The 60948-nt window shown below is 48.6% G+C and overlaps 1 protein-coding gene across 1 annotated transcript; it reads left to right on the top strand.

The window, feature by feature from the left end:
- Nucleotides 1-8210: 8210 nt before the first annotated feature.
- On the top strand, nucleotides 8211-58580 carry WNT3 (Wnt family member 3; the record flags this gene model as incomplete). Its single annotated transcript, XM_082070879.1, has 4 exons — nucleotides 8211-8293; nucleotides 46930-47171; nucleotides 56512-56777; nucleotides 58101-58580. Exons 1-4 carry the CDS (start codon nucleotides 8214-8216, stop codon nucleotides 58578-58580), a joined length of 1068 nt encoding a protein of 355 aa, XP_081927005.1. The 5' UTR covers nucleotides 8211-8213.
- Nucleotides 58581-60948: the final 2368 nt, after the last annotated feature.

A 60948-nucleotide genomic window follows, 5' to 3' on the forward strand; every position in this document is an offset into this window, starting at 1 on the left:
AGCACACGCCTCATACCCACTCTGTGAATGCAGGTGACAACCCAAGATGCAAGGAAGACTGAGGTCTGTGCCATCAATCCTGACCCTTGGCAGGATAACGAGCACCTGGGGTGCATCTCCTAGGAACTGTGTAAAAATGCAAAAATACATTGTTTATCCCTGCTTTGTGTTGGTTGTGCTGGACTATGATGCTTCCCTGTTGGCATGCTCAGGACTGGGGTGTGAGTAGATGGGGACATTACAAATGGGCACTGCAGCCTGTTCAGGTGGAAAAGCCCCAGTAAGAAGAAGGTCTCCAGTCCAGCAGTGCTCCCCTGGCATGGCTGACCGAACAGCGCAGGAGGTACGCAACGTTGACATGAGTGCATGCAGCTCCTTTTGCTCCAACAGCACAAGCACTTGCCTGCATCAGAGGGCCCCATGATTTCCAGCTACATCATGGAAAGTCATAGCCTGAAGCAAAAAATATCTGGTCTCATTTTTTACCATGTATTTTCCAGCCTCCAGGGTATTGCTAGGCTGGAGTCCCGGGGAGGAAGGAAGGGAGAGGAATGACTCTGCTCTCTTTGCTCTCCACTCCTTGCCCCCGTCCCTGGGATGCATTCCTGCAGGTGTCAAAGTAGACAGAGCTGTCTTCAAACAAGCCCAAGACCTGGGGCATAGTTTCTTCATATGCTCAGCTAGTCCAATTAGTCAGATTTACTGCAGTTGTGAAAGGCATCTCTGCCTCTCCCTTAGAGCAAGGCTGGCCTCAAACACAAGGTGTAAAATTGCCCTGTGCTACAGAACTTCAGAGAGACAATGTGCACTCACCGTACAGTGCTTTTTATAATGGACCCGTTTCCCAGAAGTGTCTCGGACTTGCCTTGAGGCTGCTTCCCCACCAGCAAAGCCTCGTCTACCTATGACCACTGGTCCACACATGCTTAACCACCTTCAACCATCTAGTCTTGCTCACATTCACCTGTGTGTAGACCACATACACATACAATGGCTTTACACATACCCAGCCATTCTACTCATACTTCACCTGTATCCTTACCTATCGCTTCATAATGATGAAAAAAATCACATCAATGTGCAAGAAACCCTTCTGAGACCTTTTCCACTGGGCGTTAGCCTGACGAAGCTGCTCGGGTGAAGACTGAACGGAACCCTAGAAGTTTTCTGGAAATAATTGTCCCACTGATAACTGATGGCTGATGGGACAGGCGCTCTATTCTACCAGACTCAGATCTCCCATTACTTCAGAAGACAAGTAGGGATGACTTGGACAGAGGAATAGAAGGTTAACAGAGAAGACTTCAAAGCTTCATCACAAGTACTGCCCCTTTTTAAGTCTATTGCTGAAGTAGTGTCCCCACTTGCTGCAACATGGTACGACACTATTTCAGGCAAAACTGTGCCAATCAAACATAATACTTATGTCGTTTTATTTACTGAAGTTTGAAATGGGCTTCATTGCTAGCTCCGTGTTCCAAGTTGTCATAGTCACTAAGCAAAAATGCATCATTAGGTGACTTTCTCAACATCTCCATGGCAAGACAGAGTGATCTGAAAATCTAACCAGAGTTTGAACTGTGAGGTGCTAAAGGAATTTAAGCAGGTTCCAGTGAAAGAAAGAGGTTTTTATTCAAAGTCTGTGACAGTTCCAGTCCAGTAGCACCTGGCACTGAGACAAGGTGTCCTTAGAGAATTTCTGACTTACTGGCAATGGTGGAGGAACCAGCACTCAGCATCTCACTTCACATATTTCCTGTGACCCCCCTGACCATAGAACAAGATATATATGAATAAAAAGAAGAAAAATTAAACCATGAGAGGCACTATTTATCATGCCCTCTGCCCTTCACATGCAAGGACAGAAATTCCAGTTCTGCTCATACGTTCAGTAGTAGCGGTGCTGTTAATAATAAGAAATGTTTTGATTATTAGGTCTGTGATTCATAGCTGTCCCTTGATGTTCTAGCTCAGGTCTGCACAAACAGAAGGAGAGACACTTCCCTCCTGAACGAAACAACAGGACACACATAGAAGCAGTTATTTCCCATGTTTTACAAGCAAGAAATACAGGGACAGATAAGGAACCTTAGCCATCAAATCATATGAGGAGTCCTTGGTAAAGTTGACAACACAACTCAGGTTTCCTGAGTTTGAATATGACATCAGGCACTACAGCAGCTTACTCCACCAGAGCTGCAAAAATGTAAAATGAGAAGTCTCAGCCCTTAACCACAAGATCTTCTGGGATATTGCAGCAAAAGTTTGATTTGAAGGAGTTATTGTCATCACTGGAAGACAAAATATCCTGAGTGCAGGATTTCTAAACCGTGAGCTTAGAATATTTTAAAATATATATATATATATATATATATAAACAGTGATGTAAGGATATTTTCAGGGGAAAAAAAAAGCTATAAAGCTATTCCTAAAACACTAAAAACAATGCTAAAGGGTTTTGCTGAACTCAGAGCTTTCTGTTACCATCTCCTCCACAGCCATTAGACCTCCTGCTAAAGCCTGACTTTGCTTCATTGCTGTGTCTTCAGCAAAGTAGAATTTAAAAAAAAAATAAAGTAAAAACAACACCATGGTGCTCATCTGAACAGCTGAAGATCCGTTCTCCTATGACAGTGGATACTTCTTCCCTGTGGCCACCTCTCCTGTAGGAACCTACCAGCCTGACACATCAGCTGCTCCACCGGACTTACAGGCAGGGAAACATGAGAGGCACATTCCCTCCACCCCGCATCAGCCACGAGCTTTAATACATAGGTGTTTTTGGACTAAACATGGACATGAGGTACCTAACAGGAGTGAGATGTATTCAGGCTTGTCTGTGCAATGTCAACGTGCTGGAGTGTACACCCCCTGATCATTGGTGACTGAGCATGCCAAGAAGATACCTGGAAATAATCCTGTCCAAAGAACATCAGAGGTCATGGAATACTCATTGAGGTCCTTCTTTACGTCACATGGCTCAGGTGTTAATATGGGATTGCTGTTGCGCCATAATGACTGCCTTGGTGTACCCAGTTAACATAAACTGAGATGTGAAGAACCAGAAAGCACAGAGGAGGACAGTCTGTTGGAGCCAGAGGGAACATAAGGAGCTAGAAGACAGGAGATTTGGTCAAGAAAACTATGGAACAGGTAAGTTTAGAGAGAAATGTTAGTGTTACCAGTTGTACGTTAGCAACAAACACAACTCTCAGCAACATGCAGGTTTTGAGTAGTTTAAGATGGGACTCATACAGCTCATTCATGCTTTTGGGAAGGATTTCTTCAGCTCTTTACATTACTTTTTGGTAATGGTTTACTCCAGGACTATTGGCTAGAGCCATTGAAGAAGAAATTCGCTATTTTGCCTCCACTTTAGATACTAAGACCAAAATTTAGGTCTCCAAAACAGCGAACTGAAACCCCCTAAAGGACCATGGTCTGGAGGGACCCACCTTCTCAGTTTCTGTTTCTGGCCATGCCTAGAAGTTCCCAAACATGCAGTTCAACATCTAGCACACAGCTAAGCCACCCTCCACCACTGAACCGGAGTCAATGTGCAGATCAAGTGCTCTGATACCTTTGCTTAGTGCTGCACCAATGGACCACAGGTCACGTACGTTCCATGCCTTCCCCAACGCACTGCATCAGGCATCTAAACCTCCTCTGTCATGTCATCTTGGGTCATCCATCTATTGCCCTTTGCTGTGCAGTTTGAGTCATTCTCTTCACATCACATTGACCACGGGGTGATTCCACCAAGGACAGGTCAGCTCACACTCATCAGTGAAACACACAGTGAGAACAAACCCAGGAGACTCCATGGTCCCATCACCTTCCCCAGGCGCTCCATTTCTTCCTGCTGGTGGCTTCTGATGGAGAAAGGAAGAAAGGCTAAAAGAAATAAAAGTGACAAAAGTTAGAGCACCGAGGGGAAGGAGAGGCATGTTTCCAGTGTAACTACAACGCTCCATTGCTGCAGTGTCTTTAGAATAAACCAAAGGATCCCTTCGGACACTTTGGCACCTACAGTGGTTGAGTTTGCAGTGGTTTGTGTGTTAGCACAATACAGAAGGACCTTTATACTGACATTGTAAAGGCAACAAGACTTTTCTTGAGCGGCCAAACCTCTAGTTTCCTCATTTTTTTTCATTTCTGGGCATATTGAAGCAGTCTATAAGAGTCAATATTGCCAAACTAGACAGACCAATGCGATTGAAAAGACCCTCAGTAAATAAAACTGTCAGTCAGCAGCACAAGAAGGTATCTATGTGTGAAATTTTGAAATCACACTCTTTTGGGTAACTGTCATTTGCTCTTAGAAATTACATTTAAAATTAATGTTTGCTGTAGAACCTATAAATATTTGTTCAGGCTAGCATGAAATATCCCCAGGATAATTTTAGCATGTACGCATCGGATTTTCATTTTGCAGCAGAGAAGACTGAAAGTAAGTCTGTCCGCTTCATAGGCAACCTAGTCTTCATCCCCGTGAGACGGGTCATGCTCCTGGGTGAGACATGCCTGCCATTTTAAGGCTTCAGGGATCTAGGCTGACACAACTGAAGACACAACTGAAACCTGACATTGTTTTTCTAGTCATCTTTCTACCCATTTCAGTGCGAAAAACTTAGAGACAAGAGTCACTGCAAGTCACACCTGAACAGGGTTGGAGACAACAAGTATCTTCTACTTAGCTGCTGGACAATGTCTGGAAGAGGCTATGAAGTTGGGGAAGGTTTGGAGGGGAAGCCAGATGAACAGCGGCTGGAGTCCCTGGGTTTGTTCAGCTGGAGCAGAGCAGACTGAGGGCAGAGCTCATGGGCTGCAGGTTCAGCAGGAGCAGGAGGGGCAGGGTGAGCTCTGCTCTGTGACAGTGACAGAGCCCAGGGAACGGCAGGAGATGAGCCAGGGAGGGTCAGTGGGACATGAGGAAAAGGTTCTTCACCCAGAGGTGCTGGACACTGAACAGGCTCCCCAGGGAGGTGTCACGGCCCCAACCTGACAGTGTTCAAGAAGAGACTGGACAACGTCCTCAGACACACGGGGTGACCTGTGGGGTGTCCTGTGCATGGACAGGAGTTGGACTCCATGATCCTTGTGGGCCCATCCAGCTCAGGACATTCTATGACTCCATAGTTGTATGATTCCACTCACAGGATCCCACAGGATCTCCACGCCAAAGCAACTGCAGACACACCCAGGTCACTGCCTCTTCCCAAAAGTTAGGACAACAAGAATTCCTCATGATGCTGGGACAAGCAGACCATGATGTGCAGAGCAGATAAAGAGAGCAATGGGTGGGAGAAGTTAAAAGGTGTGGGAGGACAGGGGACTTGTGAAGCTTCATCAGGCACCTGTCACAGCCTATTGAGAGCTTGCCAATCGATTTCAGTCTGCTTGGGATCAAATCTTTACCAACAAGCTGCTCATCTTTCACAAACTGTCTGTGGCCACATCAATATGATGTTGGGAGGTTACTGGGGTGTGGGTTGGGTGCTTTAGCATCTCTGCAGCACTTCCTGAGGCAACAAACACTGAGATGTCTGCCCAAGGCACAACAGCAAATAAAATCTCTGGGGTTTGGGTCTTGGGTCACTTTCCCCCACTTGGTTGTCTGCAGAAGCAGAATTTTGTAGCTTGTTTTTGGCTTGATTAATAAATCCTAGCATCCAGAAGTGGATAAAGAGCACTTCGTAATGCTCCTCAGCATCTGATGTACAGGAACATCCCAACCACCAAGACCTTGATGACGGAGAAATCCTTTTTCTCTGTTGCCTGTCTGAGTGTCCACACACAGTCCAACCAGTCATTCAATTCAGAATCCAAAAGCTCTCCTCAGTAGGATTTCTGCAACGTTGGGGCTTCTTTGTCCTTTTCCATGGGATGCCAGTCAACTGTAGTATCACCTCAGCTATCTTCAGTCCTTCCTTTGCTGCCTCTTTAACAGTTCAACATGTTAATGATGAAAATGTTTTTGCTCAGTGCTTTTAATCCTTATTCTGTTTGTGCAGCTCCAAAAAGTTAAACAATACAGATACAAGTCTGTGTAGCAATTTAAAATCTGCTTTTGCTAGATAGACTTATAGATTCCTTAGTGGCAACTCATGTATTCCATCACTGTAACCGGTGAGTTAAAAGTGCCTATGATCATTTGCTGGCCCTGGACCCAGAGAGACAGGGACACAGGACCACCTTCATCCATCCTGCTAAACTCAACCTCCAGAAGGGGTGGATCACATCTATTTGGAACAGTTTCTGTTCCACACTAACCCTAAATTGTGAGCAATATTCCTTCAGGTCTGCGCAAGTTGGCCAGGCCAAGCCCATGCCAGGTTCTGTGCTTCATAGCTAAAAACATGGACAACGAGTTCAAGATCTGGGGAAGATTCCCAGGTAGGGCCTAATTTAGTGGAACAAATAAAGTCTGTCTCCAAATGCTCGTTTGAAAACCATCACTTTCTTGAACGCAAGTGATTGTTTCAATAAAACATAGCTGGGTGTCAGGTAAGAGGTTTGCCAGGATAGACTACACCAAGTATACCTCTTGGGATTTGAGATCACACCAGAAGAACAAGCCAAGTTTAACATCTATGATGGGTCACAGGTAGCTGGGAAACCCATTGCACTAAGCCTGGAGAAGCCTGGGTTCATAGTCCTTGCAGCAGATGCAGAGACTGATGAAGAAGTGCAGAGGGACCAGCGGGGGGATGTCATCTCTTGGAGGCATGATGGCCAGGAAACCAACTACCATTTATGAAAACAGCTCCGCACTGAGTATCCAAATACACTAAAATCTATAAGAACTGGGAATCCAGAACGACGGAGGCGTGAGGCATGCCAGTAATTAGACAGCAACAAGGAACGTGTTTGTACCCAGGGCTTTAGTATCAGGAGAAGGTCTAGAACTTTCAAAACCAAGAGATGCACCAAGCTGCCCAAGATGGGACCTTGGGCCTCTGTTAGAGCCACTGATCTGCAATAAATCGATTTGCTGGCTACTCCTAAAGCACCTCATCTCCAAGTGATTGCAAACTGGGCAGTTCCACTGCAGGCAACAGAGCCGGGACTGTCAAGTGCGCTTCACGAGCAAAAGCACCTTTTTGGACTTCTCTTTGTCCTGTTCTGTGGAGTCATCCCCTGGGTCTGCTACTCTGGCACAGTAACAGGGATTTTCAGGGAAAACCTTTGTTGGGTCTAATTGCAATATGCAGCCTCTATAAAGTGACAATGCTTGTGATTTATTATTATTATTATTATTATTAGTGTGTTTTTTTGATAATATTTTCATCTTTTGGCACCCAAAGATGTACTTCACAAGAAATTCATTTACAGGACACCTTCCCATCTGCCTGCTTCACTCTCACCATGACATGGCATTCCTTCCTCAATAGAAAACCCAGCTGCCACTGTTTCCCCCCTCCATCCATCCATCCATCCATCCATCCATCCATCCATCCATCCCACCCACACGCTTTCAAAAACCTGGGCAGTGCAGATTTCATTTCAAGTTTATAACCGGCTCTGCCCACATGGCTCACATCAACACTTTCAGAGGGTTATTCTGCCTCTTTGGTGCTCCCATTATCTCCGTCTCCAGCAAGGGTTAATGTTCACCTCCCTTTCCATCCAAAGAATAAGTTGCCTATCTCACCCCCACGGTGAGATTAAGCGCAATCGCATTCACCCTTCGTCCTTACCTTGCAAAGTCTTGGCATGCCAAGCCAGAAGCAGGGTCTGTGCATCCTGGGTTTCTAAGTGAAATTTAAAAAAAATATATAAATATAGATAGATATATAAAAAAAAAGAAAAACCACAAAACTCCAAAAATCTCACTGCCCAGCGAAGTCTCCTGCAAAGAGGGTTGGTCTGTGTTAGCGAGGGTTAGGAACAAAGTTGTGGGGTGGAGGGGGAGGAGAGCGTGATTGACAGCCCTGAGCTGAGACTCATCCCTCACCTTGGGCCATGCGGTCTGATTGGCTGCCTGCTGACATCCCCAAGCCCTGCACTTTTTAATAGACGCTTTTGGATGATCTACAGGGAAAAGGCTTGGAGAGGTGTGTTTCTGACAAGCCAGAAAGTCACCCGCACTACGAGGGACTTTGTTTAACTCTTTTTTTTTTTTTTTTTTTTTTTCTGTAAGGAGGGGGATTCTTCATTTTTCGCACTTCATGTTTTTCTGCAAACTTCGCTGAGATTTTCCCCTTGGACTAATGGATTACCACCTGCTTGGACTAATTTTATCTTTTCTCTTCAATGGCACAAAGGTCTTAGCCGGTTACCCAATTTGGTGGTAAGATTTCTTCCCCCCCCCTTCCCTCTTTCTATGATTGATTAATGAATTAATTAATTATTAGCTATGGGATTTGTGTGTATGCGTGTCTCTTCCTTTTCACCCTTCGCCCTGCTGAGCTGGCCACAACCGAATGTTCGATTCTTAGCATAATTTCTTCAGATTTGGCTGGTAATTAATGACAAGTTTGGGGATTATTTTTAAAGGGCAATGTCTAGGCTTCCCTTTGCACAAATGGAGTCTTCCCCACCACTCTTAATTTCTCCATTTTCGTCAGTGTAGCAATAGGCATTTGTTTTCGATGTGAAAGGATGCGTATTTATTTCCTTGTGCAATAGGAATTCTGTCTGTTGCATGGCTGTGTAGCAGGTATTTTCTTCCTTTCCACTAAACTGCGATCGATCCTTTAAAGAAAACATTTAATTCTATTTTCTTTTTGGCTGCTGCAGTTTTTGGACTTCTTTCTCTTCTTTTGTTGCATTCTGTCTTGTGAATTTAGTCTGGCAAATAAGCTGAGAACGCAAATGGCACCTGAGAAAATATGCATTGGTAAAATTCCTCAAATCATGGATTTTGTTGTTTTTAATTACGGAAATGTCACTTGAATCCTCGCACCAACAATAAAAATAATTTTTAAAAGAACTGGTTGTATCTTATAATGTGGTTGATAAGAAACCTGAGTTTCTTATTTAAAAAATAAATATAACTGTACATAAACAACTACATTAACAAAATACAACTGGAAGCACTTTAGAACAAAAAATACAGAATAAAACATTTCATGTCATTTAAAAGCAGCAGACAGCGAGTTGCATAACAGAATATTTCAGTTAATTTGTGTGTTTATCATGTAGGATTTCTCGCTGGAATCTGTCTTGTTAAGTTTCTGTATGTGCCAGGTAGGGGCTGTGTAGCCTCATGATCCGTAGGGCAAAGAGGGAGATGTTGGAATTTGGTGCTACTGAGATTCTTGGGTTATTTTCACCTTTCCAGAAAAGTCTATTTTTTTTTATTATTGAATTAGATCCTTTCAGTGCCAACATGGAGATGGAAAGGTGGGAGTGAACTTGGAAATGGACTGCCATGTCTGCGAATATTTAGAAATCAGAAGGGAGAAGCAGCATTTTCTTTAATAATTCACTTATTACCGTGGACTTTGAGAATGAAAATGTGCCATTCCAGTAGAGAAAGACTGCGAACACAATGAGAAGTCCACGCTCAGGAAGCATTTAAAAGCTACCCAGGTTCATGAAATGGCTAAATCACAGCATGTTTTCCCGAAGAATTAGATTATTTCCTCGCCCTGAGCGTGGCTGCGTAACTTCAGCATCCACGCCTGGGGCAGCTGAGCCAACCGAAATATAGACAGTGTCACTTTGATTCCTTACGTCCCTTTTCTTCTTCATCTGGGCACCAGCGGGTCTGAATGGGGGTGGGTTGTGGAACAGGTCAGGATCTAAAGACAAGGATCTGCATGGGGCAATGGTACCCGGTGGTGACATCAGCTCTCCCAGGGTCTCACCAGCTCCTGACCTGCCTCAGGCGTTGATATAAATCGGGATTTAATGCCTGAATCAAGGAAGGTTTCAACTCTCGGAGTGAGGAACCAAAATCTTGACAAAAAAGGTCCGTGAAGCGAAAATGTCCCTGTGGGCAAAACGTCCCTCCCTGTTTTCAGGAGAAGATGCTGAGACAAGTGTCTGCCCCATGTCCTTGCCTCGTCCAAAATCCCTTCAAGTTCACCCAAAATGAACAATACAGAGGATACGTCAGATGCAAATAGCAGGGCCATGGCAGGCAGCATCCATGGGGAAGGAGGGAGCCGGACAAGCTATTCGCAGAATTTCATTCAGTAGATCCGTGCCTTGCGTATTTTTTGGAGATTCTGTCAATACCAAAATTCCAGAGAGTCCCTGTCATGCTGAAGGGATGTGACAAGATGCCCCACGTAGACATCAGAAATGTCAGGGGTGTTAGGGGCTTCTTGAAGGCCGAGGGACCAGAAGGGCAGAAATACCTGGGCCAGGGCTCCCCGACTGCTCAGGCAGACAACGCTTCCCATAGCACACAAAATCAAATACCTCTTTCTATCCTGCTGAAGGCCTTGAATATCTGCTCTGTGGAGCTGAGGTCTTGCCTACCATGTGCTCTGGTATGATGTGATCCATACTCTTAAGAAAAAAACATCCTCTTCTGGTTGTCTTCCTGATTCTCTGATCTTCAGGCAGAGTTTAGGGGATGAGACCCACTTCCAGGGTTAAACACGCTCTGGAACAGAGGGAGGGAAGCAAATGTGGGGCACAGCATCAGCCCAGTGCCCTGTGCTGGGTTCCTGCACTTCTCCAGGCCAGGCTGGACCTGAGATCAATCGGTGCTTCTTTACCCTTAGTTAAACCCATTTCTCCTAAACACGAGACCTTCAGGAAGAATACTTATCTTTCAGGATCCCAAGGCTGCTGACAGATAGTGCTTGGTCCTGCTGGCGCAACCATCCTGAGTGTTTTTCTACTGTATAGGGAATAATTTGTCAGCAAAATCAAAACAGACCATTTCTGGTTTGGGGCATAAATGGGAAAAAGGGTTATTCCTGTAGCGGAAAGTGTCTGAATGCACAGAAGGGAAAGAAGTGCAATGAAAACAGGGTCTCAGCACCTTGTAAATGAGTTTAGGGTTGGCTGGAATAATCCAGCCGCCCCACAGTGCAGTCAGACAATAGTTGCAAGCACAACATCGATGACAGTGCAGTGCAAGGGATAAAAGCAAAAAGATGAAGCTGCTGAGGGTTTGCACTGAGTTGTATTTTTATTGAGGCACCAGGGAAGGATGCTGGCCATCTGGTTATGTTACCTGGAGGGAGCATAATGTGACAGCAACCCTCCAGCTTGCACGCTGTCATGTTGGAGGGTGGATCCTGACCTTGGCCTCAGTGGTGAAATGTTACATACCCGACAGTGAGGCTCAAGCTACCAGCTCTTGGCATGGGGAACAGTCTGGACCGACACCTGCAAAGGGACAGATTTCAGGGTGCAAACACAGCTCTGCATTATCCAGGCTCGCTGGTGGCAGGGGGAAGGTGGAACCACTGGGCTGCAAAGCCAAGACAGGGGGGTGCAGTCCAGCCTGTTTGGTTGCTGGCAGCTCCTTGGCATCATCCTGTCCCTGAACAACCAGCATCTTCCCAGGCAATGCCTGAGCGTGGTCCAGGGGTGGCACACACTGCAGATGTAACCTTCAGTGAGCAGGGCTGGTGTTTTGCCATAGGTGCAGCCCTTCTTCACATGCTTCTGTCTTATTACAGCAATGAAAAGGAACAAACGGGGCACAGATGGGAAAAGGTCATCTAAATGCTGCCTGTGAGAGTGCTGGCAAGAGCAGTTGAAACCAACAAAAGCTTCCTCAGATCTGTGTCCAGCACTTATGCTTTCTGGGTTACTATGGCTAAAAGAGCGTCAGAGGAGGAAGGGATGGAGAGATGTGGTGAGGCCATGGAGACCAGGACTGCTGCTCCTCCTGACCCTTCAGGGATGGCGTGGGTGGAAGCAAAGTAGGCAGCAGTCATGGGTCATGCCAGCAACCCTTTTCAGTGCCAGGCAGAGGGGATGGTGATGACACCAATCACACCCGCAGTCATTTTTTTAATCCCAAATACCCTAATGACAGAATGGACAACAGAGCACGTCTGAGTCATGGGGTTGGGGGGGAACAAGATGTGAAAGACTGCTCAAAGCAGCATATAGACAGACTGATGGATGGGCCCAGAGCTTTCTGGTAACATCCTAAATTTAGATGAAAATCTAGCTCATGGCCAGAGCTGTGTCAGTGCAGGCCAACAGAGATATTGTGGCCCAGGAAACAGCTTGAAACCACTGCCAGGATGATAATACATGTGCAGGGGCTGAAGAAGACAATCAGGGAGACTACTCTACCCATGAACTGAGAAGAAACACCAAATGCTTTCTTCTTCCATAAGTGTAATTCACCAAGAAGTCTTGAAAACCTCTGGTGTGTCACTAGCCTGGAGAAAGGAGACAGATTTGGAGTCCTTAGTGTAAACAGGGACTAAAAAATTCAGCCCCACTTCTCTCATGATTCCTCAAGACATAGTATTAACAGGTCACTGCCCATAACTGTGACTCTCACCAAGTGCATCTTCCCATCCAGCATTCGTTGGCATCTAAGCAGACAATTTGGCAACTGGAATAATGGCTTTGTCCATCATATATTATTAAATTTTACTTCTATCCCTCAGAAATGTTTTCAGGGGAAGCTGGAGGCTTTGGCAGCTGACTGAGGATCCCAGTGGCCTTGGGCCCCTAGCAAGAGGCAGATAGAAACTTAAAAACATGTTCTCACTGGTCTCACAGCAGCTTCCTCATTAGGAAAAACCTGTATGTGAAAACCATTTGCATGTAGATGTAGTCTGAGTTGACATGTAACTCGTCTTCTTTGGCTTTCAGTGTCTCACCTTGCTGGGATGAATGGGACACTTGATTCTCTTGGCAGTCTTTATTTTTCATTTTCTGGAGGTTGAAAACATTTATATCCTGTAGCCCTTGTTTTTTCATAGGCATGTGCCCCTTAAAGCTTTATTCAAAAGGAATAAAATGGCAGTGAGGCATCAGACTATGAGAGTGGATTTCCTGATGCAAATCCAGCTGCTGTATCACTACAAAGGAAGAAAACAATCCCACGTAGAGATTTCCTACAGCTTAAAATGTAGCCAGTTCTGGGGAAAGATGACTAAGTTAATGATGGAGTTTGTCAGTGGCAGAGCCAACAGCAGTTGCCCTGCAAGCCCAGAGGTGCTGCTCTGGCTGCTGCTCTGGCACACGAAGCCAAAGCTGCTCCACCAGCAGCCTGCGCTGGCACGTGAAGCTCTGAACTGGAACAGCTGACGCATAGACCGGGCGTCACCTTCCGCTGGCGCCGCTGGAGGGTGTCACAGCCTGCTGCCCCAGACGCGACAAAGCTCTGCCTGCCGGAGCGGCGGGTGAAGCTGCCTGGGGACGCAGTGACGGCAGAGGTGGTGAGGAGAGATGCTGGGGTGACGTGTGGCTGCTCATGGAAACAGCTGTCAATAACCAAATAGCTGCAAGCATTCAGGATCTTGTGGTTTCAAAGGTTGTCTTCAGCATTCTCCACAGCCAGGCATGGTCTGTGGGGATCTGTATGCCCACCTTGCCAAATGGGATGGTTAGTCCATGCCATGAAAGCAAGAGCTTTCCACAGTCAACCTGAAATTGGGATGGGATGGTTAGTCCATGCCATGAAAGCAAGAGCTTTCCACAGTCAACCTGAAATTGGGATGGGATGGGTAGTCCATGCCGTGAAAGCAAGAGCTTTCCACAGTCAACCTGAAATTGGGATGGGTTGGTTAGTCCATGCCATGAAAGCAAGAGCTTTCCACAGTCAATCTGAAATTGGGATGGGATGGGTAGTCCATGCCATGAAAGCAAGAGCTTTCCACAGTCAATCTGAAATTGGGATGGGTTGGTTAGTCCATGCCATGAAAGCAAGAGCTTTCCACATTCAATCTGAAATTGGGATGGGATGGGTAGTCCATGCCATGAAAACAAGAGCTTTCCACAGTCAACCTGAAATTGGGATGGGATGGGTAGTCCATGCCGTGAAAGCAAGAGCTTTCCACAGTCAACCTGAAATTCAGATTCATTGTCTGTCCTGTACAGCAGACACACGTGGGCAGCCCCAGTCATTGCCAAGGGAGCTTCTGAGGATGTACAGCCTGGTGAACCTCAACGTGCCCGGCTCTTGGCAGAGTGTCAGCTTGGCCAGGCAGCATCTCTGGTTGGTTTTCCGTCTCCCCTGCATGGCAGAGTGTGGTGCAGGGGAGTCCTGAGATCAGTGACAGCTTCAAAATGCTACTAGAACACAACAGTAAAGAGCAGTAAGAAATCTACACATGCCCCTAAACATCAGGAAGCCTCATTCCTTCGATTGAGGTTGAAGGACCTGGGGCTGTTTGGCCTTGAGAAAAAGAGGCTGAAGGGAGATCTTATCACTGTCTACAACTGCCTGAAAGGAGGTTGTAGCATGAACGGTGTTGGTCTCTTCTCCCAAGTAACAAGTGATAGGACAAGAGGAAATGGCCTCAAGTTGCACCAGGGGAGGCTCAGATTGGATGTTAGGAAAAAATTCTTCACTGAAGGGGTTGTGAAGCACTGAAACAGGCTGCCTGGGGAAGTGGTGGAGTCACCATCTCTGGAGGGGTTTAAAAGGTGTATAGACAAGGTTCTCAGGGACATGGTTTAGTGCTAGAGTTTGGGTTATGTTTGAGTGTGTCTTCCACCCAGAATGATTCCACGATTCTGTGAAAACTAACCACTCATATCTCCTGGAGTGTCCCAGCCCCAGGGGTACACTCTGTCCTGCGGGGCCAACACAAGCCTGGAGACAGATGAACATAAGGAGAAGGGCTTCAACTCACATAAAGACTAAGAAGTGTTTCTGCCATTAAGCCAGACATCTCTGTTACCATTCCTGTAACTAAATTAAGAAGTAAATGTAAGTGGTCACAATGAGTTTTTAACAGGTTGTTGCAAACTGATTGATTTTAATTTGAATCCTTCATTAACAGCAGCATTTGACAAAGTGAAGCACCTGCCTAAGGGACCCCATGCAAGAGCACCGCAAATTGAGGGAGGATGCTGAAGGGAGTGGAGCATCTCCCGTGTGAGGAAAGGCTGAGGGAGCTGGGGCTCTGGAGCTGGACAAGAGGAGACTGAGGGGGGACTCATTCATGGGGATCAGTATGGAAAGGGGCAGTGTCAGGAGGATGGAGCCAGGCTCTTCTGGTGACAACCAGTGACAGGACAAGGGGCAATGGGTGCAAACTGGAACACAGGAGGTTCCACTTAGAGATGAGAAGCAACTTGTTCCTGGTGAGGGTGGCAGAGCCTGGCCCAGGCTGCCCAGGGGGGTTGTGGAGTCTCCTTCTGTGCAGACATTCCAACCCGCCTGGACACCTTCCTGTGTAACCTCATCTGGGTGTTCCTGCTCCATGGGGGGATTGCACTGGATGAGCTTTCCAGGGCCCTTCCAACCCCTGACATCCTGGGATTCTGTGATTCTGGCCACCTGGTACTCTTAGCCCAGGGCTGGCTGTGGCATGTTGGAGATGCTGGAGGCCATCAACAAGCAAATTCACATACCAGCCATGGTGAATGCTGGCTTGCTTCCCCAGCTGTATGTAAACACACATCTTGATGTGGTCAGGTAGACACTTCGTACCCCAGTGGCACAGCCGTGTGTACACAGGGGGGAAGCAGTGACACTGGTTACCAGGGAGAATATGAACCCAGCGTTGTGCTCAGCCCAAAGCAAATGAACTGTGTGCTGGGCTACGCTGGGAGGAGTGTGCTCAGCAGATTGAGGGGAGCTGTCACTCTCTGCTTGGCATTTGAGGCACTTGTGATACGGTGCTGAGAAGTGGCTCTGCCCCGTACCCATCTCAAGAAGGACGTAGAGAAACGTGAGAGCAGCCAGTGGGTGTTTCCAAGATGGGCCTGGGGCACATGGCTCACCAGGAAAGGCAGTGGGACCTGAGCTCATTTAGTCTGGCCAAGAGGAGACTGAGGGCTGTTCAACAGCAACCTATGGATTCCTGAAGGGATCTTACAAATATGATAGAGCAAATATTTACTCTGTAGTGCCAAACAATATAGAAAAGGGCAATTGCCACAGGCTGGGACTCCAAATGTTTGTGCTTGCATGAGGACACTGTTTGCTGCAGGGTGTCTGGAGTGGGGTGCCTGTGGAGGTGAGGAGGGTCCCTCCTTGGACATTTTCAGGACTCCACTGCACAACGTTCTGGCCACCATGGCCGGTGCTGGGGAGTGTCCTACTCTGAGCAGGTGCTTGGACCAGACACCTCCAGGGAACCTCTCAGCCACGATTTTTGTGAGATACCCAGTGCTGAGACCAACAGCAGTGCTACAAAGATGCAAAGTATCAGACAGGTCTTGGATTACTCAGTCCACAGTGTATGTCTAATGGACAATGGGACCTTCATTAGCACCCTGAACACAACTAAGCAACTATTGGGGGCAGACTTTTGAGCAGGGCCTGTTGTGAGAGGACAGGGGGTGATGGTTTGAAAGTAAAGGAGGGAGATTCAGGCTGGACATGAGGAAGGAATTGTTGTCCCTGAGGGTGGTGAGAGCCTGGCCCAGGTTGGGCAGAGAGGTGGTGGATGAACCATCCCTGGAGACATCCCAGGCCAGGCTGGACGGGGCTCTGAGCAACCTGAGCTGGTGAAGATGTCCCTGTCATGGCAGGGGGGGCACTGGATGATCTTTGAAGGTCCATTCCCACCCAAACCATCCTGTGATTCTGTGAACTCTCATCCATGTGACAGATGGCAACATACAGCCCAACACACAGGTACCAAGGAGAAACCCAATGGTCACTCATGTCACTCCTCTATATGCTACACATCTTCTGTGTCCAGATATGAGTCATTGTCACTCCAGCGAGTTCATGACAGGTCTTTAGCTAATGCTTTCTCACTGCATTTGTCCTGGCTATGTTGCTCTCCAGCTCCTGCACCACAGTCACTGCTCACCTGGGTGTGTGAGCCAAGGAGAGCTGCAAGAAAGCCTTCAGCCCTTCCTCCCTGTAGGCACAGCATGGACCTGGGCAGCTTGAACCCTCAGAGGACATGACTCTAACATCACTAAATCACTTCTGACTTTTAAAATATATTTCTGTTATTTAGTTGACACTCTGAAGGCATTTGATTTGCCCTGATGTCCTGGAGACCCCGTGAACACTGCCCACATACCCACCAGGGCTGGTAACCAGGAGGTAGAAGGTTATCTTCCACCTGACGTTGGTGACAGGGTCTTGGTGATGCTCATCAGGCCTTTCCACTGCCAACTCAAACAGTTCAACCTAAATTAGTGGCTGGATTCTGTATGGAAAGGCAGGAAAATATCCAAGTAGCCCATTTTAAAGAACTAAAAAGCAAACCTTAAATATGAAATAATAAAGATTAAAGAATTGTGCTGTGTGTTGAAAATATGCTGATAAAATGCACAGCACTTTCAATTATCTCTGTCAGTTATTCAACTGAAAAATGTCTTCATCTGATGTGTGCTACAAATCTCAGTTTCTAAGGCTTACCAGTGATAGGCCAGTCACCTAGAGATACATGTCATCTACTGTTCAGAGAAGCTGTTGGTCCATCTGCCAACAGAAATCTCAGTGTGAAGAGGAGTGCAATACCCCTCTTGCACCATGAGAAGCAAGCTGTCTAAATCAATGTATGCTTATCATACAAAAATCATCATCACTTGGGTTAGCAATGGTATTTGTTTAGGTATGTCTCACTGCTGACACTCTCAGCCTTGTAGATCCAATTTGCATGAGTTGTGTTGAGCCACAGTAGTATCTATGGCAATTTGGCTCAACTTGAGCCTGTTCTGAAATTTTTGCCAGGCCTGAGTGAAAGATCCTAGGCACATCTAGTAGGAATCTTAGCAGTTGCTAGTTACTGTCTTCCTGTGGACCGGTGTTTGGCTGGTTTTAAAATGTGATGGCATATCAAATATGGAATATTTTTGAGCATTAAAATAGAAAATATTCTGGATTCAGAGTCCAGCCATTCAGCAATGTGAACACACCCAAAGCCCTCGATTGAAAGCCAAGGCCTTTGTGCATCCAATGAATACTTCTGAGTAGCTATTATCATTTTTATAGCATTGTGAAGCTCATACTGAAGGCTTTTTGAAAATAGATTCATGGATTTTATTTGCGTCTATATGGACAGGACCTTGTCTCAAGAGATACAGTCAAACATGGAAATAAAAATCCAGTAGGTTGACATTCCTTCTTTAAGCACACTCTTACTCTCAGTTTTCTGAGAGCAATGGCTCTAAATGGAACTTGTAATGGAAATTGTGCCCAAGCTGGCATAGTTCTGAAAGATCATAAGGTACTTCTCAAAATAATAATCTATGGCAAGAGAATTGTAATGGGATTTGTCTCCTGGAAGGGTAGGATCCTGCTGTATGCACCTCACCAAGGCACCGTCTGCACCTGATGGAAACACGCTACCTCTCTGTAAGGCAGACCTGCGGAAAGTCTGTCTTAGGTCTGACCTAGGGAACAATGAAATCAGCTGGTCCCTTTCTTCTGTTGGTACATGGAGCCCCCCAATGACTGCAGACTAGGCACCTGTTTTCCACAGGCTGTTGTTGGGATGAGACAAATCTGATGCTGACCAGCTCCTGAATAAATCCATAATCTCGTTCTTCTTCAGTGCCCAGTGCCACTCAGTGGATCAGTGATCTTCCTAAAGGATCTGAAATGGGAAGGGCGTGTTAGGAACTTGGCTGTGCAATTTACGTATCCCATATATAGACAGTTATAGCTCATATTCTTTATACTCAAAGTTTAATTTTAACCTTCTGTCAGCAGATACAATCTTATTTTTGCAGACCTGATCTGAGGTTCATTTTGTATCTACAAATGGAAGTCTTTTAATATCACTCGAGTTTGGAGGCAATATTATCATGATACTGAATGTAGTGAAAACCTTCTGATATAGAAGGGTATCAGGTGATATTGTTTAAGTTTGTTTAGTGGAAGTTTCAGGGTAAAGACCATATCAGGAGTGTGACATGGTGAAAACCACATCTTAGGACTAACCATGGGGCACAGGCTGAGAAACATTGTGTTATAGTTAACAGTACCTTTTAAACAGTGTCTGTGCATGTGAATTTACAGCTTTTCCTATTATAACACCTGGAGAGAAATCTTAGGACAAGACATGTCTCAAAAGTCCCTCTCTCACAGCCCAGGAGCACTCTGTTTCTTACTATTTACCCTGGACTGTTTACCAGGACTGTTAGTGTAGTCGCTTTGCCATGTTTGAAAATGTGAAAGAACGATGCTTTGGTGAGCAAATTTGCCATGATAATGGAGCCAAACTCTTTCTAATTCCTTTTCTAGAGATGGGGTTCCTGATCTGCTGATCTGCTAATTTGTCTTTTTCACAATTCTCTGAACCTGCCTGCTTTTAATTAATCCTACAAATCTGATCAAGTCTAGCTGGCACCTTTCCCAGTACGTACACCTTTAATTTTTGAATGAGAAACACTTTCTTTGAACCACTCAGCATCGCATTTGCTCAGATACTGGAGCTCTTCCTCCACCTTTTCAGCAAATAGAGTTTAAAACTGAAGGAGTTAGTGATAGCTGATAAACTCTTGATTTTTTTGTTTTGGCCCCATTTCTGTCTCATAGTCATCCAGTTTTCCTGCAGTTTCTTTATGGCCATTGTGAAGAGTTATAAATAAGAAATTCACAGTGATCCCTGAAAACTGTCCCGGGGGCTTTTTGCAGCTCCAGTTCAGCCCTAACAAGTGCCACTCATCTCTTTACTCCCTGTTCCTCTCCTCCCCCTGGAGATGTCTGCACAACAGGTCGCTCCATCTTGAATAGTTACCTTACTGACAACAGCACATTTTCAGGACAGGTTTTACCTGCAGAAGTCTAAAATAAGTGCTTCTTTTGCTCCTTGGACTATAGTGGCAGACCAGGACAATGGTCTCAGCCGAAATGTCTGCAGTCCATCAGATGAATCCCATCATCTGCATGTACAACACCGCTGGGTCCAGACTGCAAACCCACAAAATTACTTATTTTCTTGTAGGATTTACCATTTCAGCCTCCAACCCAGATTTCAGCCAATAGCACAGAAACTCCATGCTCCAGCTGTGCAGTTTCCTCATCGCTGATCTGGTTTTCACCTGATTTCCCAATATGTGCTTCCCATGATCACTGATGCTTTCAATAGTTCTGTTTTTCTTTCGTTTTTGTGCTGCAAAGTATTTTCAATTCTAATTTTAAATTCTAACTGATTGTACTTCCTCTGGCCTAATTATCCCTGGTAACAACGGAATCACCTTTAATAAGTTTTTAATGAAATCCATCTGATTTATTTTTTACAAGTAGCTCATGTCGTACACCGAGTTATGGTCATCAGTTTATTTTCACTTTTCATTTCAGTTTGCTCATTTTTCCCTGCAAATCTCCTAAAAATGAGATCTCCAGAAATTAAGACCTCATTTGTGGCGTTTGTGTGGCAAAGCCAGTTGTTTCTGTTTGGTTAAGTGAGAAAGCTGAAAGAGTCTGGGAGCTGATATAAGCCCTTACAAAAAAGGAGCCTTTGCCTCAAACTAAGGCAACAGGGGTGCAATGTTCAGGATCATGGTTTTGGAGACTTAAGTTCTACCAAAACCCCTGAAGGAGTCTCACCCCATGTCTGCTGGGGCTGTGTCTGCAGTCTCCACAGTCTTATCATGAACAGTGGCCTCATACCCTGGGGGCAACCCTTATTCTACCCTTGATCAGATAAATGAGAGTTTGCACAAAGGCAGTGCAGGGAGAATTAGGAAGAGCCAGACTATAGGGAGACACCCTGGTGATAGCGCTATCACCTGCACACTAAGTGGTCTAATTCTTTAAGTTCTTTTAAAATCACCCTTTTATACCCAGAGGACACAGATGAGTCTTCCCAGGTGTTCAGAAATGATGTTACTCTAACACAGCTGTTTCCAGGGCATGGCCATGGTGGTGTCTCCCACCACAATACTAATGCTAATCCACTTACCTGGACTGTAATAACGACTTTGTTTAGTCCCACCTTAGAGGCTGAGCTCAACAGATTGTAGTTACATTCATAACAAAATGATCAATACAGTATCCATGGTCTTAATGGTCTACATGTCCTTGGTGTCCAGCCCTGCCTGAGGTTTAGTTGTGCTTCTCTCTTGTTCCATTCATCCCAGCAGCCTTGTAACCCAGGGACTGTGCACCATGGCTTGGTGACAGCTGGGGAGGCTTGTCCGTGGGTTTGCTGAAGAAAATACTCGAGTTCTACTTTGAGCTTTGAGACCTTGGTTATTAAATGTGCGTTGTTTTTTCTGCACGGGTGGAAACCATACACAAACTGGAAAAACAACTTTCTGCTGTGGTTTTGAATATTGTGAATTCGAGGCTCACTGGTAACCCATGAAAAATTAACAACATGGTGTAGAAAATCTCCTTTGAGTACTGTAATGACTTACATTAGAAAACTTTTCTGTAGGAAAGGATGCAGATGTTCAAATAACGTTTGCTTGGGGGTGGTGTTTTCAGCCTTTGTTTCTTGAGTCATATGAGGCTCCAGTGAATGAATCTTCAGTAATAAGTCAACAGCCCGTTCTGTATGGCCTTACACATTATATCACCTAATAGAAGGTCCCCATCCCTCCACTCAGTTCCCCAAGAAAAGGTGTAATTTTTCATATTGATTCTTCTCTACTCCTCTACTCTAGGAGGAGAGGATATTTCCCATAACTCCAAATCAGATTATTGGTTTAAAGATATGGAAAAGGTAATTTTTTACATTGGTAAGGAGCTGGCAATAGAGTTTTGCAAGGACACACACTGTCCAACATATTGAAAAGGACCGTAGTGGGGGAACAGTGATGTGATGAGGTTTGCAAACGTAACACATTGCTCAGGATGGCCCAAGGTAAAGGTGACCAGAGAAGACAGGAATGGATGACACTCAGTGGATAATAAAAAGGCAGATTCACTGCAAATCGGGAAAACAATCCCAAATCTTCACAGCTTTGATATAGGTTAGACTTTCTATTACAACCACCTTGGAAACAGACATTATTGTGAACGGTTCTTTGCAGTTGGTGGGTCAGTGCTCAGTAACCAACATGTGCAATTGTACAATTGTACAAGCTTTGCACCTGGCTGGTCTCTCCCTTGTCCAGATTTTTGGAACCATGTTGGTTGGAAGGTGATAGAAAAGGTCTGTTAGGAGCTGTTGTTGGATTTGTTCTCAAAATGGAAAATATCAACACGCCATTATTTATTTTACTATTGCGTCCTGGCGTCTGTTTGCAATCTGATCATTGCATTTCCCAAAATTGTGATAAAATGAGAAAAGCACATAAAAAAGCCAGCAGCAACAAGGAACTAAAAGGGCCTTCATATGAGGATACAGTATTTAGATATGCATCTTGGAGAAAGACAATTATGAGTGAATACAATACAGATCTTGCAGATAATGAATGATGATAAGAGTGTGCCTAGGAAAAGATGCTTATTTCTCAGGATATAAGAACCTGTTGTGGGTTAACCTTAGGCCGCTAAGCACCGCAGAGCCGCTCTCTCTCTGAGAAATTAAGAGAAAAAAGTGTGCAATTAATTTGTGGAACTTTTTCACAGTAAGGACTGTGGAGGTTATATATATATATATATATATATATATATATACACCATGGGGTGAGAAGCGGTTTGAAGAAAATTACTGAGAATCACTCCACTGGTCGTGCTTAAGCACAATATTCCAGAGATAGCCTTCAGCTCAGGAAATCCCACAGCCCATCACAGCTGGAATCTGCACATATGGGGTAAAGCCATCTTTAAGCCTTGCCTTGTTTCTCATGGTGTTTCCCTACACGGCTGAGATGGCTTGTCAAGGAGGCAGAACACTGGCTACAGTGACCTTTGGAGCAGACTGAGCGTGGCAGTCAGTTCAATACTTTCTGCAATATTCACGGCAGTTTGTGTCTCACATCTTTCTAGAGCCCAGCATCCCCAGCGCTGAGTCCCACTTCGCTCTCCATGGAAAGAGGATAGCAAAGACATAACTTTTCACCACAATAAACCAACAGGACTAATTCCAGATCTGGTTTCCAGAATATACAATTTGGCTTTTCCATGTTGTATCTGACACAAAACACTTTAAGATCCAGTTCATCCAGGTGAGACAGAACTGGGTGCCTTAGTTTCAGCTCTGCTGCCCAGGATGGGTAGAGCCGAGCTCAGTGTGAGACCACGGCACCCACTGCCTCCTCCTAGGTCAGGACACATCCTTCTTGGGGTAACCTCAGGCTGTTTATAAGAGCAGAATCACCCCTGTTATCTTCAGTTTGTGGTCTTAGGGCACGGTGAAGGACTCTCCAAAGAAAGACAGCCAAGGTGTCCACCTTAGATCACACCCCAAACTATGGAACAGCTGGGTAGATGTAGTCATTCTCATCCAGTTGAACACCAACTGGATGTTCCCATAGCATCTGAGCACTGGGCAGATGCTTTCCAGTGCCAAAGCTGCTCGCTCGTAGTGGGTAATTTCCAGACAGTTGGCACTAACTATTTATTGAGGTTAGCCGCCACCAAGGTGTCTCCAAAACAACACCCCAAACTGGAGGCATGTGGAGAGGGCTCGGCTGACCAACGGGGATTGACCAGCATCCCCACTGGCCTGGGTGGGGAGGTTTCCCTTCCTTCCCTCAGTTTCTGTGATGCTCCATTCTGCACCTAGTGTCCCATCACCTCCTCCTTCCTGGTAGGAAATGTTTCCCTCCATCGGTGCCAGCTTTGGGAAGGAGGCAGGAGAGGAAGGCGAATCTGAGTGGGGGTTATTGCTTTGCTGGGAATGCCTCGCAGGCAGCACTGGCAGCAGAAGGGATGGAGAAGGGGCAGCAGCACTGACAAATGCAGTGGCCTTGGTTGCTCGTGGTGCATAAACAAATCTACCGTCCTGCCAGGACTCGCTGGTATGGAGCGAGCAAGTCTGCAAACGAATTTCAGCATCTCTCTTTAGAGGAAAGATTTTTCAGGGCTGAAAATCTTGCTGTGTTTATTGCGGTCACAGCCTGGAAACCTCCATTTGCATATGCAAATCATATGCATTTATGTAAATTCCTCGGCGAATAATATTATCACAGTCCCTGCAGAATAGGTTCTCTCCCATGGCAAATCACTTGATTGTGTTTTCTAAACTGAGAGTGACATTGCTTTGACCAGGCATTACTGAACATAACATTTATATCTGATACACGGGACAATAAAGGAGCCCTGTTCCTGGACACACACCCTTGTCAGCAACTTTATTCAGGCTGTGTTTGTTAGGAGGAGAAGCAGACTCCAGCTCCCAAGCCCCGTTCCTCCCTGCCCCCCCATCTTTCCAGCATTTGCTGGCAAAATAAGCCAGAGCCGAACCGTGTGCGATGCCAAGACAAAGGGGTGGAGGCAGATGCCAAATCACTTTCAAGCCCATGACAGAGCCCTGAGTCACCCAAACTGGAGCAGCTCTCCCAGAATGGGCTCATCTTACAAAAGTGCTGTTGCTGCAGCAACACTAATCCACACGCCGGTGGGCAGAGAGATAATGCGAGGGATGCAACAGCAGATTCGTTTGCTCAACGCCGTGCTTAGACAAGGGGAAATTATAGTAATTTAGAGGGATCTGTTTGCCCTGTTGTGAAGCCCTTTGTTGTGGGGACTCCTTGGGCAAAGGGTTTCTGACATTGGAGGGAACTGGTCTTGGTGCAGGTGAACAGCTCAGGTCTGACCCCAATCTCTGGCTGGGCAATCCCACAAAAATGAGAGGAGGGATTTAGAATTACAGGATGGTGTCGGTGGAAGGGACCTTCCCATCTCCCCCAGTGCCCCCCCTGCCATGAGCAGGGACATCTTCACCAGCTCAGGGTGCTCAGAGCCCCGTCCAGCCTGGCCTGGGATGTCTCCAGGGATGGTTCAGCCACCACCTCTCTGGCCAACCTGGGCCAGGCTCTCACCACCCTCAGGGACAACAATTCCTTCCTCATGGCCAGCCTGAATCTCCCTCCTTTACTTTCAAACCATCACCCCTTGTCCTATCACAACAGGCCCTGCTCAAAAGTCTGTCCCCATCTTTTTATCGACCCCTTTCAAGTACCAGAAAGGCCACAATAAGGTGTCTCCAGAGCTTTCTCTGTCAGTTTGACAAAGCTCCCTCCTCTATTTGGGTTGGGAGAGGAACTTCTCCACAAGGCCACTTGAGGTCCAAAGGTCTCAGCTGGACTGTGAATCATATCCAGTCTGATCCCAGGAGCATTCAGGTCCTGTCCTGGGATCCCCCCAGCAATCACTCATGTCACCAGCAGGCTCCAAGGCCATCGGTGCTGCAGCCATGACCCCTCTCTGCTGACCCTCCTGTCCTGCTCTGCTCCAAAGGTCCTTCTAGGGCCAGGCAGGCAGTGTGGTCACCATCACCAGATCCTGGTAAGTGGGGTAATACGAAAAACATACGCAAATGTGAACGTTGTCTGATTGAGTCAATTGAGGAAACACCTCAGGAAGTTCCACAAGATTTGGAGGTGGGTTAATTGTGCCTCTTGCTGCCCGCTCACTCACCCCATGGTCAAGCAGGGCATTAAAGCCATTTGTCACACCAGTGGGGCTGGAATTGGACTTTGCCAGGGCTCAGGCTTGCCCAGCTCAGAAAGCAGAAGCAGGTCTGGGGAGGAAGCAGCAGTCACTCAACAATAACGAAACAGAATCCTAAGAACAGAGTGGCTGGTGATGTGTTAGTGTGGAGACACGGAGCATGATGGATGTGGATGGATCATGCAGAAAGAGGTTGGCTTCAGGGGAGTAAAGGCAATATGAACACTGTGAAGAGGGTTGACAGTAGCAAAGGACATGTGGCCAGGTTGTCCCTTCAAGGATGTGGGCACAACAGCTGAGTGTAAAGGGAGGGGACAAGGCTCACAACACAAACGGCAAGAGGTGCATAAAGACCAGGAGACAGAAACATTACAGTACCTGAAATAGGGCTTGGAGGCAGAGAAGGAGGGGAAAGGATGGTTGGGAAAAGAAAAGCAGAGGTGTAGGTGACATGAGAAGGGATAGTTAAGATTACAATAGGAGGCAAGAGGGTTGCAATGAGTAACAGATCAAAGGGAAGGAGGAAAGTCCACGGCTGGGAGGTTTGTGGAGGAAGAAAGCTGTGACTGAGTGAAATGAGTGTGAATGGAAGACATTTTTGGGGTGAGACCTTCTCCCATCAGAAAGATAATGTCTTTTAGGGTCAGATTTTCAACAGTACCCAAATTGGAAACAAGAGCCTTTCTAGGTCAGGTATTAAAAAAGCACGAGGTTAGGCATTTGAGATTTTTGCCTTGACAGTTCCCATCTCAGGAGTGACCAGGGAGGACACAGGAAGGAAAGAAGAGAAATGAGAGATGGGGAGGAGGGTAAGAAGAACTGCCCTAGCAGTTGTGCTGGCTCTGGACAGGCACATGACAACTCCAGCTCCCAACTGCCTAAGAATTCTCAACCAGGCAAATGGGTAGGAGCGATTGCAAGAATCATTGTCTTTGTGGCAATAACATTCAAACCATCTAGTATATCCTTTTTCTCTTTGTGGTCTTTCCCCTTGCCACCCCACCATGTGTCTCTCCATCCTCCCCTCATAGCATGATGAATCCCAGGAGTGTATCAGTCAGATTTGTCCCAAAAGCCCCACAGCGATGCTTTTGGTCCTTCAGCATTAAACCTGTGGTATGTTGCTAAAGAATTGAGTATTTAGTCGTAGAATCAAGGAACAGCTGAAGTTGGAAGTGGCCGCTGGGGATCATCTAGTTCAACCCACATGCTCAAAGCAAGGTGAAATAGAGCAGGTTGCCCAGGACTGTGTCCAGTTGGGTTATGAGTATCTCCAAGGATGAAGTCTCCACCAAGCTCTCATGTAACCTGTTCCATTGTTCAGCCACCCTCACAGTAAAAAAGAATTTTCATATGTTCAGACAGAATTTCATGTGTTTCAGTTTGTCCCCGTTGCCCCAGACTCTAAAGGCATCTCGCTGCATCTTCTCCACTGTCTCCCACCACTTAAGATCTCTCCAGGGCTTTATTTTCTCCTGGCTACACAGTCCCAGCTCTCACAGCCTCTCCTCGTATGTCAGATGCTCCAATTCCAAAATATCTTTGTTCCTCCATCAGCTGTACAGATGTTTCACAGCTCCGCGCAGGCCAACCACATCATTTAAATGCTCCTTAGTCCTTTCACCTGCCCACACCCTATCTAGGATTGCAAGACAGAGCTAAACGCTCACTGCCTGGACCCCTTTAACTCCATTCCTTGTGTCATCCTCTGAATCTGCTCGTCTTAACGGAAAAGCTCCTTCTTGCCCAGAAGCTCAAATGCCATTTCACTTACTGACATATAACTGACCTGCACAAGCACTTGTGTGTGCAGAGGAAGGTGTACTGTGGTGGTACTCACAGTGGTACCACCAACAGTGGGACCCAGCTCATCCCTGGGCAAGTCTGTTGTCTGAGCATCATTATTTCTGTTATGGTCAAACCCTCTCTGAGCAATGAGAAATAAACAGCACCGTCCATGACCATCAAGATTTTCTGAGTTGCTCTGTGAATAGTGGGCAGGTTTCCGGCTTTCACAGGGTATTGCGGTGGATAAGGTACACGTTCCTGTGCTAGCTTGTGTGAGAAACGTCTCTGTGGCTTTTCTAACAGCATATTGGCTTCTCCTGCCCTGCCTTTTAAAAGATAATGCACCCTTCATGGTTTGTGCTTGCAGTCTCATCCAGCTCTGTTGGGGATGAAAAGTCAGCAAGTGCCATCTGAGCCAGATGTGTAGGCACAATTTAAAACCAAGTGTCTAGACCACATGTCTAGACTGCAGTCCGGAGAACCTCATCAAGAGCTAAACAGGTAAAACAGGTCAGTGGCTCATGTTCTTGAAGCACATGATTTTCCTCATTTGTTATGAAGGGAGCCTGAGTGACTTGCTTAGGTGGAGATGGCCATAATGGGGACACCTAAGGGTTAGTTCACTATGCCAGCCATCTTTTCAACATGAATTGATCGATGAGGCATCAGTGCAGGTGGGTCAGCCTCCAGTCTCAGGTGCTTTTCATGGAGTGCAATGGAGAAGGAACCAGCACAACCAGCTGCAATTTTGACAACTTGCTTTTAAATATCTACAGTTTGGAGAAAAGCATCCATCACTATGAACTTCACAGCCGCACTCTGAGTGGGTGACCATGCCAGGCTTTGTCAGTGCTCATTGAATCATAGAATAATTTAGGTTGAAGGGATCATTTGTTGGTCTCTGATCTGGATGACCTACTCAAAGTAGCCCCTGACCATCGTGGTGGTCTCCACTGGACTCCCACCTGTATGTCCATGTCGTGCCTGTACTAGTGAGCCCCAAACTGGACATGGGATTCCACATGTGGCCTCACAAGTGCTGACTAGAGGGGAAGAAGGGTAACAAATCTACATTTATTCAGGGATTCCGGTTGGCCATTAGGAAACACTTTTTTCTCAAGGAGATGGCACAGCTCTGGGACAGGTTCCTGTGGAGGTGGGTGATCTTCACCCTTGGAAGTTTACAAAATTTGGCTTGTCAAAACCATCACCAACATACTCTAGTATTGGTGGTTGCTGTACTTCAAGTCTGGTTGTCCTGCATCTACCTTTTAGTATGAAAAATACCCCTATTTGTTGTTTTAACTAGATGAAAGTCATAGACCTCCAACTGGGGGGATATGAGAAGTTCTTAAATTGCTCTACAGAAGTCAGACTACACATTCCAATTGTTTCTTCTAATCTGTTAATTAAGGATTTTCTGGATGTTGTAGTATTCTTCTCTAGAGGTCATTTTAAACCATTTACCAAATGCAATTATAATCTGACAATCCTACTTTATACATAGGTGCAATCTTACAATATCTCATTGTTGCAGGGAAATTAATATTAATTAATGCTGATAGACTCAGTGGTTTTATAACCTCCTGCTTCCAGCCTTGTTATTTCTTGCTTTTGCCACTTAAGACACTGTGATGTCCAGCAACACAGTAATTCTGCCTCTAAAAAGAGCTGCTGGCAATGAGGGGGTTATCTTCTTATTATGCTGTGCAATTAAAACTCCTGTGCATAAGTCATTTAACAACCAACCAACATCTTTGTCTTCCTTGTCTCTTCCTTCTGTGCTTGATACAAGCATATGACTTTCATTATTTCTTTAACTATCAACACGCTTTTAGGGAACTGGAGTGACGTTCGCTACTGAGTAATTCAGTGTGACTTGAGAAAGAGTTTATATTTGTACAATGAAGAACATTTCTGAGGATCAGGAATTAGTTTTTTTTTACTTAGGAGTCTTCTCACTCCAACAAAGTGCAACAGGAATTCAGTACAAGTTGCAGGAATTCCTGCCCAGGTCATAATTTTGCCATAGTATTTTCTCAGTAATGGTGCGTAGCACTCTCCATCATCTTGTGAGAAATTAATCTCTGTTTCTTGGACAAAAAAAACATGGATCTTCCTCAGATCTACAGCAACATCAGCAATGAGCTGTTGTTCCAGCACATACAGGTGCCTGGACTCCTCTTAGGAGTGCACAGCCATGTACTCCTGGCTCCACACTCCACAATGGTCCATATCACCTAAGAGGGAAAGTTTTAAAAGCAGCTGTGCAAATGGGGTTGAAGATGCTACTGGCCCAGCTTGATACACAGGACTGCTCTAGGCCCTGTAGCATAATTTGTGTCTGCTCTTGAGCCATCAGGACTCAAAATCCAGCTGAGACTATGAAAAGGGTGCTGAGAAGACAAAAACTGCAGGACACGGGAGGGAACGAGCCGGTCACCTGGGGTGGTGGGAGCAGCTCCCAGCTCCCAGCTTTCCACTGGTGTTTGCAGACTGTGGCAATACTTCAGCATCACATGCCATTGCACTGGGAGGGTGTTCAGCACAACCATTTTGGGAACCCAGGATCCTTCCTCCATCCCCTGCACTAGGGTATCTCAGTTATCATAAGGCTATTTCACATCACTGAGTTGGCTTAAACTTGTTCCATACAGTACTCGTATGTTCTTCCATGTGTATCACCTGATAATTTAAGGGCACCTTAATGAATGCTGATGGAGGAGGAGTCAGCCTTTGTTTAGAGAGGGAGTCACAGAATCACACAGAATCCCAGAATGTCGGGGGTTGGAAGGGCCCTGGAAAGCTCATCCAGTGCAATCCCCCCATGGAGCAGGAACACCCAGCTGAGGTTACACAGGAAGGTGTCCAGGCGGGTTGGAATGTCTGCAGAGAAGGAGACTCCACAACCCCCCTGGGCAGCCTGGGCAGGCTCTGCCACCCTCACTGAGAACAATAAGGAACACTGATTTCCCCAGAGCCCCCCCTTACACTACAGCTGGATCCAAGCTCCTCTAATGCTGCCCAAGCGCATCCTCCTCCTTTTGCTGCCTCTGTCAGTGCAGTCACTACAGATATGTGCAGAGCACCATTACGGCAGAAATCACAATGAGACACGGGCCGTGTGGTCACGAATTCAGAGGACAGGGGAAAAAAAAACCCTCTCTGCAAAGCCAGGCAGGGCTGTGTACTGCAACCACTGAATCCGATCCTTTTACCCCAAGAGTGAGGAATTCATTTGTATTGGCTCAAACAGTTCTTTTCAGAATTTGAAGACCCTCAGAATTAGAGAATCTGCAACAAGTGTTGGACATTTGTCTTTTTCTTTGAAACTTGTGCCTTTGCATTCTGCTGGTCTGAATTCCCACTCACCAGCCATTGTCTTGCCCTCTTCTGCTGGACTGAGTGTCTTAATCTTCCCCTTCTTCTCACTGTAACTAAATAATCTCTCAGAAGTCTTTCCAATAGACTAATCAAACTGTCAACATAAGCCACTGCCTCAGCTCACTGCTATTGCTCTTTTGTCCCCTTTCCGTGTTTAACATCCTATTTACAACAAGAAGGAGGCTTAAAACACTCCAGTTTCTGCAGTAATGGCTGCAGCATCCTGTGCTCTTGACCGAATAAGGCAGCACACACTTCGCCAGAACTCAATGAAGGCAACAGAAGTACAAAACCATCCCTAATATATCCAGGAAGGAAGCTGTAGGCAAACCTCAGAGCCTGGGAGCTGAGTAATCCAATTTCATAAACATGACGCTGACCTCTTTCCCCTTGGATGTCTTATTTAACTTTGCTGAATGTCAAAGGAGATGGTTGCATTCTCATGGAGATACCATTGTAGATGGTTACGACTCACAGCCCACACCAGCTTCATTAAAGTGCTGCGTGGCTGTTGAGTGAGCAGAGAAATCACATTTCTCACCAGGCATTGACGTGCCCCAATAGTACACGTGCACTGCAGTCTTGAGTAGATGCTCTTACATCAACAGATGTATCAAAAAGGGGTGTTTTGTGAAAGGTGCAGGCCAGGCCCCAGTAGCATCAGGGGTGTCCTGGGCTCCTGCCCATGGTTTTGGTCAGTGCCAGGGAGTCACGATACCTTAAGCCTGATTCTGGCTTGAGCCTCATCTTGGAGCTGGCCATATCCTAACTCAGTTCATGCTACTACTTCCTAACTCAGTTCCTCCTACTACTTCCTAACTCAGTTCATCCTACCTCCTGCCTCAAAAATGGGGGAAAAGAGAGGTATTGTCACAGCAAGGGGAAAGCAGAGTGCCACAGAGGGCAGCTGGGCAGCCACGGCCAGGTGGTGGCCTCCAGTAAGATCATTCTTGAAGAGCTTTATCCTTTGGCATTCTGCAGTATCTTTTGCCTTTTCAATAGGTATTCGTGGGCCTAGCATATTCCAAATGTAATTGCATTACCTAGAGGATGTACACTGAAGTTCAGATGAGGTGTCCTCCAGGGGTTTTACATTTCTTCAGCCAAACTCAGCTGATTTCCACCTAAGGGATAAGCTCCGTGGTGCAGCAAAGTCAGTCTAACAACTCACCCTTCTCAGAAAGGGGCAGACCTGCTGTTCCACGTCCCTTTGCCAGCACCTGGTCCTCCCCGCCAAGCACTCCCCCACCCATTCCCTTGTGTCAGGTGTGGCATCTCTTTTGATCAAAGACAAAACCAATTTGACTTGCTAAACTGTCAGAACACTAACTCAGCAAAACCAAAAGTAGAGTCAGTGGCAGGGGGAACATCTGGGTCTTGGGTCAGGAGGACAGGTGAGGCACCTTATCTTATTTTATTCCAGCCTAGCTACAACCTGGACTGTGAAAACTGCCCTGAGTAGTGGCAGAGGGGATGCAGGGACGTGTGTGATGGGTGGCAAGCTCATACATAGGAGTGCAGCTCGTGCCATGCCTACAGGACAAAAGGAGATAAGGAAAAAAATGAATAAAACAACAAGATTTAATTCAGTTCATGTGACAAAAACCTCACCACAGACCTTGATCAGATCTTGGAGGTCTGCCCTTGGCCATTCTGCTCTGTAGTCGGCCTTCACCCAGTAAAGCCCACGTGCATTGCACTGGGAATCAAAGGTGGGTTAATCTCACCTAATTTGAGAAGTCCTTCCCTAGTTCTCTGTGGAGTCAACAGAGCTTTTCTGGCGTGTGATACCTCACCTCTACAGTAACTTGAGATGGACTAGATCAACTGTGCCCTATCACTGCCTGCTTTTCTCCACCAGTTACCCAGGAATTCTGGGTTACAACCACCCGGGGTTTAAAGTGGAGAAGAGAACCTGGTCCCAGTGACAGGGAGGTCACATCAGTTTGGCATCAGCCATGCTCAGGTTAGGAGGAAAGTTAAGAAATCAATGTCTTCTGAAACTCTGACACTGGGTAACAGCACCAAACATGTCCTGGCCCTTGCACTCATCTCATCACCCAGGTGAACCTTCACCCATTGAAGCCACTCTGGTCCTAGTATGGACCTGTTTGTACTGGTAATATTTGCATAAAATCTTTCACATCAAAGAACTTAAACTCTTCTGGTAGCAATGCCTGTGAGGCACTGATCCCTCCCAGAGCCCACAGACCTCATTGTTCCTGCCCCGCAGACCAAGCAGTGCACAAACGGAATCACAGTAATTCAGCCACGCTCAGGTTAATTGCAGCATTCTGCACATTTCAGAGCTGGCTGTTAATTTTCCACGGTCCTGTCTGAAGAAGGAAACTTCTCAGAGATGATGGTTGCGATCTCCAGCCCATCAGAGGACACAAGATTTGAACAAGTCTCTGCAAACAGGCTAGTGTGTGAATTTGCTGTGTCCAGCCAACAACAGCTCTCATGCATGTGGAAACGTGAGGTTGTCTTCTCCTGGTGGAAATGCAGCCTGCTAGTTTGCCTTGGCAGCAAACACAAGGAACGGGCGGGTATCACTGAAATGGGTATCAGCGGAAATGCTGACCCAAAGCACAATCGTGCTGTAGTTCTCTTAGTTATTCATCAGCTTGTGTGTGTGTAGCTGTTGAGGTACGGATGTTTGCAATTTTCACCATGCTCCCAGGAGATGTGCTCACCCATCATCCTCCCTCTCAGTCCCAGGTTGTGTCCTGTCCTCCTCATGCAGCCCCTGCCAGCATTGTCCTTCATGTCGTGCCACCAAGGGGATGGATTCTTCCCCCTCTGCCCCAAAATCGGAGCCTGTTACGCCAAGTCACAGCAGAGCTGGTGGCAAGGGACACTTATGGGTCTGTAGTCCAGCATCCCTTGGAGCAGAGCCATCCCCAGCACCATCCCAGGGCAGCAGGGGATTTGCTGAGCTGAACCCCACAAACTCCCATGGATGAGACCCCCTCCCACTTTGCTGGGCACCTGGAATGGGAATTTTTCCTAATGCCCAACCAAAACTTCCAAGCTTTACCTGTTTCCCCTTTATATCATCTGGTACCACTGGGAAGAGTTGGCTCCATCACATTTATGAGCGCCCTACAAGTAGCTGCAGGTTGTTATTAGACAACTCTCAGCCTCCTTTCCTGTATACTAATCCAGCCCAGCTCTGTCCACCTCTCCACAGCCGTTCAACCCCTGACCAGCATGGTCACATCTCTTGGACACTGTCCACTTTCTACACATCCCTGTTCACCAGTGGATCTAAAACTGGATGCAGAGTTCCCAATCTGGTGTCACCAACACAAGGACAAGTGGACAATATGTGCTGACCCCACACTGACATAGCTCAGTAAGTGGTTTGCCTTGTTGATGTTGAGAGCAACCACTGATTTGGGTTCAAACTAGGCATGTTCAGCCATTTCACCGTAAGAAATTGTGAACGAAACTTGTATTAAGAAACAAATGGTCCCCCAAAAAATTCAAATCATTTAATCAAGAGTTTAAAACACGTTTTAGTGGTGCAAGGTTAAGGGTCTGTGGAGCAGGGAAGATCTTGTTGCTGACATGCTGAAGAATTTACACTGAGCATTGCTCAACACAGCTGGGTGGACGGTAGCACAGTCTTCTTGGGCAGCATCACATTAGCATGGAAACCTGGTGGTTTTGGAGGCCAGTGGATCAGGAATGGTTGTGGGATCAGAAAAACAGCAGTAAACGTGAGGTTTTTCACCCTGGAAGAGCTGAATCCTTTTCACTACAATGATTGTGGTGAAGTGTGAAAAGGAAGAAGTGGGACCAGCAGGTTGAGGGAGGTGATTCTCACCCTTTACTATGCTCTCGTAAAACCCTGTCTGCAGTGCTGCTTCCTGCTCTGGGGCCCCCAACATGAGAAGGACATGAACCTGTTGGAGCAAGTTCAGAGGGGGCCATGAAGATGACCAGAGGGCTGAAGCACCTCCCCTGTGAAGACAGACTGAGAGAGCTGGGGTTGTTCAGCCTGGAGAAGAGAAGGCTCCCAGGAGACCTGATCGCGGCCTTTCTGTACCTAACGTGTGCCTACAAGAAAGCTGGAGAGGGACTTTTTACAAGGACCTGTAGTAACAGGACAAGGGGTGATGGCTTTAAACTGAGAGGGGGAGATTTAGATTAGATATAAGGAAGAAATTCTTCCCCATGAGGATGGTGAGGCTCTGGAACAGGTTGCCCAGAGAAGCTGTGGATGCCCCATCCCTGGAAGCATTCAAGGCCAGGCTGGACAGGGCTTTGAGCAGCCTGGTCTAGTGGGAGGTGTCCCATGGCAGGGGGGTTTGAATGAGATGCTCTTTAAAGTCCCTTCCAATCCAAACCATTCTGTGATTCTATGAAAACACCCTTCGCAGCTGGACACTTTCAACTTCTATTCTGCATTTGTTCTTCTCCTCTCAACACCCAAACTCCCTGAGTCTTTGAGCAAGAGCTCAACCACTCTCTGCACCTGCTCAGACCGATAGCAGGCCATTGCTTCCTCCCACCCGCACCAGAGTGGGGCTCCCTGGGGTGCCTGCGTCAGGGAGGTCTGTGAACTCCCTCTGAGCCTGTTCCAGCTGTTTCAGAGCACAGGGGTTCCTATGACACGTTTTGCTCAGGCCAGACCCAGGGTCACTGGTTCATCATATCCAGGAGTCGCACGGGCCAGTGCTCACTGAGGGTCAGGTCCCACATTTGGAGGTGTTTTAGATGGAGATTATGGCGTGGCAGTAAATAAGTTCTTCCTGTGTAAGATGGCTCCTTAGCCCGAGGGAGGGAACATGAGTGCAAACAAGAGTCTTAACCTCACAGGTAGAGCACACCAGGCTTCAGTGGGGGAAACACCGGGTTCACAAAGCCTGCATGCTTGGAAGCAACTTCAGAAAGAGATGGTCCTGCCCCAGAGTGACTGTCCCACCACTGGGACAGCACCCTCAGGAACCAAGCCTGTATCTCCTTGGCAGAGACAGGGTTCAGCCAGGCGTCTCTCACACGCCGTGCGCTCATCCCAACCCAAATGTGCTCAGCTGAAGAGGATCCCACGGGCTCACGCTGGTGTGGGTGTGGGCACCTCGTGGCTGCTCGTGAGAATCAGTCCAGCAGAACTGAATTTGGACATGAGCACCCTCCTGCCATGTGAGCAGCAGCGGACATTATCTGCAAAATTCAGGCATCTGAGAGGGTAAAGATAACACAAATTATTTGGTACATCAGTGGGAGATTGAAGACAACACATCTGGGGCTCAGACATTGAAAAAAGTTACCACACCATCCATGTCTAACTCCTACTTTCAGCTAAGAAACCACCTCATGATATAAGCCCTGACCAAATGTTTGGGTTTTTTAATTATGCATCTCCCCTTCACCCTATATGTCCCTACAGCTTCATTAAACCTGCCCAATATGGATGCGCTTTATAAAGGGAAAGAGGGAAACCACATCCCACTGACGATACTGACTTTTAGAGAAGAAGAAAATAAAACACAAACAAGATGATCCTCTTTAGGAGGGATGCTCTGTGGTTACTGAGCATCTTTTGGCAATGTTTTTCATGGTTGAAATCACAGAATGAGAAATACATAAAATGATGGCAAATACCCCTGAGTGTAAACACTCACAGAGACCCATCCACACTGAGCAGGGCAAGCTCCTCCCCAGCTGCCCCCTTCCAACACTCACCTTGATGCTTCCTTGAGCCTCATCCTGGCTTTTTCCTTCTCTGGCTTTCCCTTTTTACCATATCACTGCACCCGTTACCTTCCTTCCCATTCATGTCTCTCAGGGATTAAATGCTCAGAGTTTAAAATAAACCAGCCTCTGCCAGTCTGCCTACAGGACGAGCCTCTTCCCCCTGCTCTGCCGCCCGTGCACTCGTGGGCACTTGGTTTTCCTGCTACTGTGTCTGCCAGACTCACCTCCCTGCTCCAGTGCCCAGTTAGCAGTGATCTGGACAAGGCTTCTTGAGCCTTAGGAAACTGGCTGGGGACCCCCAACTCAGGGACCTCAGAGGGTGGCCTGGCCAGCCCTGGCATTGGCATCAGGAACTGAGCCAAGAGCTGAGATCACCCGTTGGACTTCGAGTGGCAAATGCAGGGTCTTTGCAGGTCACTCCTTCCCTTTTCCAACGGACTTGAGGAGGGGATAAGTCAGTGAGGACTTTCCAGATGGCCCCACAACCACTGCTGGCAGTGGCAAATCCATCTAAAAAGTCTGTCCCCATCTTTCTTCTCAGTCCCTTTTAAGTCCAGAAAGGCCACACTAAGGTCTCCCCGGAGCTTCTCTTCTCAGCTGAACACCCCAACTCTCTCAGCCTGTCCCCCAGCAGAGCTGTTCCAGCCTCGGATCATTCCTGGGGCTCCTCTGGCCCCTCTCCAGCAGCTCCATGTGTGTCCTGTGCTGAGGACCCAGAGCTGGACCAGCACTGCAGGGGGGTCACACCAGAGCAGGGCAGAGGGGCAGGATCACCTCCCACCTGTTGTCCACACTGCTGTTGATGCAGCCCAGATTACAACTGACCTTCTGGGATACAAGCACACATGGCCAGGTCATGTCCAGTCTTTCACCCACCAGCACCACCAAGTTCTTCTTGGCAGGGCTGGTCTCCATCCTGGTATCCCCAGCCTGGATTGATAATGGAGGTTGCCCCAACCCATGTTCAGGACCTTGCACTTGGCCTTGTTGAACTTCATGAGGTTCACATGGGCCCACTTCTTGAGTTTGTCCTTCTGGATGGCATTCTATCCCTTAGGTGTGTCAACTCCACCACTCAGCTTGGTGCCATCTGCAGAATTGCTGAAAGTGCACTCGATCCCAATGTCTATGTCATTGAGAAAGACATTTAAAAGTACTGATCATCAAGTCCAACTGTTAACACTGCCAAGTCCACCTCTAGACCATGAGAACCTCATGTCCATCTGTCCAACCCTCCAGGGATGGTGACTCCAGCACTGCCCTGGGCAGCCTGTTCCAATGCCCCACAGCCCTTTGGGGAAGAAATTGTTCCTAAATCCAACCTCAACCTCCCCTGGCGCAACTTGAGGCCGTTTCCTCTGCTCCTGGCGCTTGTTCCTGGGGAGCAGAGCCCGACCCCCCTGGCTCCAAGCTCCTTTCAGGCAGTTCAGAGATCAGAAGGTCTCCCCTCAGCTCCTGTTCTCCAGCTGAACCCCCCAGCTCCCTCAGCCGCTCCCATCACACTTGTGCTCCAGCCCCTCACCAGCTCCGTTCCCTTCTCTACACTGGCTCCAGCACCTCAAGGGTTTTCTTGATGTGAGGGGCCCAGAACTGCCCCAGGATTGGCGGTTTGGCCTCCCCAGGTCCCAGCACAGGGACGGTCACTGCCCTGGGCCTGCTGGCCACACCAGTGCTGGTACCAGCCAGGATCCTGTGGCCTCTTGGCCACCTGGGCACACGCTGGCTCATGTTCAGCTGTTGTCATCAACACCCCTAGGTCCCTCTGTGCCGGGCACTTTCCAGCCCCTCTTCCCTGAGCCTGGACCATCCATGGGGTTGTTGTGACCCAAGTGCAGGACCCAGCACTTGCCCCTTTTGAACCTCAGACAATTGGCCTCAGCCCATCGATCCAGCTGGGCAGATCTCTCTGCAGACCCTCTCTACCTTCCAATAGATAGACGTTCCCACCCAGCTTGGTGTCATCTGCAAAGTTACTGAGGGTGCACTTGATCCCCTCCTCCAGATCATTCCCACCTGTGGGAACACCTGTGTCCTGAGGTGCTTGGGGAAGGATTAAGGCCTCCTAGAAGAGGTTACTGGAACAGGGCTCTGCAGTTGCAGGTAGGAGACAAACCATAGAGGAGGCACTACTGGGTTGCATGGAAAATAAAAATTACCCAGGACCTATAGGGGTATGAATACCCTGAGCTGTCTCTTTGGGAGAGCTCTCAGTGGGATGCTTAGCCTATTTCTAAGCAGTCACAAGTTTGGGAGTGATTCTGAGGTGAACTTTTGCCTTTATGAATGTTTTAGAAAGGTTTCTAGCCCTTAGGTGTGACTAAATTAAGGGAGAATCTTAATTGGACAGAATCTGGCCTTGTGGGCTGCTGAATTTTATGCAGATCATGCAATTTATACACAATATTTAATGAGGTAATTTTCAAACACACCAACTGGAATAAAAGCTCCTGTGTTCAAGAGGTCACAATCCCACTGGTGTGTAAAGTCTACAGAGTCTTTCCAGAGCAGTAACACAGCAAAACCCTGCACCCATGCTCATGCCCATGGGACTCGCCCTTGGATGGGGATCAGACTCTAATGCTTAGGCAGTTGAACCTCTTTTTAAAAGTAAAAAAGAAAAATCCTGTCTGTTTTGTAGACCACACAAATGGTTGCAAAGTTCAGTCAAGCGTCTGGGGTAACGGTAATACACATGGGCCACCACTCTACAGAAAAGCTCAACACTCAAGACAGGTTCAGTAGAGGTTAAACTGTGTGTGATTTATGAACAAAAGCATGGGATTCATTAAAGTTATCCAGCTCCCCAGTAAACTACTATGTTCCTTATTTGAATTCTGTCATCTTTTTGTCTGATCTCCATATTCACTCAAGACCTGGCATTTCTCAAGCTCATACGTGCATATATATTGCATGCTTTGACTTGCAAAAATTTCCCTCTTGCTGCTCTTGATCTTCAGACAAACCCAAGAATTTGTGTCTTACCCTGTTCACAAAGGGCTGTAGTCAGCAAATTACAAGAATTAAAATAGATTATTATTCTACCAGATACTGTACCCCCTCAAAGGTCAGACAGCAGAACAGAGACAGCAGCTGGAGGCACTTGTTCACCTCTAAGGACACCTCTGACAAAGTTGGGGTGAGCTTCATGATCTCTGAGCGTAGAATCATGGAATAGTTTGGGTGGAAGGGACGTTCCCAGCTCCCCCAGTGCCCCCCCTGCCATGAGCAGGGACATCTTCACCAGCTCAGGGTGCTCAGAGCCCCGTCCAGCCTGGCCTGGGATGTCTCCAGGGATGGTTCAGCCACCACCTCTCTGGCCAACCTGGGCCAGGCTCTCACCACCATCATAATAAAATAATTTCTTATGTCCAACCTAAATCTACCCTTTTTCGGTTTAAAACCATGAGCCCTTGTCCTAACAAAATGAACATCTGCCGCTCAGTAAAAGCACTTTGAGCATTGTATCAGGCTGAGACAGGCAGAGTTCAAAATGCACCATAATAAAATGAACAGGGTCTGTCTCTCCAGCTGGGAGGATTTTATTCAACCTCTTTATCGCAACCTCCGCTTGCAATGATTTTGCACAGCCCTTTACTCACCTGAGAAGCAAGTGTGTGTGTGTGATGGTGTCTCTGCAAGGAAGGGGGGAAAGGGCAACATTTGTGAGAGCTGGGAAAGGCTCATCTAGCACTAAATAAAGAGAAAGAGGCAGCATGAAAACTCCTGGCTCCCGATGTGCATTTCAATGTATCACCCCTGAACCACTCTGCACTGCAGAACAGTGGGATGCCAGCCTGTACAATTGTCCATTTTAAGCAGAACATGGCCCAGAACAGGAAAATGCCAAATATGTCTAAAAATAGTACAGTGAAAAACCTTACAGGCAGAGAAAGGTGTTCTCCAAGACAGCGGGTGGCAAACAAGATCTGAACTGTGATCTGGTTTTCTCCTGCTGATTCATAGTTTTCCCAATGCATTGTAAGAATTGCAGGATAGATATGGGGCCTGGAGAAGACGTTAGAGGGCACAGGCAGGACAGACATTTGCCTTGTGACATTATGCAGCAGTGGGAGGAAATATCATGGTTTAAAAGGTCCTCATTTCTACCAGGTCCTTGGAGCCCTCCAGGAGTGTTGCTAGCCGTGGCTCTCAAGGTATTTAGGAAGAGCAGTTGTTATTTAATTGATGTAGAGAAAAAGAGAGAAGGTGATGGTGTTGTGACCATCCAGCACTCACACAGCAAAGCCCTGAAGGGACCTGGCTCTTAGAATCACAGAATCACAGGATCATTTTGGTTGGAAGAGACCCTTTAGATCTTCAAGTCCAACCATAACCCAACTCCAGCACTACCCCATGTTCTGAGAACCTCCTGTCCGTCTGTCCAACCCTCCAGGGATGGTGACTCCAGCACTGCCCTGGGCAGCCTGTTCCAATGCCCCACAGCCCTTTGGGGAAGAAATTGTTCCCAGATCCAACCTCAACCTCCCCTGGTGCAACTTGAGGCCGTTTCCTCTGTTCCTGGCGCTTGTTCCTGGGGAGCAGAGCCCGACCCCCCCCGGCTCCAAGCTCCTTTCAGGCAGTTCAGAGATCAGAAGGTCTCCCCTCAGCTCCTGTTCTCCAGCTGAACCCCCCAGGTCCCTCAGCCGCTCCCATCACACTTGTGCTCCAGCCCCTCACCAGCTCCGTTCCCTTCTCTCAACTTGCTCCAGCACCTCAAGGGTTTTCTTGGTGTGAGGGACCCAGAACTGCCCCCAGGATTGGCAGTTTGTCCTCCCCAGGTCCCAGCACAGGGACGGTCGCTGCCCTGGGCCTGCTGGCCACAGTATTCTTGATGCACACCAGGATACTCTTGTTACAGTTCTGCTCCAGCTCTGGGACAAGAGGGAGCCCAAGGAAAGCTGAGTCTGTGAGCACATGGTACTCACTAACCTGCGTGTCCCATAGGCACAGCGGTTGCTGTGACCTCCCTCCATCACCGGAGTCACCACCATCAGCATCTTCTGTGCAATGCTCACAGCCGTGTATTTCTCTGTGGATCTCCAGGTGCACTGAGGGCTCCAGAGATGATAACGTAAAGCTCTTTCTAACAATTTTGTCAAGGGAAATGGCAGAGTGAGGTACAGGATCCCTATGGCATGTCTACACTTTTGTAGGAGATCCCTCAGGAGGGGCAAGAAGAGTTGCAATGCAGGGAGTGTCCAGCTCTGTGGCACAAGATGCACCCTTGGAGACACACAGATCGATAGCCTGGAGCTCTCCTGCCACAGGGCTGGTGGTGTCCTCGATAGGGTGGGAAAAAGGAAAAATTGCTATTCAGATTAATCTGCTGCAGCTGCTGAGTTTAGAGCTACAATACAGTCCCTTAGCAGCACATCCCAGAAATTTTCTCCCCATATTTGTAAGTCAAAAGCTGCAACACTGGCCTCAGGTAGCGATAGCAAGCACAGATGCTGCCCCGCTTTGGAGCTCGTTGGAGGTTGTAGTACACCTGTCACACAAATGTCGATGTTTTCTAGGGCTGAGATAGGAAAAAAAACCCAGGTTTCTGTCTGTCCAGCTGGGCTCCCAAGATTCATGAAAGATGGCAACAAGTTTATGGGATTGCAGAAGGAAGAGGAAGGGGTGGCCACACCAGATTGTTTCCCAGGAAGCTGTTGCTCTCCTGGCACTTTCCTTTTTTTTAATTATGAAAGTGGAATGTGAAATGTGTGACCAAACCCTCTGGATCAGCCCTGCACACACAGCAGAGGAGGGATACACCTCTTCCCAAGCAGAGCATCACCCCAGCGGAGATTTCAACCCCTCTGCTCCACACAAGGAGCAACTCATGGAGGTCGGTCTCTGGCTGGTAAAGCCCAGCTGGGGTGGGCAGCCCAGTCCCCAGGGCTCTGAGCTGTGCCGCTTCCAGTCTCCTGATGAAGAAGAAATGCCCTACCAGCTCTTGCTCTCACTGGCAGGAAACCTTTCTTAGTGTTCATCCTAAAAACTCCTTTTTGTATATCTTGGCACAGTTCTAATCTGGCTAAATTCTGCTACTCTCAAATACTGCCGGGTCTAATTTCTCTTGATACCGTGTGTCTTTCCAACCAGCGGCCCAAACAGAAGGTGAGTTTGCTGGCCATCTCTGTAGGAAGGATGAAGCTGAGAGGGTGGGCACAGTATCTTCCACGCTGAGGCAATGGGAAGACGAGTCACCTCTTCAAGATGCCCCCGCCAGCAATTGCAGAAAGAGAATCTGCTCCAAAAGCTCACCCCAGACCAATGGGAACCACGGAGAGTCAGCTCGAGGCTGCTGGATCCACGGCTCTGCTGTGTCTGGCACTATCAGATGGGAACAAAAGGAGTCACTGGCCTGACAGACAGTGTCGGGACTCCTGAAAGATTTAAGGGATTAGGCAGAGAAAGAGAAAAGGGATTTCCCATGTGTTTGCCATGGGCACTCGTGCTCCTTGTGTTGCGCACTGCACTCGCGCGCACACACAAAAGCCTACCTTTATGTGCACATCTGTCTGCTCACACTTGGACACGCGGCGATGAAAGGAGGCTCCCGGCCAAGCAGAGCTGTCTCGCTCTTACAGCTCCTGCCCTCGCGTGTGCGAGCTGATGCTGGGAAAACATGTCCATCACCTTCCGTGGGTAAAGCTGGGGCAGTGGAGCCAGGATACGAAGTGGCTGTTTCCCGTTGGTATGGTGGGAGAAGCACAAAGTCAGGCAGCAAGCAAGGATGCTGGCATTGATAGGAAGACAGGGGAGTGTGGGGTCTGTCACTCCTGCAGTTGGCAGCCTTGGAGTTGTGTTTTGTGCTTTAAAAATTGTTCATGCCCTCCGTCTAGCCCAAAATTCCCACTGTGATACCTCCTCTCCTAGAGTATTTGCTTCCTCCCCGTTAGCACATGTGACTTGTGTGTTAGAGCCAAGATGTGCCCTGGGGGTCCCCGACCTGGATTTCAAATAGGTTCTGTTTCATCTTCACATCTCAGGCATCATATAAGGAAATCTTTGGTCCATGAGACCCAGGAGGTCAAAGCAGAGCTCCAACACTTCAGCCACAGCACCCTGACCTGAGTGTCTTCCCAGGACTACTGGGTAGACGGGGCTGATGGGCCAAGAGGAATAAGATTTCTGATATATGTCTAAGAGGGTTCAGTAGTGGGAAAATCACAAGTTCATTGACATGAGAACAAAAAACAAAATTAGGTGATGAATGGAGACAAGGTGCTCTCAGTAATCATCAACAAGAAAAATGAAGAGCAGACACTTAGGAATTACGGAGACCTTGCAAAAGAGGAAGAAAAGGTGGGAAAGCTTGGACTGGGTCATCAAAAGCAGAGATATGCCTGTACCTGGGTAAGGAACATCACCAGCTGGGTGTGTGACCACGTGCAACCAAGAGCAGCCTCCACCCTCCCCAGGGACTTCTCTCATGGAACAGATCACAACTCCAACCTCAAAATAGATGGACCAAAACTGATTGCACATCTCTGGTCAGGCCTTCCAGGCAGAGAAGTCTGTTGTGAGATGGCTTGGGGGTTTGAAGAAGGCATTTGACCAAGTCTGGTTGAATGGGAGGAGGGATCCTCACAGGAGTTCCTCAGAACATCGTGGGAAGCCCCAGCTCTTACTCCCTTGGGGCCACTGCTGCTTTATGTGGGCTTCCTGAGGGACTGAACTGCTCATCCACATAAAAAAATTAAGACCGGTTTAACAGTGGTGAGCTACGGCATAACTAACCTGCATGTACGACATGGTGTGGAGCTCATGGCCAGCACACCAGGCCAACCCTCCACCACCACTGCTGTGAGAAGCTGCTGCTGCAGGTACATCCTTGTGAACTCTGACACTGAATATGAACTTCACCTCCACCACTGTGCAACCCTGGGCAGGAAAAAGCATCTCACAGCGTGTCACCCCCGAGACTGTGGTCTGTCTGCGAGAGGGGGGACATTGTCCATCCCCGTGTGCAGGGTGAGTAAGAAGACCAGCCTTCAGATGTGAAGTCTGAACAGAGAGGTTCGGCTGGAACTCAGCAAGGAAAGGAGAGTTTATGACCTTTGGAAGAGGGACATGCGACTCAGGAGGACTACAAAGATGTCATGATGTTATGCAGTGAGAAAATTAGAAGGGCCAAAGCCCAACTAGAACTTAATTTGGCTACCTCTGTAAAAGGCAACAAAAATGTTTCTATAAATACATGAGCAACAAAAGGAGAACGAAGGAGAATCTCCATCCTTTGATGCATGTTGGGGGAAAAACACAGTGACAAAGGATGAGGAAAAGGCCGAGGCTGAGATAAAGCCTCCTTTGCTTCAGTCAACCAGTTGTTCTCCAGGTACACACCCCTGAGCTGGAAGAGAGGGACGTGGAGCTGAATGAACCCACATGATCCAAAGGGAAATGGTTGGTGACCTGCTACACCACTTAGACACACATGGGTCTATAGGGCCAGATGGGATCCACCCAAGGGTGCTGAGGGGTGCTCACCAGGCCACTTTCCATCATTTATCAGCAGTCCTGGGAGGTCCCAGTTTACTGGAAATTGGCAAATGTGACATCCATCTACAAGAAGGGCTGGAAGGAGGATCCGGTGAATTAAAGGCCTGACCTCAGTGCCGCGGAAGGTTGTGGAGCAGATCATCCTGAGTGGCGTCACATGGCACATACAAAACAATCAAGCAATCAGACCCAGTCAGCATGGGTTTATGAAAGGCAGGTCCTGCTTTACCAACCTGATCTCCATCTATGACAAGGTGACCCGCTTAGTGCATGAGTGAAAGTCTACTTGGGTCTTGTCTACCTGGACTTTAGTAAAGCCTTTGACACCATATCCCACAGAGTTCTCCTGGAGAAGCTGCAGCTCATGGCCTGGGTGGGTGTGTCTGTGATGGATAAAGAACTGGCTGGATGGCCAGTCCCAAAGTGTTGTGGTGAACAGAGCCAAATCCAGCTGGTCACAACTGGTGTCCCCAGGGCTCAGCATTGGGGCCAGTTCTGTTTAACCTCTTTATCAATGATCTGGAGGAGGGGATCGAGTGCACTCTTAATAACCTTGCAGATGACACCAAGTTGTGTGGGAATGTTGATCTGCTGGAGGGTGGGATGGTCATACAGAGGGATCTGGACCAGCTGGATTGTTGGTCTGAGGCCAATTGTCTGAGGTTTAACAAGGGCAAGTGCTGGGTCCTGGACTTGAGTCACAACAACCCCATGAACACTCCAGGCTCAGGGAAGAGAGGCTGGAAAAGGCCCTGGGGGTGTTGGTGAGAGCGGCTGAACATGAGCCAGCGTGTGCCCAGGTGGCCAAAAGGCCACAGGATCCTGGCTGGTACGAGCACTGGTGTGGCCAGCAGGCCCAGGGCAGCGACCGTCCCTGTGCTGGGACCTGGGGAGGACAAACCGCCAACCCTGGGGCAGTTCTGGGCCCCTCATGCCAAGAAAACCCTTGAGGTGCTGGAGCGAGTTGAGAGAAGGGAACGGAGCTGGTGAGGGGCTGGAGCACAAGTGTGATGGGAGCGGCTGAGGGACCTGGGGGTTCAGCTGGAGAACAGGAGCTGAGGGGAGACCTTCTGATCTCTGAACTGCCTGAAAGGAGCTTGGAGCCAGGGGGGTCGGGCTCTGCTCCCCAGGAACAAGCACCAGGAGCAGAGGAAACGGCCTCAAGTTGCGCCAGGGGAGGTTGAGGTTGGATGTGGGGAACAATTTATCCCCAAAGGGCTGTGGGGCATTGGAACAGGCTGCCCAGGGCAGTGCTGGAGTCACCATCCCTGGAGGGTTGGACAGATGCAGAGATGTGGTGCTTAGGGATAAGGTTTAGTGCTGGACTTCGCAGTGTTTGGGTAACAGTTGGACTTGATGATCTTAAGGCTCTTTTTCAACCTAAATAATTCTGTAATTCTACGACTCTATAAATCCACCAGCACATCAGCTCAGATCACAGCTGATGTCTATCATGGTGGAACCATGGTGGTTTAGTTTCTACTGGGAGCATCTGCACAGATGTCAGGACAGCCTGGTACGTGTGGCATTGACATGACTGACCCCAGAGCAGCTCCTCTCCAGTAAATGGTGATCCCTCTTCTGATGAACTTGACAATGGACAGGACACTTCCCACCTTGTGCACAGTTCAGAAACCCTCACTCAGTGTTGCCTGACAGCTGAGAGACCCCAACCTCCAGGTGTTCTGTCCTGCAGGTCCTTTGTCAGATCCACCAGCCCCATGGGGATGTCTCGCACACTTGGGAGTACATGGAATGGCTCTGGGTTCCTCCATGTGAGGAGCTGAGTCCCTCCCTCTGTGCCACAAAGGACCAGAGTGTCTCCTGGTGTGAAAGCCCTTTTCACATTGTTGCTATCCAGTAGGAAGTCTCTTATTTTCTTATGAAATCCCTCTTTTTCAGCACTTTATCTTCCTCAGCTATTGGTTCACCTTGGCTCATCACATTCCCGCTGAGACTGTCGCAGGGACAGGATGGGCAGTGTCAGCTGGTGTCCCAAGCGTCACGCTCTCGTCTCTCGGTTGCAGGTCCCTCGCTCTAGGTCAGCAGTACAGCTCCCTGGGGTCCCAGCCCATCCTCTGTGGCTCCATCCCCGGCCTCGTCCCCAAGCAGCTCCGCTTCTGCCGCAACTACATCGAGATCATGCCCAGCGTGGCCGAGGGCGTGAAGTTGGGCATCCAGGAGTGCCAGCACCAGTTCCGGGGCCGCCGCTGGAACTGCACCACCATCGACGACAGCCTGGCCATCTTCGGGCCCGTCCTGGACAAAGGTAAAGAGCCAAGCCAGGGGATCGTGGGGGAACGGGTTTGCCAGGGTGGGTAGAACTCTCACCTCTCCACTTGGCTTTTGGACACACCATGAGTGTCTCACTGGGACATGTTGAGGAAAGGGTCAGATGTCCCTAATTTCAACACTAATTTCTCCAGTTCCTATTTTCTGTTGTTTTTTTGGTGTGTTACATTGAGAGGGGTAATGTGAGAAGGGTCTGTTTCCATCACGGGAGCTCTCAGTAGGGCCAGGTAGGTTAAAGAGCAGGAAGGGGAAGGTCTAGCTCCATGAAAGCTCACACGCCCTGGAATTGTGGGCTCCATCCTCCCTGCCCAGAGCAAGCAGCACATCCAAACAACAGGGCCCAGCAGACCCAGGGGAAAAGCCAGGGAGAAGGGTTGTGGTCAAGTTCCTTGGGGCCAAGACAAGTCTGCAGCATCCCCCGCCTTCCCCAGGAAGCCAGCGGGCCAGATTTCCCACTAACACTGAGAAGTCGCGGTTGGAATTCTGACCATGTTTAGCTGGGATTTCAACACAGCTTTTCACAAGTGAGCCCAAAACTGTCCGAGCTGGGAACAAAACGGGAGAGAATCAATGTAATTTCCCTCTTCTTTCTCCAAACACACGTGCTTGCTCCTCTTTATCACCCCCTCCTCAAAGGCCAACTTTCTAGACCCACAGGCACACTGGAAGCACGTTAATGAAACATGATAAAGTTGGGATTGCCAATGAGGTCACAGCCTGGGCGTTACACTGAGAAAAGCGAGATGTTGGGCCCCAAGACAGCTGGGCCTTCAGCCAAACATGCCCTGAAAGGAGGGTGCTGGGGGACATTGGCGACCAACAACCTACCTTATGTCTCAGATGTCCAGTTAGCAAACCAAGACCTTACGTTAAAAGACATTCCCATGAAACTGAACCACGTGGTGGATAAGAAACGTGCCTCCCCTCCATCCAGCCCCGTGGATTTTGTTGACTCCACGCTGAGTTCAGCACAAGGGACGTCTGTAGATGACATCTTGGTTTCACAGCTCCGTAAATGCAAGCAAAACCATTTCCAAAGCTTAACTTCTTTGGGACTGACAAACATTGAGTCTCTGTAGTCCAATTAAGTCTGTTTATCTAAAAGAAATTATTCTTTCCAGCGACACTTTGGAAATGGGTATCTTAAGGTACGGTCTGTCAGAAAATTGAGATATTAGGGTTGAAAGCCAGGACATTAGATTGTTTCCCAATAGTCTCCTGGCATGTGCATATCTCCCAGTGAATCTTTCTTATAAAGCTGTAATATTCTGCATATAAACAGTTCATTATATTTTTTTTCAAGCCTCAGCCTTCTAATAATGGTACAGCTTCCTGAAACATCAGCAGTATATTTCAGTGAAAATGACTCATTTGGGTTAAAGTGATTTCTTGCAGAAATCAGGATCATAAAGTCATATTAGAGTGCTAATAGGGACGTGAGATTCAATTCCCTTCTGTTCCACCAGGATGTATTTTGGGTTAGCTGCTGTATTTACTGTCAAAAAATTTGTCACCAGGGCTTGCCCAAACTTCAGCACCTACAAGATCCGAAATTTTCCTAAAAACTATAATTAAAAGCTACTGTAAAAAATTTCAAACACGTTATGAAAGAACTGCTATGGCATTCAGGCACTGAATATCTCTCACCACCATTTCTGTCAGCATGAAAGCACTGAAAAATTGGATTTGAACCATCCTCCCCATAATGAGCAAACTTAACTTTGAATTTATGAAGAATATTTTAAGATTCTTTCAGCTGCAGACTAGAGCAAAGCCCCATGCATGGACATGCCTCAACACTGCCGTGCACTCCGGGCTGACAATGTAAAATATCACCCATAGCTCTGAAACTCTTCTGACAGATGGAGAAAAATTATCGAGCACATTTGTTATACAGCTCTCCCGATCAAACCCTGACGCATCGATACTCTCCTAGACAGCACTGTCAGGCAATTAGCTTGAAAAATGTATTTATTATGGTGTCTCAGTAACCAGTAAGTAGAACAGTTAAAAATAAACAGTATCATCTGCAAATAGCGATACATCAAAGTCCAACCCATTTGATTGTGGTTATTATTTACTTTCCAAAATGTGCTAATGTCTTTTCACCGCCGCCTCGAAAATTAATGAGCAGAGACGGGATTGGACTCATTTCATCTATGCAGGAATGTCTAACACCAGGAAAGCCTTTGCGATTCCCAAAGTTCGCTTTCTCAGCTGAAGGAAGAGAGAATGTTGGCGATAAATGGTGTTTTCTCCGGCCCTGATAGATCTCGTTAGCTGTGATGAATCTGGGGAGCAACACGGCTCATCCCGGACAGGGGGATGGGGTCGCTGGACACTCCTGTTCTGTCACAGCATCACCTGGGCTGTGGCCCCGTTGTCCTTGGTTGCAGCCACAGCAGAAATCGAGGAGTTTGAGCCCAAAACCTGGAACTGGGATCTGCGATCACCCCGGCCGCGTGTTTTACATCTGGCCCAGCCCTGAGCCATGTCAGCTGTGGCTGTGCTCACTCCCTGGCTTCCAGGACACATAGAGGGGTGTAACCCCATAAACTAAGAATCATTAATTCATAGTGAGACTCAAACTATGATGAGAATCACTCTTGCAGTTTGCGCTGTGCATTAGGCCGATAGGCATGAAACACTAAGCCCAAAATAGCCAGTATTTAAGCTATGATAACTACCTGGATGAAATCACCTCTAAGTATCAAAGAGCAACATTTAGGTTAATCTCATCTACTGCTCCCTTAGGTAGATTGAAGTTACTTTGGAAAAAACTTCAAAGGTGTAGTTCTCGCTACAATAGCATGGAAGAATCATTTCTAATACAGCTTGAAAAGAAATTGAGGATAATTTCATTTTAAAGGAGTTGCAAAAATGTTAATCACAGTTGCTTCAATTCAGAGATTAGCCTGAAGAGCGACGTGTGGGAAAGAGAGGGACCCTCTCACGGCACAAGGGTTCAAGCCTTTCTTGGTTCCTCTTGGGCACATCACCGGTGTTGAGGGCTGGTGTCAGCACCGGAGCCCAGGGCATTTGGTTTCCTAGGGCCACTGATTATCTTCCTGCATGTTTTCTTTTGTGCGTGTCTTCTCCTAACCTAGGCTATGGAAAAAAAGAAAAAAAAAAAAAGAAAATAACCCCAGAATGTGGGGTAAGATCATGTTTTTACAAGCAAATTCTCCAAGATGATTTATACTGCAGGTGTGCAGTCTGGGACAAGGAGGGAAGAAAAACCTGCTTTCCCCCCTCTCTTTTCTCCCTCCCTTTTCTTTTTAAACTAAGGTCAGTTTTTATTAAAAGACAATGTCTCTTCCAGCCAAGTCCTACCCCAAAGCCAAGGTTGAGCCAACATCCAGGTGACTTACTGCTGCTCTGGATGGGTGAGCAATTACCATTCTCTGCGTCGGTGATAAAGACTGGGATTTTGGTTCAAGTACAGTGCCCCAAAAGAGCTGTTTGTGAGTGCAGGAGGCAGGAACACCCCACAGGCATCTGGAGACCAACTCCTGAGACAGAGAAAAGGTCCCTGAGCTGCAGGCAGGATGGGACCTGCAGGAGCCTCAGCAAGATGAGACATTCCCCCACATCTTGAGCGAAGGGGAACGGCTCTTCCCCCGCCACCTCGCAACCCGGCTGCCCTTTGCTCTCTCTCCAGCAAGACCACAGAATCATAGAATCACAGGATGGTTTGGGTTGAAGGACCTTCCCAGCCCCCTCAGTGCCCCCCCTGCCATGAGCAGGGACATCTTCACCAGCTCAGGTTGCTCAGAGCCCCGTCCAGCCTGGCCTGGGATGTCTCCAGGGATGGTTCATCTACCACCTCTCTGGCCAACCAGGCCAGGCTCTCACCACCCTCAGGGACAACAATTCCTTCCTCATGGCCAGCCCAAATCTGTAGATTAAATCTAGTTTCAAATCCTCACCCCTTGTCCTATTGCAACAGGCCCTGCTCAAAAGTCTGTCCCCATCTTCCTTCTTGGCCAATGTAAGTATAAAAAGGCCGCACTAAGGTCTCCCCGGAGCTTCTCTTCTCAGCTGAACACCCCAGCTCTCTCACCTGTCCCCCAGCAGAGCTGTTCCAGCCTCGGGTCATTCCTGGGGCTCCTCTGGCCCCTCTCCAGCAGCTCCATGTGTGTCCTGTGCTGAGGACCCAGAGCTGGACCAGCACTGCAGGGGGGTCTCACCAGAGTGGGGCAGAGGGGCAGGATCCCCCCAGACCTGCTGCCCACGGGGCTGGGGATGCAGCCCAGGGGATGATCGACCTGCTGGGCTGCAAGATGCTACCAGTTCTCCAGAAAGGTCCCTCCCAGCCCCAGCGGGGCTGCAGACTTTGCCAGCGGCGCCGGCCGGGCCGCGTCTCGCCGTGCGCGGCTGCGAGGGGCGCGACGGCCGCGGGGCAGGTGCAGGACGCGCAGCTGGGCCCACGCTGCCTCTCGGGTCCTTGTGTGCTGGGCTAAGCCCCTGACACGAGCTGTGAAAAGGCAGACCCGCACCACGATAACCCATGGCTTTTCTCAGCCATGACACTCGCAGTCATTTGCATCTAAACAGGGGTGTGTGGGATCAGGGGCTGTCTTGATATAAACTCAACAGCTTAAAGGGAGGGGGAGGGAAAGGAGAGAGGGAGAGAGAAAAATAAGCTTATACTGATGAGAAAGAGCTAAGCTTCCTCCCCTACTGTGAGGCAGGGCGAGCGATACCATCCCAGCGCCGCAGTCGTTTCAAATCGCTGCCGCATTCACACGCCCTTTAGCCATTCTGATCCGGTGGCGGGGGGCTGGGGAGAGCCATCAATAGGGATTTCCCAGCCGGGCTGGCGGGATTGGAGGGTGACGGCAGGACAGGGGAACATTGCCCCGTTGCTACGAGGTGCTCCTGGGGAATGCCAGTGCTCTGTGCCGTGGGTACGCTGGCCGGCGGAAACATTCCGTATTATGCTGGTAATACAGTGTGACACCGCGGGAACAATGGCAAATTGAGTGTCCCAGCAGGTAACGGGCCCGGCTGGGAGACAGTCGCAGTGGTGCACTGTCAAGACGGCTCTAATCCTCCCTCGCCAGCCCCTCCCCTGGTTCTGGGAACGCTGCTCCCGCATTTCGTCTCTGGGAAATTCTCCCGGCTCCTCGCCCAGGCCCAGGGGAGGATTTCAAGGCGAAGGCGTCTGTGTGCGCAGCTCGCTCGCCCCGGCCCGGCATCGCGCCCAGAGCTCGCCGGGCAGACGCGCGGTCACGGGGGTGCCGGGGCAGCCGGACAGGGCTGCACCCCCGGCGCGGCTTCACGGCGTCTGTGCCCACGGCGGCACCGGCCCGGCTCCGCTCCCGCCCCAGCATCCGCGCTCTGAGCAGGGACTCACAAAACACGGCTCCCCATCCCGTGCCCGTCGCTTTTTCACACCCCCGGGATGGAAAGCGAAGGCATGTCAGCACGGAGAGTGGCTCGTGTCCTCCCCCTCTGCCCCCGAGCTGTCCTGGTCTGAGGCCAGAAGGGCTCGCTGGCTCCTCTAATCTGATCTGCTTTAGATCACGGGCCACCCAAAGAGCCTTTGTCAGGCCGAAACGCTCCACTTGGAGCAGTGATCTTCAACCGGTGGCCACAGCCCCCAGTGGTCCCCGTGTAAGCTGCTGGTGGAAGGGACCTAAGGAAAACCTCAGTAGGTAGAGGTTGGATCTCTGCTGGCACATGAGAGGTGGGGAGGGCAAGGAGGGAAGAATTTCAATTAAAAGAAACTAAAAACCATAGTGTGGTCCCACTGGCAGTGACAGGGTTGAGCAGACCCGGTTTAGGATCACGTTGACATCTAGAGCCAAGTTCCCCACGGTGCAGCAGAGGAGGGACACACGTCTCTGCAGCCGGCATGTCCGCACGAGCTGCCTCTTTTGATTGCCAGTACGGGGTGAAATCCGGTGGGTTTGAGACTCCTGATTTTTGGATACTACATCCCATCTCTGAAAAGAGGCCAAGGAGCAGGACCTGGTGCAGCAAAGACCTTCCTGGAGCATGAGGCGAGAGCGGGTGAGGGGTGCGCAGGAGCCGAGAGGACGGGTCATGGCTCCTGCTCGGGAGGAGGGAGAGTCTCCAAGGTGGTCTGAGTCGGGGGAACATTCTGGCTTCGTCCCACGTCCACTGATGACTGTCCTGATCATTTGGTGCAGCTACACCCACCAGGCAGCCGGGACCATCTGCAGCAGCGGTTCCCCAGCACCGTGGCCCCTGATCCTCAGCACCTCCCCTGTCTCCGGCCACGAGGCTGGATGGACTCAAACATCTACTCTGAATTGAAACACCTAAGTCTCCATCTTTATAAGATGCCACGCAGGGTTGAAGCACTGCGGTGTCATTCACCAGGGTGCTGCATTTCTGCAGAGTGCGGCACACCAGGACACACGGTTCAACCAGAGAGACTCTGAACCAAAACTCGTCCCCAAGGAGAAAGTTGAGTGAGATGTTATTTTGCACGTGATTGGGAAAGTCTGTATTTAGTAAAGACCTGCTCAAGTCAGTGGCCAAACTCCTGTTGATTTCAAAATGAGTAGAATTAGTACAACACTGCCTGCCATAAATGAGAGATAGAGATAGAGATAGAGATAGAGGTAGAGGTAGAGATAGAGATAGAGATGAGATAGAGATAGAGATAGAGATAGAGATAGAGATAGAGATAGAGATAGAGATAGAGATAGAGATAGAGATAGAGATAGAGATAGAGATAGAGATAGAGATAGAGATAGAGATAGAGATAGAGATAGAGATAGAGATGATAGAGATAGAGATAGAGATAGAGACAGAGATGATAGAGATAGATAGAGATAGAGATAGAGATAGAGATAGAGATAGAGATAGAGATAGAGATAGAGATAGAGATAGAGATAGAGATAGAGATAGATAGAGATAGAGAGAGAGAGAGAGAGAGAGAGAGATAGAGAGATAGAGATAGATAGATAGATAGATAGATAGATAGATAGATAGATAGATAGATAGACAGATAACAACAAGGAAGCTTTAAGACCATCCTGAGCAGGGCTCTGTAGCTCAACAGCCAGGCCACTACTGCAAGAACCCACACTCCAAGTCCAGGGACCAAGGTTTCTGTCAGAAATTCTGGCAGAATTTGGTTCTCCTCACCTTTCTGGAAAGAGGAATCAAACCCCGGCACAGATGGGCAGCCAGGCTGGTGGGTGTAATGGACGTTTCTGGAAAGACTTAACAAATGTTGCTCTTCAACCACAATAAAATGGAAATTTTGCTTTCTGCAAGCACTAAGGAGTAAATACAGAGACCATTGAAAGCTACTTGAAGATGGAAGTCAATGTGAGCAGAGGAACAAATTGGATGGGCTTTAATCTGAGTTGAATATGCAAAGTTGTTACCATTGTCCTGCTTTCAAACCAGTGGAAGAGCCACCCGTGAGAGCACCAGCAAGAATACCAGCGCGTTCAGAGCACGTGACAACTTCTGCAACCATCTCCCAAAGCGTTAATATACCAGGACGTACAACGCAGGAAACACCCTTTCCATTTCACCATGTTTTGTCCACTCTCAAACAGAACACAGGACTCCCAAAAACATGTTACTGAACTCACAGACCTCACGGTAGGGAAACGCCACCATATTAAGTGGACAAGGTCATATCCTTCCGTCCCCTCTAAAGCCAGGTCTAGGTGTCCTCACAGTGCTGGTGTTTTGTGCTTGTAGTATCTCAGAATTTCCATCTGGTCGTAGCAGGCCAATAAAATCTGTTTTGACGGCTCCACGGCCGCTGTGGGTGTGGCTGTGCGGTTTGGAACAGCCCCCATGATGCCATCTCAGGAGACTTTCAACTCTGGGCTTGGGTCATTTCCATCCAGAACAGCCCGCCCTGAATTAGATGTTCCTGTGTTCATGGCAACCACCGCTGAGCGAGGAAGGGCCGTGCGGTGGAGGGTACGGTGGCGGGAGGGTTTGGGTCACGATGAAGAGCAGCAGGTCCCCGGTTTCAGGCACTTGAGGCGAGTCTGGAGGCTCCAGGCACAGAGCAGGCGGCTCTGGTCTGGTTTCCCACCCATCCCGTGTGGCCTTGTTGTCCTGCACAGACCCGGCTGCCTATAACATCCAGCCCATGTAAACATCTTTATTACTCCTGGTGCTTTCCCCACACCCACGTGCATTTTGGCTGCTGCCGCCCAAAGTCCAAGTCAGGGCCCCGCAGAATGAGCAGGGAAGGGAAGAGTTTGACAAAGGTGAATCCTGTACCAGGTACCCAGAGAGGTGGTGGCTGAACCATCCCTGGAGACATCCCAGGCCAGGCTGGACGGGGCTCTGAGCACCCTGAGCTGGTGAAGATGTCCCTGCTCATGGCAGGGGGGGCACTGGGGGGCTGGGAACGTCCCTTCAACACAAACCATCTGTGATTCCATGATTCAATGACAGTTGCCCTGCCACGGGCACAGTGGAAGAGGCGATGGACGGAGATGCTCCAGTTCAGCAAACCCATGCACCTCCACCTTCATGTGGATTTTCTGCTTTGTCCCTACCTCCTGCCCAGGTGTCTTTGTTCTGCTGAAACATTTTCTCTATCTGAGCAGGGAAGATCCACGCACGTTCCCAGCTCCCAGCCCACCTGGGCATCCTGGGCAAGTTACTTCATCCTTTCTTCAGCATTCAGCGCTTTAAGGACTTTCTCCAGCTTCGCTCCTTTCAGCCTGTCAAAATCTATTGATGCCGATAGTTAGAGCCTTGAGTTTCATCTGTTTTCCTCCAGGATTGTTTGGTAATTAATGACCAACTTCCTTGTTATCGTCACACTCTCCACTGGTTTTATTCTATTGCTGTAAAGTCACTAGATGTAGTTTAGTCTGGATACATTTAACAGTAATTACTCTCTCTTAGGCTTTTTCTGCCATCACCCATCCTGCGTCACCTGAAACCTGTCCCCATTTCAGCACATGTATGAGCTTCTTCATCTCCCGTTGGACTAACTCCAGCCATGGAGTCCCTCTCTGGGCTTCCAGACCAGGAATTACTCCCGCAATTCTCTTCTGAGGCCCCTCAAGCTCTCACCAACACTTTGTGCATCCATGATGAATCAAATCCTGCACCCATTGTATCTTCATTCGTGACACACAGAGCTGGAATCACTTCTCTCCCACCTACTTCCATCTGCATCCTTCAAAGGGCGACACCAGCAGCACCCGGTTCAGAAAAAATTAATTGAAAAATTAATAAAATAATAACTTTTTTTTGATTTTTAATGAGGTTTAGGTGATGCTGAAGGGGGTTGGGAAGGAAAACAAAAGTGTTGCCTTGACCGATAACCCCATGACTCTGTTTATCTGCAGCCACACGAGAGTCCGCCTTCGTCCACGCCATCGCGTCGGCCGGGGTGGCCTTCGCCGTCACCCGCTCCTGTGCCGAGGGCACGTCCACCATCTGCGGCTGTGACTCCCACCACAAGGGACCTCCGGGAGACGGCTGGAAGTGGGGGGGATGCAGCGAGGACGCCGACTTCGGCGTGTTGGTGTCGCGGGAGTTCGCGGACGCCCGAGAGAACCGCCCGGACGCCCGCTCGGCCATGAACAGGCACAACAACGAGGCCGGCAGGACGGTGAGCGCTCGGAGGGGCCAGAGCTGGTGGTGTCGGCGGGGACGGCCCCGTCTGGCTCCCCATGATGTAACGGGGCCACGATAACGCCCGGGCACGAGCTTTCAAGGGTTATTTTCCAGGGTGCAGCATTTCCACTCCCCAAACAGACGGCTGGGGGTTGAGAAGAGCTAAACACGCCTTGATTCCAGTGCAAACATCTCCCACGTCACCGTGTAGAAACCCAACTCAACTGCCCAAGACCCCGGGTCAACGGCAAAGAGGATTTTCCACCCAAGCTGCTCTTTCCTGTGTGCTCCCTGTTGTAACCTTGTCCCACCCAATGAATCGTGGGACCAGATGATCGTTGTAGGTCCCTTCCAACCGAAATATTCCCTTCCGTTCTGCTGTCAGCAGGTACCTGGGCCACCGTCCACTCTAGGTCATTGGCAAACCCAGCGTGCCTCAACTGTGTTACAGGGAAGCTGTTCAAATGGTGCTTGAAGCAAACACTAGATATTGCTTTTCCACACCCCTGCAGGCAGAGCTGGAAGGGTAGAAGCTTGAAACTCTAATTTGTGTTGACGACAGTTTCCTGTTTAAAAAAAGACTCCATATATATATTAATTTTAGCAAAAATCAGTGATTGTTTTGCTCCACACAAAGTTTCTGAGGTTTCAGCATCATGTCCTTGTATTCACAACTTCATTTACTTTCTAGTGCAAACTGTCAGACTCGGCGCATAAAACGAAGGGTTGTTACCAAAGCTGGGACAAGGGGGTCAGTCTGCATCTACATGTGTCAGAGATGTTCTCCAACCCTCAACTTAGAGAACCAAGAGTGGTTTGGGTTGCAGGGACGTTCCCAGCTCCCCCAGTGCCCCCCCTGCCATGAGCAGGGACATCTTCACCAGCTCAGGTTGCTCAGAGCCCCGTCCAGCCTGGCCTGGGATGTCTCCAGGGATGGTTCAGCCACCACCTCTCTGGCCAACCTGGGCCAGGCTCTCACCACCCTCAGGGACAACAATTCCTTCCTGGGCTCTGTCCACACACACACACACACACAACGACCCATTGAAAGGATCAGACTTTGGGATTAGATTGGATTGGTTTGCTGGTTTGGATAGATGATCAGAGCAGCTGCCCATCTCAGGTTTTTCCAGTGCGATGTCTCCGTCTAGAGATGTTTCTGCCACACACCCAAGCTCCCACACACTTACAACCAGCCGACACTTTCCAGACTAAGCTCAGATCAGACGTTTCAACCCAGGTAGCAAAAGTGGGTGATTGAAACCAAACGCTGGGCATCATAAACCGCTGCTGACCTTGTTTTCTCTCGCCCGCACAGACCATCCTGGACCACATGCACCTGAAGTGCAAGTGCCACGGTCTCTCGGGAAGCTGCGAGGTCAAGACCTGCTGGTGGGCCCAGCCCGATTTCCGGGCAATCGGCGACTACCTGAAGGATAAATACGACAGCGCTTCTGAGATGGTGGTTGAAAAGCACCGTGAATCTCGGGGATGGGTGGAAACTCTTAGGGCCAAGTACGCTCTTTTCAAGCCACCGACGGAGCGGGATCTGGTCTACTATGAGAACTCCCCCAATTTTTGCGAGCCCAACCCGGAGACGGGCTCCTTTGGGACGAGGGACAGAACGTGCAACGTCACCTCCCACGGGATCGACGGCTGCGACCTGCTGTGCTGCGGCCGCGGCCACAACACCAGGACTGAGAAGCGGAAGGAGAAGTGTCACTGCATCTTCCACTGGTGCTGCTACGTGAGCTGCCAGGAGTGCGTACGCGTCTACGACGTCCACACCTGCAAGTAAATGTGGGTAGGTCTCCAACTGACGGGACGTTGCTCCAGAGCAGGGCCAAGGGGCCCATGGACCCTGTGACCCTCCGTGGTGGCCTCACACTTCGGAGGATGGTATCAAACAATCCCAGTGCCCTTGGTCAAGGCAGATACCCCAACACAGCCCAAACCAGTGCTGTGCGGAAGGGTCCCAGCATCTCACCCACACAAGGTGGTGCAAGGCTGGACCCAGCGCTGCAGACACGTTAGATCATCGATTCGCTGACTTTTTTTTTGGCACGACAGACCGTCTGGGGAGCAGCAGGGACAGCGCAGGTCCCGCGGGGCACAGCCATGCCAATGTGCTGCCAATGTCCCCCGGGGTCTGGCCCACGGAGGTGCCAACATGGGGCTTCAGGGGGAAATTAATCTTACGCAGCGAAAGCCGAGCAGACCTGGGCTGCCCTGCCCGCCGCGCGGCCACCCTGGTGCCAGCAGATGTGGTGAGGAGGAGGAAGGAGCCAACCCCTCTATCACCGGCCAGGCTCCCTCCTGCCTCCTCTAAGATGGAGGAGAAACAAACCCCTCTGAGCACAGGAACAGAGCCTCAGAGCCGCCTCTCCTCCCAGCTTTGCCCGCTCTGCTCCCACAGCCCCAAATCTTCTCCTTTAACCCCCCTAAGGGTCAGCAGGACACCGGAGCCCAGAGCTGATCCTCTGGCATGTGGCACACGAGCAGGTGACAGTGGTGAGGCCACCACCCCTCACACGGGGACGAGTTCCAGCCGCCTCCTGGCCCTGCAGCTGCCACAGAGGGTGTTTTTAAGGACCTGGGCAGATCCACCCCATTGATGCACCTGTTTACTAATTGTTCCCTAATATGACTTCATGTCCCAGAGTGAGCCCAGAGCATCTTTCTGGGGACAAGGTACCTGCCAGGTGAGCTGCTACACCAGCTCTGAGCATCAGTAACGGACGGGGAGACAGAAGCCATGGCAAGGGGTCATTTCTGTCCAGGCTTCCTCGTCAGCCTTTCCCCTCCAGACTTGGTCAAACCATTTCCAGAGAGACAAGGGCATAGGGGACAGGAGAACATCATCCATCAGCACAACCCCAGGCAGACCCTCTTCTTCTCTTCTCTTCTCTTCTCTTCTCTTCTCTTCTCTTCTCTTCTCTTCTCTTCTCTTCTCTTCTCTTCTCTTCTCTTCTCTTCTCTTCTCTTCTCTTCTCTTCTCTTTTCTCTTCTCTTCTCTTCTCTTCTCTTCTCCTCCTCTCCTCTCCTCTCCTCTCCTCTCCTCTCCTCTCCTCTCCTCTCCTCTCCTCTCCTCTCCTCTCCTCTCCTCTCCTCTCCTCTCCTCTCCTCTCCTCTCCTCTCCTCTCCTCTCCTCTCCTCTCCTCTCCTCTCCTCTCCTCTCCTCTCCTCTCCTCTCCTCTCCTCTCCTCTCCTCCTTTCTCCTCTCTCCTCCCCTCCCCTCTCCTCTCCGTCTTCTCTTCCTCTTTTCTCCTCTTCCCTTCCCTTCCCGGCCCCAGGGGTGGCTGGACACGTCCCACAAGCCACCTCAGTGCAGAGGAATCAGTGTTTGTCCCTCCCCAGGCCACATCCCCCCCTCAACCACATCCCCCACATCTCGGGCTGGCATCTTCATGGCATATCAAACCTTAAATATTCTCCCTGTCCTGTGGGCTCCTCTGCAGCTGATGAGGAGCAATAACCACGTTCCAACACGGCTCCTCACGCACCAGTGATTTAACACAGAAATAAGTCCAAACCATTAAAGCTGTGTCTTTACTCCCCACACTCTCCAGAGCAGCACACGGCGCTGCAAAGAGCAATAAAACGGGTGCAAAACGCCCGGGGTGGAGCACAGGACACGGTCCCGACCCCCGACCCGCGCTGGAGGGAATCGGAGCCAAGTTCTGGGTCTGAGGAACCGCCGGGTCCAGCGGCCGCGGGAATCGGAGACCCCAGGAGAGCCCTGGGAACCCCCGGCCCAGAATCAGCTCTTCCGATATGCATTCTATTTAAAAGTATATATTAAATCCTGTGTCTGGAAAGACTCCAAGTACCTGACTTCAAACAAAATCCCTTGTTTGGTTGGTTGGTTTTGTTTTTGTTTTTTAATCAAGAAAAGGTATTTAATATTAAATAGAACATTTATTGCCTTGTAATTATTTTACTGTAGCCAGGTATTCTAGCACTGAATGGAAGATCTTTTTCCACCAATCTGCTGTATCCAAAGTTTTGTATAAAGCTGTAGAAGTCAATTTCTTTTTTATTTTATATTCAGAAAATGTCTCTTTTATAAGCATTATTTATTATACAATGTATATACTTGAGTTAACTAAGATTATATATTATATAAATATATATATTTGGAGAAAAATATATTTCAACTTGCTTTT

Source organism: Streptopelia decaocto, assembly GCF_964273445.1.
Source record: "Streptopelia decaocto genome assembly, chromosome: 22".
NCBI lineage: Eukaryota > Metazoa > Chordata > Aves > Columbiformes > Columbidae > Streptopelia > Streptopelia decaocto.